We start from the raw sequence: 70,961 nt of genomic DNA on the forward strand, positions 1-70,961 counted from the left end.
AATAGAATTAAATGAAAAGGAAAATTTAAGACTTGATAGCCAGAGAGAGCCTTTTGTCTATTTTTTTATACTATGAAATAATATCCAAGGGAAATAGCAGAATTCACTTGAGACATAAAGAAAAAAACTAGACTGGCGAATGCATTAGAAAAGGTACTGCAGCAAACTACCCTGCAATGCCTGGGAGTGCTCCAGGTGACCTTTTGTAATGGAACTTCTCCATTACAGTTTTGTTTCTCTTTTTGAGCCCGTATATATGAGCCCATGTATATTTTCCTTTGGCCCTTAGATGAGATTGCATGATATATATCAACTATTGGAGAATAGGGATTGCTAATGGGGGCTGATCTTCAATGTCCTTTTGTCATTATACATGGAAGAAAAAGGAAGCAAATTAATTGTTTCATTTCATTTTTATTCAGGATACTCTAATCTATTTTCATGTTTTGAATTCCAATTTCTCCCAGTTTGCTTTGTATCCAGTGTTGGAAAAGCCATTTCTTGCATTTCTCAATATGCTTGAAGGATCTACGGAAATTACAGAATTTAACAGCTTTACTTCAAAAATCCATGTAAGAGCTCCAATGACCACCATAAGCTCCATGGTCATACTGGACAAATTGTCTGATAGTTTAGAGAATTTACTTATATTAACATCTGGAATATAAAGTAGATAAAACCCATCAGAGAGTTTGAAATGTTCCATTCATCAGTAAATCCATTATACTGTACAAAACCACATTGACCTCTTCCCAGTTACGACAAAAGTTTCCATTACCAGAGGTTTAAAGAACCTCTGTTTTTTCCAAGCCTTTTAATATTTAGATGAACTCTGGAGTTTGGAAAGATTCAGGATTAAACTGTGCACTCAGCAATCTGAGTGAATCTCATATTGAAGTCCGTTACATCTGTTAGATGCATGTAAAGAGAAAAAATAAGAAAAAAAGTAGTCTTTTTCTTTTCTGAAGTCTTTATCTTACTTAGTAGAGGAATTTAGCTGAGTCCCCACGGATAGGAAACTGCAGGCAGCATGCAGGGGAGAACTCAGCACATCCACTGTATCTTGTCCCTGTCCTTTCTGAGTCCCCACAAGGGTAGGTTTTGTGTCAAGAATAACCCCAAAGGCTCACCTTGGTCTGGAGCAGATGCAGGCACACATTCATGTATCTGTTGCATTGGCTACTACACAGGGCTGGATTTTAGGTAGGTGTGCACGCCAGCTTTCTGCCGGCTGAGAGAGGACACACAGTACCTGCTCTGGCATAGGACAGTGCTAACCAAGCAAAAATTTTTGACCTGTTTTAACCAGCACTGTGTCTGTGTTAGATGGCTATGGCCTATTAAATCTGGAATTAAATGGCCTAAAACTGGTTTTATCATAGAATCATAAAATAATTTCAGTTGGAAGAGACCCTCAGGATCGAGTCCAACTATAACCTACCTATAGCTCTAACCCACGTCCCTGAGAACCTCATCTAAATGCCTTTTAAACCCCTCCAGGGATAGTGACTCCACCACTGCCCTGGGCAGCCTGTTCCAACGTGTGTTCCGATGCCTGCCTATCGTACCATCAAACCACAGCCTGCACTCTGGCAGGGGTCATCTTTGTCTTCATGCCCGCAGGCAGGTTGCTGGGATGGGAAAGTCCTGAGGGCAGGAGCAGCTGCCATCCCTAGAGACGGGGCTCCCTGCCCCAGCCATGACAGCAGGCAGCACTAGCAAATGCCAAGGACATGGGAAAAAAGTGCAGGATGAAAGGGATACAATCCCCTGGGCAACAAGAGCAACATAAACACACCGTATGACTTGGCCGCGTGTGATCCCCGTGGTAGCATGCCTTCCCTCAGCTGCCTTTGATCCCACCACAGAAATACTGTCCTCACTATCCAACTCGGCGCCTGGGCCCGGGAAGTCTCCAAACCTCAGACCACTGGAAGCCAAGGGAATACTCTTCAGAAGTGTTTCTGCAGCATCTGTTACTCCTTCCCCAGCACCTACTATTGGCTACGGTTAGACAGCAGATTCCCATCCAGAGGGAGCTGGTCTCACTCCAGCTGTTTCTATGTTTTGCAGTCTAGAGCAGTGTTTTCAGAAAGGGCAGTGCGCTCAGCCTGTCCTGCTTCTAAGAGCTGCAGCATTCAGTCTTCCTCCTACTGCAAGCACCTGTTTTTCCAGAAAACCCTTTAATTACAGATTTTTATCATGAGCTTCGCAGTCTCCTTACTAGCCCAAATGACAGACTCATGCAAAAGGACCTCACTTTACCCTTTGTGATATATTTTGTCTGTACATGTATTATAAATTGGTGACAAGTTGCCCCATGGGAAACAATTATTTTGCAGAGTCTGTCCTTTAACTTGCATCTCTGCAATTTCTTTTGGCATATGTTTTTTTGCCTATCATTAAGTCACACTGGGATTTATCCTGGCAGTTTCTGAGGCCACTGATAACTGAGAGAAGACACCATCAGCAAAAGGACAGCTGTGTCCAGAGGGCTTGGGAGGCGGGGAACTTCACTCAGACAGTGATCGCAAAAGGAAAGTTGCTAAATTGCGAGGATCTCTTTTGGTGACATAGATTCTTGTGATTAGATCCTTATGAAGCTACCACACATTGTGATGTTACTGTGGCATTGCGTTTCCTATGAGGATTTGCTATGAAGGGGAATGGGTTTCTTTGAGGTTACTGAAGTTGCACAGCCTGCAATGGTGTCTGCATCCTAAGACATCTCAGTGAGGGCTGCTGAGTCCCTGTTCTTCCTTCTCATGGGCACTCAGGTCATTGTCCCCAGGGGTGCTTCTGCACAACCGGGTGCCAGGGAGCCGGAGGCAACCCCTGTGCGTTCTGCATCTGGCTGTTTCTCAGGGCATGAAGAGGCAGTCAAAGGCTGGCAGCTGCAGCAAGGAAGAGCGTGGCTCTTTTTGCAATACAATTAGCTTTGCTTCACTGCAGAACCTATGGAAGAATTTCCCCCTCTATGGGGAAATCAACATCAAACCAGTAGGGCTGCAGACAGGTGAGGGAGAAACCGTAGGACCAAGCCAGCCAGCAGGTTTTAGTACCCATGGCACAACGGTCGGCAGTCCCTGAGAGGCAGCGGGGACCAGAGGCTGTGCTGTGAAGAACAGTGGTGGCCTCAGCATCAACTTTTTCTAAAAAAAATTTTGAATGCGCATTTCTGTGATCCACAAACCAGCAAAGGTGTGCTGGCACAACCTCATGACCCTTTTGGCACCCCATACCCCCCCAGAAGTTTGCTGCACACTAAGTCTTCAGGGTTTGCTGCTGCATTTCCTTCTTCCTCTTGTGTATTAGCTCGTTTTAAAGGAAAGAGGACCAGATTCAGCTTCAGAAGAGTGAGGCCAGCGTTTTCCCTTTCTCTGTGGAAGAACAGCAAATGCCAACATCTCATCCTGCCCAGAGAGCGCCAGTCGGGCATTCCTCCCCAGACACACGTACAAGGAGCAGTGCTAAAATTCACGCTTTACTAACACCTGGCATTTCCTGGTTTTAATAAAAGGTTGCGAAATAGGGTTGTTGCGGGAGGGTGCTTTATTTAGCAGCAAGCTCACCAAGGCCTTCGGCGGCGCTCGCTAGCGGTCCCACCCAGCAGCAGAGCGCTCCCTCCCCGGCCCCCATCCCAGGGGCCGCCTCCTCCCCGCCCTCCCGCCGCTCCCCCGGACCCCGTGACGGCGCCGCCCCGCCCTGCCAGGCGGTACAGGCGGCAGCGGTGCCTCCGGTCGGGCCGGGGCAGACATGGGCTCGGCGGCGGAGTTGCTGCCACCGCTGCTGGGGGAATGCGAACGGGAAGCGGGGGCGGTGTCCGCCCGGCACCGGCGGCGCCCGGAGGAGCAGGTGAGGGGTCGCTGGGAGGGCGGTTCGCGGCTTGCGGGGCTGCCCCGGGCCGGGGCGAGTAACACCCCCCCCGGCGTCAGAACCGTGAACGCCTTGTGGTGTGAGCTCCATTGCGGCGGGGCTTATGCAACGCAGCCGGGCTGCGCGGTGCTGGAGTGTCCCCCATAGTGTACCCGCCGGGCAGCAAAGGTAGAAGGGTGGTCCCCGCACAGCACACACGTGGTGAACAACCGGCTGGCAGTCGTTGGGGTGCTGTTGTTGTCCCCGTAATTCCCCAGTAGTACAGCTCTCAGTCGTTCTCTTAACGACGTATGTTTGTTCACTAAAGTATTTTAAGCTTTCCGTCTCTTTATTGCTTACGAAATTGGATATATTGTAGTTGGAGAAAAACACCAATTCATTTTTTTACTTGTTTGCTTTCTTCAGGGTGTGCATTTTTATGGCATAGTGGATGGAAGTGAGCTCTGCACTTAGGAAATGAAAGGAGCTGTGTACGTTTCCCTATTGGTAATTGTAAAATGGCTTTCCACGCACTCTTTGTTTTGCAGGCAGCATTGTCCCCATGCTTAGACAAAGGCAGTGTTCTTAATGTACCTTTATTGATGTTTCATTTCAAGAAAAAAAAGAACACAACCTTTTTCATATTCAATACTTGAGTGTAATTGAATGCTCTGAGTGGTTAAGCAAGAGAAATGCACTAGCACTGGTGATTACACAGGAGCAAACAGAGCTGCTGAAGTGCATCCCAAAGTGATTTCCAGACAGTTTTGTTTAATTCCTTAATCACGTCTCTTAAAAGTTCTTATAAGATGTAGGTGTACCCCACCATAAGTGAGTCCTTTCACAGCTAGAATAGCTTAATGTTTGAAAGTGTCTGATAGCACTTGCCTGATGTTACAGCTAGAAGTGGGGCGCTTCTGAAAGATGCGGGTACTTGAGAATTCACTCTGGGACCATTTACGTAAGTCAGTGCATCTTCCTTGTCCCTTTCTCTAGAAAACTGGGGCAGAGCAGGGCACACACCTGAATGGAGGGTAAGGCCATATGCTCTAAAAGAGGCACAGCAGTTCACCTCTCGGTGCCCACAAACCTTTCTGCAGGACATCATGGGAGAGTCAGAAATATTCCCCAGTTCTGGCTGCTGTTTTCCTTCCCTGAAAAAAGAGATTTAAAAAGTTGCATCAGTTCATCTTGGATGTTCCCGCTCTCAAACTGGTTGTAACTCCTGGCTAAGGAGGGAGCTCCCTGCAGGTCACCACTGCTGCTGTCTCAGTGACAACTGTTGTGGTTTGAGGGCTGAAGAACTGCTTTCCAGTGTTGCCTAAATGCTTTTTAAAATAAAGTTTGTAAAGATACTGCTGGGGTGGCCACACTTGGCTGAGAAGCTCTCTTCCCTCTTTTCTCAGGCACAGGTAGTGATCTCGACCCTTTATGACAAGTCAGGCTGTAACATTAGGATAGTAAGGCAGAAACTTTAAATAGGCCATGAGGAAGAAAGAGAAAATCCTTCTATTTACTAGAAATGTTTTACTGTCATAGTGTGGAGTATGATTTCTGCACACTGAGGTGCCAGCAGCTGGACAAATGCTATAATAAACCATATCTGGAAAGAAGGAATATCAGTTGTGTTTATTTACGACACATAGAGAAAGTGAATCTTTTATATAACAACAGTAAAAATAATTTGATAAATAAATGGGAGTATTTTATTTGTATGTGTAGAGAAGACTAAAGCTAGGGAAGGAGTCAGCGGTACATACACTTGCTGCAAACTTCGACAGAAAGTCCCAGATTCTGTTTTTCAAGAGAAGCACAGACATGTAGCTTGTTTTGGAGGGGCTCTTGGATCATCAAGCCTAGTCACATGCTATCACTTTTTTGCTTTCATGAATGTGTCCGGATTTCTCCCACAATAATCAGAACTCCCTGCCCTTTTTCTCATGGAGGGGCTGTTGCTGAACCCTGCTGTTCCAGTGGGCAGGAGTCCCGTTCTCCAGGCTGCTCCTTACCTGGAGGCCCAGCGCTGTTGCTTTGTTTGCTGAGGGTGTTTGCATTCTTAACGTAACTGCTGGTCCTCAGCATGCGTTTTCCCATTTCGTGTTCTCAAGTATAAGTATGTGAAGCACCTTAGTATTACATGTGATGCAGAAGAAATGGGTCAAAATTCGCTTTGACAGCGTTGTAAATTCTTACTATTCTCAGCTGGTGTAAAGTCAAGTCTGTGTGAGAAAATCCTTTGGGCGTTTTTGAGAGGTTTTTTAGGTGAGGATCTCAGGCCGGTATCCTGGGTGTGCTTTATCCCATTTCCTCCAAAATAAATTCAGTTTGTGTAAGATCACACCTAGTAACATAATACTAAAATAATTCTTTCCTGACAAGCAGGACCTAAATAATCTATACAACCTTTCATATTTTTTTTAAGAGAGTACTCTGTAGGAAATTAATCTATTTCTTTAATGTCAAACCCTCTGGCTTTAATTTTCTATTGAAGCTTATTATTATGTCAGCAAGGACAAGCTTAATGAAATTACCGACAGGTGCATTTTTAAAATAATAGAAGGATCCGTTACTAAATGTTATAGCCTTTGGAAATCATTATTGCAATAGACTGTAGAATTACCACCTTCAGTGAACAGGTTTAAAAGCTGACTGGGATGATAATGCTATTAATATCCTTTGTAGATTTGCATGCAAAGATGAGAATAATTACCCATAGTTTAGTCTTTGAAGCACTGCAGAACCTGGGTGATTTCTGCCACTTCTGTATTGCATTGTTGGTGTTCACAAGTGGTGCATGAAGGCACTGAAAGATTCAGCTGCTTCTGAAGCCATAGGAGTAGGTTGCTGCTTCACCCCAAGAGGAAAGAGTTTTTTCCTAACTGTTGATGGTTATTAGTCAGATGCAGCAGTGGTCCTGTATTTTCAACATCGCTAAAGACCTCAAATCTTCTTCCCTAACCCACTTTCTAAAATAGGTTAGCCTTTGTCATATAACTACAGCGTAAATCTCATTAACATCTATAAATGAAGTCACAGAATTAGAATAGAATGTGAGTGTGTAATAGTAAAAGGTGAGGCAGAAGGCCTGTGTTACAGTAGGGCACGAGGCGATGGCAGCAGGAGAGAGCACCTGGTCTGTCCATAGGGACTTTGAAGCCACGGTGTGTTGTAGCAGAAGTAGTTTCTGAAAGCTGGGGCATTTCTGTACTCAAAGTTGTCTGTCTGGGCAGTCATGGGTTTCAGTCTCTTGTAATCGAGTTGAAGGCAATGGCAAAATTCCCAGCTGCTTCAGTGAGGCCAGGATCTCCAAAGTGCTGTCCAACAGCTAAGCTAAAACCAACACTTCTAGAAAATGTCTAAATATGATATATGTATTTGCAAGTACATAAATTAGCTTAGAAAATAATCTTTTCATTAACCTGAGTTTGTAATTCTTTGGCATGTTTTACTGTTATTATGAATAGTGTTTATTTGTGGAGTGTTTTATCTTCTAATAGATGACTTCAGATTTAGAGAAGCTACTACAAAAGGGGTTTGGTGTTTCCCATTGAGAATTATATTGAAGAGGTATGGGTGTCTTAGCTAAGTTCAAATCATGAACCTTTTGAATAAGTTTCCAATATCACTAGTATTTCTCTAGCATGGAAAGAATGAGTCCAGACAGGAATATTAAGAGCTTTGTGGCATCCCTCGTGAAATGTTTCATTGTTGGATGAGTGTCTGGTGTGTTGCCTAGAATGGCATCATTTCAGTCACAAGCCACTTGAAGCCCAGAATGTTTTAAAGTCAACTTGTATGTGTGCGAACTGTGGTGCCTAAGGCTAGAAACTTATTTCTAATTTATTCTGCACTGAGATAATCTGAAAATTGTAGGTTTCTCCTGCTTGCAGTTGTTGGGATTTGTTTCTGAAGGAAAACAGTAATACCTCACATGGAGAACTTAGCTCAAATTTGTTCTGGTTCTACAGATAATTTAACTCTGCTGAAGAGGTTCAGAGCTACATAATAACATGTGATAACTTTCTAAAAAGCATTCATAGGTGTTCTCAGGCTTGACAGCATTTGAAGGAAAACAAACAAAAAAAACCCCTTCAGATACATGTCTGTAAAACCTATAGTAGGTAGGTTAGCATGCTCTGCTTGAATAATGTGAAGAACCCATTTTCTTCAAGAAAAATGTATTCTGGATATAGAAGTGAATAGAAATTTCTTCTCCTTAGAAGGCAAAATTTAAAAATAACAGCTGTTGCTTTTCAGCCAGCCAGTGCATTGATGCCGCGCTGAACATGCGGTGGATTGCAAGCCTTCTGCTGGGTCAAGCTGACCCATTTTTAGTGGGGGAAATTTGATAAACAAAATCCTATGGAAATTAAGTGTTGCAGGTATAAGGAAAAGATGGATTAGAAATTGCTTTTGATCTAGTCTCTGTGTAAAATTGCAGCACGGATGGGATCAAATTACAGGGTCAGCAGTAGGAGCATAAGGAAGAGTGCAGACAGCAGCCTAAAAAGGGGAGAGAGGCAGCGGGTTTTCACATGGGGACTGAAAAGTTTCCTCGCCCTCGGACTCTCCCGTGCAGGGTTCTTGTCTGTGTGAGTTTCTCATCTGGTACCGTATTGGTGGGGAAATTTACTCCTGAAATTATGGGACTCAAACACAGCTTATCGAGGGAAGCCGCTCTTGGTCTTGAAGCCTTCTCTGCTCTGCACACGCAAAAGGTTCAGTATCTGAACAGCCTTTCCTTCTCCTTCACACAAAACCGCTCCTGGTATTTCAAAGTTTGTTCCAGCAACTGTTGATCCTAAACTGGAGTTGCCGTAAGAGCTGACTAAAGCGAACCTGGTGCAGTTGCTTTTCTTATGTTGTTGCTTGTTTCTATAGAAACATCTTGTTTCTATTTCATAAATAGTGTCTAGATTTTTGCTGTGAAATCAACATTAACCCAGTCTTTGGTTTGCAATTTTTTATTTAAACTCTAAGTATGTCACTTTTATTGGTAGCTGTTGTAAAATACTTTTGGTATTAAGAATTTTTTTAGTTTTCTTGCATTTGCCTTTTTTTTTCCCCAAAGGAACAAGTTTAACTTAGTTTTTCTCCTTCTTGTTTTTCATCTAGAAGTCAGGTATGATTTTTTTTTTCCCTCATTTCCTAATCTATTTATCTTTTCATATTTAAATATCAGATTAAAGTTACCTTGAGAAACAAACCTGTTGGGTTTTTTTCTCCAGACAGTTGAAAGTAATTTTGTTGTCTTAATAGTCTGTTGGCTGAGTATCAAGATCTCTTTACTGCTTACATTTACCAGGTCAAATACTAATAGCTAGTTTCATGCTAAGAAAGGATGCAAAGGGAAACTGTTTTCGTCCTGCTGTAGTAGAAGAGGAAGAAGCATTTCCAATAAAATTATTTGCCCTTCTTGGGAAAAATTCACTTATTTTTTAAGAACTTGCTGTTCACCGCACATCTCCAAAGCCTGTCCCTACACTGGGCAGTCGGGTGACTGAATACCGGCAAGAGTGGGTAATTTATTCCTCCCAGACTTATGCTGCTGACTACCAAACTATCAAATATCTGTAGCTGTTTGTTGGCTGGTACGTGTCCCCATCTGCACCCAACAGAAGTTGGTCTCCTATTGTGGAGGGAGGGAACTTGTGGTTTCTTCTGTCCTGGTATCTGTCATCCACTCACTTTCTTACAACATTTTTCCGTGAGACTGAGCTTGAAGTATTTTCACTTTTAGTTGGCATCTTCTAAAAGAGTTGACTTTGTGAGACTCTCTTCTGAACGTTAACGTTCCAGCTTTCAAAAATATAAGAGTATTTTTCAGTAAGTAAACATGTTCCTAAAGTCACATCTCAGAGGCTTTTTTTACATTTAAGTATCTTATAGGTTTCAGCTATCAGATACACCACCTGTTCCCTGGAGTAAAAATAACCACGACTGGAGTAAAATAGATAGTGAGCAGTTAAATACTGCAGAGGAATACTGGGGGAGGAGGGGGAGAAAAAGGAAAATGTGCAGGTGATATCCCTCCATTTCTTTATTTACAGGATTTTTAACATCTCATTTGATGTTGTTAAATGTGTGTTTGCTACTAAACTCAAGGGGTTTCTTTTCTATCTAATGTTACTTGGTTTGTTTTGAAGGACCTTGTACCTTTTGAGTAGTAGAATGTATGATTTGTTAATTTTTTTTAACAAAACATCCTGAATGTGTACGTTCCTTATGTTCATCCATTCCCTCCACCCACAAAACAAAGGCCATTGATCTGCACTCACTTATTTCACTCAGGCAAACAAACCATGTCTAGATCCTCAGGCTAAGTGTCGAAAACTCTGGACCAAGCTGCTGCTTCAGCAGCTGAAACACCTGGAAGGCAAGACTGTAACTATGTGTGTTCTCACGGTTAGTGTCGTGGCAAGGTTACAGGACTGAGAACCGTTGCGGTCACTTCAGAGCTGTTCAGTTTGTGGTCCTCCCACACAACTCATCCAGCCCACTGCTGCCTTTCCTAGTGGCCCCACAGCATCGCACCCATCACGCTCGCCTTGCAGCAGGGGTGTGATGGTGCAGGGCTGTATTTCTTGCAGGAGGCATCCGCTGCAGCTGCCAGAGCAGCTTGGGTTACTCCTTTCAGACCACCTTCTTATGTTGTGGTAGTTTGTCAGGTGTGATCGGCATGTGTCCAGTAAATCCACCCCGTCTGGCAAGTGTGGGGTACCCAGGGTGTGGGCACTGGGCTCCATCACTTGCCGAGGAAAGTGCTGCAGCAGCAGCTGTGCCCCTAAGAGAAGCTGCAGGGACTTCCAGGCAGAGCTTGTTGGCAATGCTGTAAGGACATGTAGTCTTTGTGCAAGGACATTGTTGATAATGACTTTCAGTGAGCCAGCGTTGCTGATAGCAGAAAAAAGAAATGCTACATCTGGGCTCGCATGCTGTCTTTGGTTAGCCACAGGCAAATAACTTCCCGAGCATTGTGGACAGGTTTGTGTCCATTTGTGTTCCACATCCTCCAGGGGCTTCACAAAGTTATTGGTGTGATCTCCAAATGGTCAGGGACAGGAACTGTGTGTTCATCACAATTTGAGGGGAAAAGACCTTGAAGCAGCTGTGTTATATGTAGGAGGTGCAGACAGGGATCAGCTTTAAACAATTGCAGAAAGTTCAGTGCTAACTTTATCCTTCTGTCTTAGTGAGTAGCATATGAATCATTGCAAAGATGGGTTCTTTGGAGAGGTATGTTCTGATGGAATCTTGTGTTTCTTTGTATGGTGAAAAAAACCTTGGTTGGAAGAGGGTAAGCAAGAAAAAGTTCCTGCTCTCAGACTGGTGTGGAGTGGCCTCTGGCTCATGACTTACCATGTGCTTTCTGGAATTTAGGCAGCAGTGAGTCTGGGTGAATGTGGTGGAAGTTTGCCATAGCAAGGGTAGTTAGTGGTCAGAACACATGTAATTGTGTGTTATGTTGATGTTGAACACAACTGGCACGGCCACAGCTGGATGTTTGTTGGGTTCAGTAGGCTGAGTCAACTGTACCTTCTCTGTTGTTTCAAAGCCAGCTCAGCAAAACATTCAATCACATGGGGGTTTTTCAGAAGCACTTCAAGGATGTAGGAACACCAGCTGTGCTGGAAATGGACAGAACTTGTGCATAGTATCTCCTCTGCGATGTCCTCAGAGACTTTCATGCTGAGGAAAGGCTTTTTACAGCACTGAGTCCGAGTGGGCACGTCATGGATCCCCTTCAAGCATCCAAGCCCCTAAGCCATTTGGCCATAATAGCTGGGTAAATTTGGTTACACAGGTTCCATAGTGAAGTTTCTCAGAATTTGGATCTTCAAGTTCTGACTTTCTGCCAGTAAATGGTGGGAGATGGTAGACAACAACTTTGCTGATGAAAATCTGCCATTTTCAATAGGGAGGTTTTATAACATCAAACATCTGAAAAGACAAGAGAAAACTGGGTGCTTGATGGGAACCTTTGGGTACTGCAGTAGGCTTGTGAAGTACAGTGTATGCGCATACATGATGAGCAGCGGGACAGATCAGACACTTCCACTTCTGCTCTGTATGATAACGCTATTTTTAATTTTAAATAATTTAAAGTCAAAAATAGAAACCAAATATGAGTCCTCAGCACAGGACAGACCTGGACCTTTTGGGGCAGGTCCAGCGGAGGCCACCAAAATCATCAGAGGGGCTGGAACACCGCTTCTAGGAGGACAGGCTGAGAGAGGTGGGGTTGTTGAGCCTGGAGAAGGCTGCGGTGAGACCTTACTGTGGCCTTTCAGTACTTAGAAGGGGCTTAAAAGAAATATGTGAACAGACTTTTTAGCAGGGCCTGTTGTGATAGAACGGGGGTAATGGCTTTAAACTGATTATGATGAGGTGGTGAGACACCGGAACAGATTGTCCAGAGAGGTGGTTGATGCCCCATCCATGGAAACATTCAAGGCCAGGCTGGACAGGGCTCTGAACAGCCTGATCTAGTTGAGGATGTCCCTGCTCATGGCAGGGGTTGGACTAGATGACCTTTAAAGGTCCCTTCCAACCCAAACGATTCTATAAAATATTTTTTAAATGAGAAAAAAAATTAGGCTATATGAAAGCATTTAAGGAATATAAAATGAAATGGAAATGGAGACAATGAAGTCATACACAGTGGTGGTAAATTTGTATAAAGGAATCTGCTAGTGTAATTTGCTTTAAGGTCATTGATTATCCCAGTATGTCAAAAATAAAATCACTTAGATTTAAAAGTAATTTAAATTACTCTAAGGAGTAATTCATTACAGCAATTTGATTAAAAAACATTAGGTTAGGAAAAAACTACAGTCAGCATTTCTAATATGTTCTTCTTTAGTTTCATTCACACAGGAAAGCCTCTTTCTCCTTTCTCCTTCAGGAATAATCCTGTATGTGTGTATTTGGTGTCTTTCAGCCAGTTGGAAGAAGAAGGGGAGAGAAGTTGGGGAGGCAGTACTGCCATTCTTCTTTTTTCAGGAGATATTTTGGGCATGCATTCCTCTACGTCCATCTAGATCTCTGGCCGCACTTCTGCTCCCCTGGCTCCTCTTCTTTTGTTTTTAAATGAGGAAGCTCTGTTTTCTGTTTTGTTGGAGGGGAGGTGCTAATAATGGGTACATTTCTCTTTCCGCAAATTTCTAACAGTAGTGTCTGTCTAGCTTCAGGCCAGTGCAGCAAGATTTAGTATTAAAATAGTCCTATGGAAATTAAGAGTCATCTGGGAACTGTGTGCTTATAAAAAAGTGTAGAAAAGTAAAGTAGTATTTGGTTCTGAGGGTTTGAGAGCTACTGGCACATATGTATGCTGCTTTACTACCGCCCTGAAAATCAGTGAGAACTTCCAGCTGCAATGTTAAAGCTTATTTAATTTTTTTTTAGCATTTTGGAGTTTTGTAATGTTACTTGTGTTTGCCCTAATGGTTCTATTTTAGCTATACCTTGGAAGAAACGTATTTGTCCAGCATGTGTATTATTATGCAATATAAAAAAAAGTACCATCTGTGTTTTATGGCTGAACATCTGGTTCTGGCTTCACTTGTTTCTTGCTGAGTTGCCTGAAGGAAGACATACTCAGCCTCTAATAGCTGAAGCAGACTTCGAAATCTTGAGAATTTTCATGATCATTCTGAACAGCTTTAAAAGCTTCAAAAAATGTGGAAAAATAACTTGACACTTGTAATTAAATGCACACTTGTCAGTTTCTGTGCCTAGAAGCCTGCTTTGTGTAATTGCTTTAGGGATTCGTGAATCTACAGCTTGTTTGAGAAGGAGAGGGTGACATGAAGCCTTGCTTAAAAACACCAAAACAAAACGCAAGTACCTAAGTGGCCTAAGTAAGGTGGAATTTATGCTGTACACCCAGCTTAAGAGACTGCTGGGGAAGCCGATGTCTGACAGCTGCCTCACACCAGGAGCAAGGTTCTCCGTGTGAACATGTACAGTTCATTGTGACACAGAGCCCATGGCTGTGTGCCCTCCAGCAGCCCCCTCACCAGGGCTGTACGCAGCTTGCTCTGTGCAGAGGCTTCCAGGATTTTGCTGGGTACCATTAATTAACCAAAGAAATGGTTGGTTTGTTTGTTTTTCTCCCTCCTGGTTGCACATGCTGCTGGCTCAGAGCCTAAGCTACCTTGCTAGAAAACATAGTGATTCGTCTTGCACACATTAACTCGTTCTCTCAGAAGTGGTCTTTGCGCTGTTTGATGTGAAATGCACTCTGATCCCCAACACCATCGTCACGTAGGTATGTGCTTCATGTGGTCTCCGCATGCAGGAAGCAAATAAAAATATTTTCCCTTCCCAGCACATCCTTTCTGTTTTCCATAATTGTTGTGATCAATATACCACTTAGGCTAGTAGTTTGTTTGTCTCCCTGTGCTCTTTGGGAATACAGTGGTGGGAGTTCCTGTAATAACAGTTTGCTTTCTGGGGGTAGCAAGTGCCTTGCCCTGCTCAGTCTGCAGGGGCTCACAAGAGGCTTTGTCTTTCTTGAAGAGAGTACTCTTGAAACCCTGGCATTAGAGTCAACATTTATTAGAATTTATTAAAGTGGAGTTAAAGCCACAATGCTTAAAACTGGGGTCAGCATCTCCAGTGAGGGGGAGAAAATGACACAGGCATGAGAAGTGGGCTGAAAAGAAAGGTGGTGGCTGACAGTTTGTAACCGCCAATACTGCAGTTCTCTATGTTCAGGCTCTTCTGCAGAACCGCAGAAAAGTTGAATACGATATTCATGACTATGTAGGCTTCCTGCATCCCTCCCTTTCTGGGATTCAGTGTTGAAGCTTAAACCAAAATCTTTATGAATAAGCAAATAAAAAAAAAATACCCAAGCACACACAGCTGAGGGACTGTAGGGGTTTTGCTGAGGTTTTTTTTCAGTAGCAGCTGTGGTGCTTTGCGCAGCCTTCATTCAGTCACAAGGTTCTGCTTTGTGGCCTGAAGTCTGGCCTAGAAAAAAAAAAATGTTAGTGTCCTTTGGTCTTTGCTGGATGTTTTTCTGTGGGAATAGGAATTCACTTTATTGCTTGCTCTCTAATGGAGAGCCTGGCACTTCTGTGGGAGGGAATTTCTCTTTCTCCACTGAGACTGTGCTGTGTAACCAGGGAGGCAGAATGGCTTTCATCTTTGAAGACAGAACTAAAGATACGTGTTTGCTTTGAATCCTGGAGTAGGCTAATTGCACATAGAGCTTGCAGGCAATTTGTTGGACCTATTGATCAGTTGACTGAAATATTGATGAGTAGCTGCTGCATGTGTTTTCATTACTGACTAATGGAAGGATTAGAAGACTCATGTTCACCATCTTGAAAGTGTGTTTGCCCTGTTATACCCAAACACATGGCTATAAGGTTTTGTGCAAAGGATCTCTGGACAGTGGGGAAGGAGAGAAAGGATTTCAAGCTCTGATCTAGTTACAATTTACTTGTTGAAAGTCACATGTTTTTTTGCAGTGATATTTAAACATCTTCATCTAAACACGTGCTTCTGCCTTCCTACGCATTTGCCCAATCATTTTCCTTTTTGGGAAAAGTGCAGAACTTGCTTCCCCTCCCTTCACTTCTCTGTACCACCACTTTGCATCTGTGCGGTCCTTGGGCATGTCTTCCTGTGCCCGACTTCCATGGCTTTCTATGCTGACATCAGGATGGATGTTTGCCGCCTTCCTGGTGGAATCCAGTGCTGCTCTTCCAGTGGTGATAGTAGCCCTTGAGTTCCCTGTGCTTTGGTGCAAAATACTTTTTAGCTCATGCTTTATAGTTTTGTATCGTTCTTGCGGTTCTGAAGATATTCTGGAAATAATTTATAACAAATCTACTTCAGTCAAATTACAGGCATCTAATTCCATTTTGGTTGCCCTGACATGCACGTTGCACAGACAGGTAAGATGTATTGACCTACGGGAGAACTCTACTCCTCTACAGTGTCATCTGGAGAGGAGACAGGCTGTCATATGTTTGTAGTATCACTTCAGATGTCCCTAGTTTGGACAAGTGAGCGTCATCATTAACATTGTACCGAAGTCAAAAGCTACCTAACATTTTCAATTTCTCAATGTAAGGAGTAGTTTTATTGCATGTATATCTTATTTTTACGCATTCAAAGAGAAATAGCTGAGACTTGTTCAGAATCAGAATAAGAACTGATTGTATGACGTGTTTCCTAATTTTGTCTTCTGTCCACAGGTCCAGCAAGAACAAAGAAACCACACTGCAGAACCTGTAGTAGATGACTATAAAAAGATGGGGACTCTCTTCGGTGAACTAAACAAAAGCCTTATCAGAATAGGCTTCACAAGGATGTACTTTGGAGAACGGATAGTAGAACCTGTAATTATTATATTCTTCTGGGTTATGCTCTGGTTTCTTGGCCTACAAGCTCTTGGACTGGTTGCTGTTCTGTGCCTTGTCATAATTTATGTACAACAGTAAAATTTTATAGATGCTGTTTGGATTACGTATTTCAACGCTGTCATCATTTCAGTGGATTTAAGTGTTTTTAGGTAAATGGGTGGCATATCAAAAGCTGCAATGCTTCAAATTGGATTTCACTGAACTTTTGATGTTTGGAGTGGGAGGGACTAAAGTTGTGCGTTTTACGCAAAGTCAGCAGTCCCCTACTACATTTTTGAAGGGCAAAAAGGTGATGTTTGTAAAATAATGGTGTCCAGTGTACTGTTTTCTGTACTCTTGGGGCCTTAGTCCAAGGATTGGCTTTTTGTTTCCTCCAGCCTCCAATGTTCTTGCTTTGTATAGTGAAAATTTCCTGTCTGGTTTTAAGAGGACATGTGATGTAAATGTCCTGTTTCACTGTTGGGGGCCATGGCGGGAGGGGGTGGAGTTGGGGGGCTAAGGTTGGTGTGATGTATGTTCCCTGAATCTGCATAATTTGCTATTTTTTTGCTGAAAAGCTAAATGTGTACGAGGGAGATTTGCTAACAAACCCACAACAACAAATGTTCGTAAGGTGAATACAACATCACAACTCAAAAGCATCTTTGGTTAGTATAGTTTATAGTGAGCTTTCCCCCAGGAAACAAGCGATGCCAGCAAAATGCTTTGCTAATGTTAGTGACTTCACACAAGCCTTCAGCTGCTGTTTAGCAGGGTCACAGTCCTATATTGGCCAAATGGTCTAACATAGCTCTGCCTTGGTTTTGGGAATGTACTTGGCTCCTGCTGCTTTTTTTTTTTTTTGCCTTTTTTTTTTTTTCCTTTCCTGCTTGCTCTTTCCCCAGCACTCCTTCTGAAGATAAGTATCTGGATAATCCATGGACTTTGTACGTAGTTGTAGCTGCAGTGTTGGAGAGTTGCCATTCCAGTCAATGCTGGAATATCGTCAGCTTCCTCAGGGTCCAGTGTGAAGCCTCTGAACAACCAGGTACATATCAGACCAGATCTCTTATCGCTTCCCTAATTCACTGCAGTGTGGACCCAAGGCTTTGCATACGTAAGCAAATCAGACCCATTTCCTCATGTAAGGCAAGAACGTAGTTCAAATCAGGTGGTCATTTCATGTTGTAGTTTTAACTAATTCATTTCTACGCTAGGCAACAAAAATGCCTGTCTATACGTGCATGTCATGGGCAACACAAATCGGAGAACAGGATACATACGTTCAAGATCAGGTGCAAAATTCACTTTGCCTCCCCAGGAGCCACACCAGGGGTGTATTGAATATTTCTGAGTTGAATGTGCTCATTTAAAGAAAAGCTGTAAAATGAGCCAGAATCTTTACTAAATAGGCTAGCAATTTAATATTTTCTGTACATTACTTTTAGTAAGAAACTTAATTGCAAAATTGACTTCATCTATAGTAGAATGAAATTCTACATATACTTAATGTAATAGAAGATGTGAAATTTACAGAAAATTACTTAACCTTTTGCAGTGACTTTTTTTTCCTCAACATTTTTATACTAGTGGAGATCAACAACAGATAATTCCTAGTTGAAAAAGTTGAGTCTTATCCAGAGACCTATGAAGTTAAGGGGAGGTCCTCCATGATCCCAGTCCTACAGCTGGATTCTCAAGGCAGATTTTATGCCAACATGAATCACGTTAGTTGCTGGGCTCTAATTCCAGGACCCTTGGCCCCAATACTTACAGGCTCTACTGTTAGTGAAATAATTGTTATTTAGGGCATAAGGTCCAACTCCGTTAAAGTCTTTATGTGCCTAAATGCCATCTGTACACAACTCTGTACTTTTCTAACAAACATGCAGCTTCCTTCTGAGGAGCTGGGTCTCCTCTCAGGATCTTCAGATGACCTTGGCTGTGGATCTAAGAGGCTTTGCTGAACTGGCAGGACTGCAGGGGAGTGGGACTGAGACCCAGCTGTGTGTTTAGATGGCAACCTGTGTTGACTGGCACCTAGTTAAGTAGTTATGCTCATGACAGGGAAATGTTTGAGGACAGGAGGTGATCCTGCATACAGGGCTTTGTTATTCACAGCTGGAAGTCCCAAAGCAAACAGCACATATGGCTGATCTCAGTGGCTGGAGCTCTGTACTCACAAGTGCCTAGGGGAAAACTTTTTTTTCACATACCTTAGAAAGCGGAACGTGTGTTTACACCTTTGCATATTTGTATAGACATATTGGTGGGTTTATGTGCATTATTCTCTTGTGTAAGGGCTGTACTACAAAAGCATCTTGTCATAAATAAAATATCCTTTCTTCCCACAGTCAAGTTACTGTCCAGAGGACCTTGTCCAGTTCCTTTCGTCCTGTAGGAAGAAGTGTCTGTGTGGTATCCTGGTTGCAGTAGTGCTCTGTGTAAAGCCCTGTGTTGTGAAATGGCATGCAGTGTTTCCTTGAAGTGGTGATTTTGCTCTGTATATAAGGAAGGGGGAACAATGAACCAAGGGTGTGACTGACATGTTCAGTAAAGACATTGCTTATAGGCCTGCAGTGGTTTAGTATGTGCAAAACTATGATTGTTTTGTTAAGTCCTTTCGGTTGTTCTTTTGATGTTCATGTTTGCCTACATGTACTCTAGGGAAAGGTCACTTTTTGACTAAGATTGTGTACAGTGAATGTTTTATATAGTTTATATTAAAAGTAACTTACTAAGTCTTGTCCTTCATAGAAGTTCTTTATATATATAAAAAAAAAAAAAAACTAAAAATTTCCTCCAAATGGAGATAGGTTGACTGAAAAAGAAAAATAATATATTGCATGGAAGATAGCCCTTGCCTGTTTGGTTTCATACATTCCATTGTCTATAAGAATTTGCACCGAATCATCTGTCCTAATTTTGTGCTACTGCTATGCTATCTCCCTGGTGCTTGCAGGAAAGGAAAGAGGAGTTAAGGCAAAAATGGGACTGGGATAGATCAGACATGAAGAATGGAAAATGAAATGCAGTGAAGTGATACATACGTGTCAAAAGAAATCTGACTGTAAACGTGTGCCAAAAGTGAGGGGGGTGGGTGAACACTCCTTGCAGTGTGTTCTTTCTTCCATCCAGACATAGTTCTAAGGCAGAGGAAGCACCAAGCGTTCAAAGGATGTCCATAGCTAAAAAGCAGATGGTTAATTAAAAAAAAAACACCACAATTTCATTTTTGTCTACATAGTAAAAATGGATAATGTTATTTATATCAGTATATATTAATGTTGATAGAACTGAAAGCACCTTTATGCATCTGTGTGTATGACTGTATGAAGGAATTATGTCCCTTAAATTTGCATTAAACAACAAATGATGTAATTCCTGTTGGTCCTTGTAACATATTGAAAGCTTCTTACACAGCCTCTGTTTTTTAAAGGATGGACTCTTCGGCACTGCATCACACCCACCAAATGCATACATGTTTGAACTACTATGTACACAGAAGAAACTCTACATGTAGGAGAATCTTGGAGAACTGTTTGCACTGAAAAATCATCATATCAGAACTGTCCATATGAAAAAGAAAAAATCATATTTCTTAAACTGTTCAAAATGGATCATATGGAAAGCACTTTGATATTCTTTCTAATAAAAAGTATTGCCATCAATGAGAACTGCGAATTCTTTGTGGTGCTTTGTTCGAGGTTATTTGACTGCTTTCAAAATCTCATGGTAGGCCCAGCTGCAATGGGGCAGCATTCGGCTTTCTGCTGGAATCGGCTGACTGGCAGCTAGTGGAGAAATAACTGCAGTACAAGAGCTGAATGAACTCATCAGGTCTCTATGGCTGAGTGTGCAGCAAGTTATCCTGAATTTAAAAAAAAAAATAGTAGAGCTAGATGTTAACAAAGGCAACATCATGGTGCAAAGTAGCTTTTATTTCATAGCATATGTGTTTTGCATCCAGAGCAGCCTCTGAAGGAACTACATATGGTCAAGGGTGTGAAAAATTCTTTAGGGTGACAACTGCTGTGCCACAGAAAGGTTTGGGAGGTTTAACATGTTTTGTGGTTTTGTTTGTTTTGTCTTTTTGTGGGTTTTGAGGGGTTATTTTTTGTGGGTTTTTTTAAGTATGCAAAGAACAGCATATGGTTCAAAACAAATCTCCTTCAAACTGTTAATTCTTTTTATTTTTCTTCTGCAGGTGAGAAGGATGTTCATTCTGTCAGATCTAACAGATGCTTAAATGTTTCTTTGTTACTCAGGATCACAGTGAGTTAAGCAGTACAGGTTCTCTAAAAGTAACAAAGCTGAATTTTGGTCTTTCAAACTGACTCTGAAGAAACAGAATGTTCATCAGCTCTGTTTTATACAAGAAAACTAAAAGGGAATGAGAATGGGAAAGTGGAATTGGACTTCCAATAGTGTTTTTAACTTGTGTGGAAGCTTGTGATCTTTTCCAGTTTTAGTCCAGGTAATGTTCTTGTGTCTTGTATGCAGTTATATGAACCCTTATATCAGCCCCAGCCTATTTCCAATGAATGCGGAGGTGAAGCAGTTGAGATAATACATGCTTTTCCCAAAGAATTTATTGAAAACAATGCCCCAGACCCCTAGTGGTGGAAGGGGTGTGAGTGGATGAAGCCCCTCTGATGAGAGGAGCTGCTCTTGGTGCAGCCTCAGGTGAACAGGGGTACAGCAGGTGGCCGGAGTACCCAGCCACAGGTAACACCGAACAGCAGGAGTCCAAGTGGCATGAAATGGGAAGGGCTGCTATACCCCAGTCCAGGGGATTTGATCAGACAGTGAGACAGAGCTGTTACAGAGTGCAGTGTCTAGGTTTTTATGTTCATTAAATATAAGTTAATTTAGCTCAATTGTTTCTTGGCTTGCTCTGGCACATCGCCTTGTGTCCAGAATGAACACTGCTTGCAGCAGATGTTTCTGCTTCTGGAAGCCGTCTGTCTGTCTAGGCATATTTTAAAATTACTGTTTACTGTTAATTGCATTTTAAAGCATTGCAGGGGAAAAGGGCTCATCTTCCAGTCCTTATTTGGATGAGAGATTAGTATATGTTAGAAGGGAGCCAAATTAGACACTGGCAAGCTGTCAAGGGCTTCTTTGTAGAGGAAAAACCTGCAAATTGATGTGTGAGTGACGAAGATACAAGAGACATGGCTTTGCATTCTGTCCCAAATGGGTGGTGGAAAGTGACTATTTTTTTGTCCTAATTCACAGATAAATTATCTGTTTTCTAATGTAGCCATCTTCCTCAGGCTAACTGAAACATACTTCCCAGATCGAAGTCTGTAGCAAGGAGATGAATTACTAGGTAAGGAAAATCCTTTGGCAACCAACGCCCTGTTCTGCAAAGTATCAGACATTGAGAAATCCCTTATTGACTCGAATGACATCTGAGTTGTTATATGCTTGGGCTTGTTAATTACGAATATTTTACCTGGTTATCCTTTTAAACCATTCATTCATATTCTAAGAGCTGTTAATACCAGTCCGATACTCTTGAAAGCCACTCCTCTGTCAATAGCTGTTACCAGTATTGTTGAAGACAGCCAGTGCACACAGGCTGGCAAGTCACAGGGAGAGGCTGGTATGTCTGTAGTGCTACCTGGCTGGTGTCACAAAGCCTGAAAGCAGCTCTCCAGCATGTCATTTGCTGTCACTTTCTGTATTCATGCATCTTGTTAGGCGCTTAGCAAAAGCTGACCTTAGCTGAGTACCGCATTTCCTCGGGAAATTCAGTCCTCTGAACTCGGGACTTTGTGCTGCTGAACAGATTCAGCCTATCTTCACACAGCTGGGCACCCACATCACTTTGCTTCTTGTTAAAAGTGGAAATACACCCTGGCATACTGCGGTCATGTCCTCATCCTAATAAGATGAGGAAAAGCGTGATAATGCAGTTTTCCTGGGAGAACAAACATGTCTATGCCTTTAAGCTTATATCAGTAAGTCTCTGTGCAATCTTTCTGTTGCAGAGAAAGAAAAATATTAAGTCTTGAGTCTGTTGCCCATTTTTGATGCGTAGTAGATAAGAGAACCAAAGGCATGCAAGTGTTTGAATTTTATTTTTTTTTTTACTTTGATTCCTAGTTTCTTCATTCCATCTGTGATTAGAGAGATAAGAAAGTATTTAGCTGAGCTCTGTTAGCAATGGAGTTAACTTTACTCTTAGTTACCAAATTCTTATCCCAAGGTCTTCAACAGGTACATAAAAATTGCTGCATTTTTTTAGCTTTCCCTCACAGTCTCTATTTCTTCTTGTTCTAATACATTAGCCTTGCTTTTTCAGGGAAAAAAAAAAAAGGTGTTTTGGGGAGAGTCTGTTCCTTGCCATGCATACTCCTCCGTGGCGATGTGACTGTTGGACAATTCAGTGTTTTGACCCTATATTCAGCATGGGTTTTCTCATTGTTGAGACCTGTCTGTCTCATCAGCGGGTCTTCACTAGCTGGGGGAATTCCTGTGCTAAGCAGCAGGTGGGTTTTAAAGTATAATTAAGGCTTGACATTAATCGAATTTATTTGTGCAGTGGTGGCTACGTTGTAATTTTCCAGGAGACTGAGCCATGTGTTATAATAATATTGTTTTGCAAGGAACTCTAGAAAATAAGGTAAAGATACTGTAAAAGTAATTCAGGTTTTTGTGAGTAACTCTGCCATTAATGCTCTGTTCTTCCTTTGTTACTAAAAAAAAAATACTATGCATTTTTAAATCCTCCACTTAAATTTGAGGACTGGTAGCACAGATCCTCTTCGACGCTATCCTTCTCCCATCTTTTCTGAAAGCTTCCTGATTGCCACCTTTATTTTTTCCCCTCTGAATGCCTGTATAATACAGACAATAGAGGAAAAAGGCAGCGTAGCTGTTCCCAGACAGAAGGCATGCACTTTCAGTGTAGCGGTAGTGCTGGTGGCTTCTTGCTTCTTAAGTGCTTCAAAGATCTCCTGGGGAAACTCAGACACCATTAATTCGGAATCAGCTCTGCTTCTCTATCATTATATATGTTGTCTCTTTTTACGTGTTCTGATGAGTAACATCTCAAAGCAGGTTTCTGGGTGAGCTTATTTGGACCTGCTGCTGTGTCCTAAATAACCCCCTCTGCAGGAGTCCCTAAAGGAAGAATTTGTCCTGTGTGCCAGACAGTGCTGCTTTTGGGCTAAGTCCCCAGGGTCAAATTCAAATTGTAATGAAAGGAGCATATTCCACCCCCAGCACAGCTTTCGGTCCCGTTTTAACTGCTTGTCCCCTTATTCTCCTTTAAGAATCCGTCCAGAAGCCCCTCTCCATAAAATCACTGTGAAGATTCAAAGCAGGTTTTCAGCCTGTAATGACCTTCCCTGTAACACAAAGTCATGAAGAAGTCTTCCAGAATTAAGATGTTTAACTGTCATGGGACCTGGTAAGAACCAAAAGGGTTTTGGAGTTTCCCGTAAAACACTGAAGTAGTGAAATCTTTTGTTCCCATTCCATCTTTCATTCTGATTTATTTGCTACATGCCTGGTGGTATATTTTTTTTTTCGATGTTTGTATTCAACAAACATGAGAGTTAATTTTTATCTCCTGAGTAGTGTTGAGCTATGACATTTTCCATCCTGCCATTTTTGTGCCGTTTTTATTCAGTCCCGTTGTCACAGCTGCTGAAAGCTTGCTAGATGCTGCTGTTGACAAAGCCTAGAGGGCAGTGGTCCTGCCCTTCCTAGTCCTGCCCAGAAAGATGTCCTTGTGTCTCCTCTGTGTCAGCCTGGGATCCAAGGTGTGTTTACAGCAAGGTTTATGCCATGGCAGGCTGGAAGCAAACCTGCATCCAGGCTTTGCTGTGCTCTAGGAAAAAGCCTGTCAGGACTGTTCCATGAAAGCCATGTTTTGGAGATGCGTTTTGTGACAGAAGTCACCAATGTCTCCAATGACCTTAAGCAGGGGAGTTGCTCATGGTCTCTCCTCTGTCTCTGTGCCACTGCCACGGCAAGGATAATTTTGCCTCTTTATGGGATTGTGAAGCCTTTGTCTAGATTTCTGACTGATGGTTTAGGAGGAATCCTTCACCAAGTGCATAGTTGCATGGACTGAGAGACTGAAACAGAACAGATTCTGAACTTACAAAACAAAAGTGTAGGTTTCTGCCTTTCTCCTGTGGGGCTTTTTATAAGGAATACACAGAACAGTTTTTCCCTCAAATAAAGAAGTAGCATTTGAACTATTCTTTTGTAAAATGAACACACAATCAATGAGTCTTTAAATACCACTTCTCATTCCACCTCCCAGGACATCCTGGGGTTTCCATATGGCTTAGTTTCCTGAAGAGCTGTGCTACGGCTGTGTTTCAGCAGCTAGGACGTGATGCCAGCTCAATGCGCGGGGGTGTCTGCTGTGTGTTTCTGAATCAATGTTGTTTCATTGCAGAACTCTGAAATGCATTTTATCTTCAGGAGGAGAAATGGAGCTTACTGTATCGCAGATGTACACAGGCACAAGACTCCATATCATTATTACTGTAAAAAGCACTGAAGCACTCCACTGAAAAATTTAACAGTTAATAGTGCCGTACATTGTGATGATTATCTTTGTTCATCCCTTCCTGCTTCAGTGATTTTTATTAACAGCAAAAATTTGACAAACCATTCTAGCATTGCAGTTCACAGATGTGTAGTATCTGTTACCTTCCCATCTGGACAATGAGCTGCCACAGGCAAAAAATTTATTAAAACTTCTATTTGTTTCTTTTAGGAGTGTCCTCTTCATATTCTGCTACTAGTAATATGCACATGAATGGAAACTACTGCGTTTTTTAGAAAGTGGGCACTACAAAACCCAGTTTGAAATGCCTTCACAAAGGATTTTCTTAAAGATACCGCATGCAATATCTTAATTTATGTAGGATCTTATTTCTTGAAATATAGATCATCTTATGCATCTGGGAAGGGGCTGCCTCCTGCCTTGAGCTGTGCGTGGCGTTTCCCTGGCTCCCGTTCCAGCCGAGCTGTAAGTATGGGGTTGTGCACTCCCCTCGTTTTCATAGTCACATAGTGCTGGTCTTGAAAAGTGTCTTGCAGACACAAAACAAAAGCTCATGTGGAGATGGGAATGAATTATCAAATGACTTTAAGGATCACAGAGAGGGGTGTTGAGCAATGAAAGGCAGCAACATCAGCAAGCCAATAGGTACAGCTCATACAAGCACAGTATTTGTTAGTTTAGCACAAAATCAGCTGTAGGTGACTTAAAACAGGACTGGACTGATGACTGAGTTTTGGGTGGCCTAAAGAGCTATTGGTTGCATAAGTAAATGAAGCTTTTATTTGGTTTGTCTATGTAAACTGTGTTGTGTACAGTCTTCTAAAAGATCTCCAGCTCTTCTCAGCAATTTACAGCCTGGACATGTGCAAGCCAAACTGCAAATTTGTCCTGGTACTGAGAAGAGTCTTTCATCATGCTTCTCTGCATCAGTTCAATCTCTATTTTATCCAAAAATTAAAGACGTCAGAGAATTTTTTGAATACTTTTGGATTCTTAACATGCTAAAGCATGTTCCTGCTTGGTCTCAGAAAAGCCATTTCTGTTCCTCAGCAAGGCTCCCTACTTGTTTGTGGTAAGTGCAAAGTGGGAACCAAGCTCTGCAGGAGCATTAAGTTGTGCTGGATGCAGAGTGTCAGAAAAAGGAATCTAAATTTTGTATGTGCCTCCTGGCTTTCTTTTGAGCTTATCTTCAGCAAGCTCAGCTTTTTTGGGGCTTTGATACTTTCATATATGAGTCTTCTCCTTTAAGAAACAGAATAAAAATAGCTTTAAGCCTTTTCCTGTATTTGGCTTTTCCAGGAAGTTTAGCACATTTGTATCTTTCGCTTGTGTTTCCTATTTTGCCTTTTGGACAGTGGTGATTGTCAAACTGATCACCTGAAGCCCAGACTCCTTAGAGTTGGCAGGAAGCTACTGTGCTTTTCTAAAATTACTTACTTGAGACTTCCCACACACGTGTTCTATGTGTTATTTCCATAATAGAAAACTTATTCAGCAAACTAGATAAAATATAATGTGAATTTATTTCTTAGAGACATATATTTTTGATAAGTGATTTCATAGCCAGAACAAATGTGGCAGATCTAAACTGGCCTACCTGTAAATCAGCATTTATAAAATAAGGGAAGAAAAACTCAAACTGGGAGAAGGAAAATGAAGAAAAGCTGTCAGACTGGAAGAAGCTTTATAAGCAAATTCTTCGCAGTGGAGGTCTGTACACACATCTTGTTTATATTTGCAGTAGGGATGGCAGCACAAGAATTAGGCATGTAATAAACTTACAGAAGCAATAGGAGTGTCAGAAGATTATGCAAGAATGCCTTGGAGTTAAGGCCTGGAGTAAAAAAAAAGGGGGGGGAATAAATTTGATTGTATGATATGCAAGATCATACAGTTTTGAATTTATAAGAAGGCACTCTAAGAGCTCGTCTGTTGAAAGTGTAAAAGGAGGATAGTTGTTTTAGTTGAACATAGCATAAACAGGAGCTAAGACGAAGATGTGGCTGTGAAAAAATATAATCCTAGGATGTTTTGTACAATATATTTTTACTATAGAGATGTAACTGGATTTTGTTAATTTTTATATATATATAATGCACTCAATCTAGTACAGAGGTGATTTCATGAAAATTAAAATCTTATGGAAGCTGACCTGCTTGTAAATGTGAAATGAAGTTATAAGGCAAAGCATAGGGGGAAAACTAAGTGAAAGGGTGATGCTGGCTGAACAGTAATTAAGTAAAAATTGTCTGTTAGTAAATTTAGTCCAGATATTAGTAAAAACATCAAACCCTCATCTGACTAAGATTCTGAAGCAGTAACATCAGTGATGACAAGAACTGTAAATAGCGTTTAGGATAAAGCTTGAGTGTTTCCAAAGGAGATGCTATGGCATGGTTGCCAGCAAGAGGGGAAGACATGACTCTGGCTCTGAAGCAGATTTCTTCCAGTTCTCTGGTACAGCTACAACTAAAAGCTGAGCTGAGTTTCACTTGCACTTTTCCAATGGTGTCAGTGCAGGGGTGCATGTTAAGTAGCCTGCAGAGGCTGCCTTTTTGCTTGTTTCCCTTGTCCTGGCTGCAGTGCAGTACTGTGTATCACTCATTATCTAACCTCATCTTTGCTCTGACTGGCTGGTTTAACTGAAAGATTCATTTCTGAGATAACACAGTTTATAATTTGCTTAATACTGTTCTCTATTTCCAAATACCCAATTCCTCGGGCTGTGAGGCAGGAGTGATATTATTTCCTATTGAACAACCAAGCTGATATGATCTGAGTTAGCATCATTGCAGTGGAAAAAAAGGAGTTAAATGATTAGGCACTTAAGTCAAGTTACTGCTATATTCTGCTTGCTTGCTTGTTTTTGGTTTGCTCAATAAACTGTATATTGTAGAAATGTGCCCCCAGCATCCTGGGTTGGACAGTCAATTACTTGTGACCATAAAAGCTGATAATCTCATGGCCAATGATGCGAGCAACGCTTCCCTTTTCAGTTTAACAGAAATTGCTCAACAGTTACAGCACCTTCCTCCTCTCTCATATGCAGTCCAGCAGCACGCAGACGCCTGGGCAGAAATCAGCCTTTGCGAGAGCCATGGTACAAGGGAAACCCTTCCAGCTCTAGCGAACAATTCAGAGCTAATCCAAGTCACCAGGAAAACCCCAACTGCTGTCACCTCAGGGCTTATCGTATGGCTTCTGCAACTGGACCAAATGACTCAAACCCAGTTCCTAGTCAGTAAATCCACAAAGCAACAGTCAGAAGTGGCAATATCTGATGTACTTCATCATCTAGTAAGCCAAAAAATACCAGCTTAGGAAAACATGAAGGCTGAATTCAGCTTTAAAGGAGAGGTATCCCAAAGACTAGAACTTTGAGTAAGTGTATCCCATAATTTTGGTTAGTCTTCCTTCTGTTGAAGGAGAAGGGCTTGACTCTATCTCTCCTTTTGCAAAGGCAGAAGGAAGGGGGGTCATATATAAAATAGATCATTTAACGGAATCTCAAAGCTAAGTAGAATTATATTCTGAGACCAGCAAGCTTATGCTGCTTCAACCTGTTCTCCATCTCTGTGATGTGCTTTTCAGAGCATGGAGTTCTCTGGAAAACACAACAGCAATGCAACAGAGGGTTGAAAACAGTATTTTTCTTGGGGAGAAATGGAGGAGTCATAGTCAGGAGCTGAGATTTGTCTGAGATCTCAGGGGAGTCTATAGGAAAGCTGGGAACTGAGCATCACCCTCTGGTCCCAGTCTACTACTTCACCACATCAGTTTCCCACTCTCCCACTTTTGCTGAAGGCCCATGCTTCAGCAGCTCATTTCTGAATCTGTGAAAACATAGGTAACCAGTCTGAACTCAGATCAGTAACAAATTATTGGTCTCAGTTCTGGTAAGAGGAGTAACTGTTCCCACTGATATGAATATTCTCCAACTACCCTATTAGCAAACACTCACTCAGCTGCTGAACCTGCTGGGCGTGTACAGCCTGAGCTCTGCCTGGGCAGCTGTTGACACAGCATTGGGAGCTCTGCAGAAAGGAAAACACTAACATCCAACAGCAGTTACAGTCCTGTCCAGTTGGCTGTTTCAGATCTTCCAGTGGGAATACTCAGAAATAATATTCAGGAGTTTTAGTGCACTACGATTATCTTGCATGTGGGATCCTCTTTCAAAGATACAGTTCTTGCCCAAAAAACAGGCTTGAATTTCAAGATCTGCTATTAGGTAAAGCTATAAACCCCCAAAGTATCAGCCAGCAGGATTTGACAGACATAAATGAAGAAATGGTGCCAGAGGGTGTGATATGGTGTGAAGCAAAATGAAGTCTGCCACAATAGACTGAAGAAACGGGTAATCTTTACTCCCTGATGAAATACAGCAGGGGTTCATTTGTCACAGCTTAGTGCTTCATTAAAAAGTTATCACAACTGTGGCTGCAGCACTGTGAGATGTTCTGTATTATCTTTTCAGGTGAGTCCAGATGCTGCGATGGAAAGAACATAGAAAGCTTTCCAGGAGCTCAAGGACCTCACCTAATTTGACTGTATGTTCATATAAATATGAAACCAATTGACACCATCTTTGTGAATCTAATCACATCTGCTGTCACTGCTGCCTCTAAATGAATGATACAAGAAAGACAACATACTGAGCGTGGCTGGGAGGATTTTTTTGTCTTCAAAGTAAATCAGATATGACAGAATCAAACACTCTCAATTTTGTATTTCTATGTCTGTTTTGAAATGAAACACATAATCTTGCTTTTCTTATGTAGGTTGACACATATGTACCAATGACACTTTTTCACTGTGAAAAATGTCACGTGTTGCCAAGCTGTTTCTTAACAGAATATTTATTTTCTTAGTGTTTGCTATTTACTAACTGGAAATGGTGTTATAAAAATCAGTTCTCGCCCCACTGGAAAATCTTTAGCTCATTAAAAGTTATTCATAAAAATCCTGGGTATAAAGAACAAGATACTTGTCTTAACTGCATTTTCATAACGGCTGTTTTTTTTCTGAAATACACTAGCCTTGTACCCTTTTCCAGGGGGACTCCGTTGCTAGGTGATCTGTCCCCAGATAAATGAGTGCTTCTGGGAGGGAGGCAACCTATTGTTTAAAGCCACAGCATTTCAGTGATAGAGCACTTGCATCAGTGACCTGCTAGGAGTAGTGCTTAAGCACCAATCTGTATCATTCTTATCCAACCTGCAGGTGAAGAATCAAAAGAAAAATCAGGAGCTCCATGACCACTTCAGACTGACACAAATACACACAAGGATTACCCCTGCACCACCTAAGCAGCAAGGATTCCCAGTGGCACGTGGGAGTTCCTGAATTACCACTTTTCAGTAAGTTGTCCAACTAATCTCCTCACCTAACAGTGGTCTTGTTAACAGTTTAATAACCCCCTTGGATATTTTGGGGTCCTCAGTAAAACATTGCCTCCTGGCTTCTTTTTAATTCTGTCTGTGTAAGATATACATGAAACATTATCAGAGGCACATAAAATAAGTCTTTGAGCCTGTGCTCTCTATATTCTGTCCCTGGCTCTGAAAATAACAAATCAATTTCCTTCAAGTTCTCCTGTCAAAATAAACTGAACTAAAACAAGCAAAAAGCAACAGAATGCTCTTGAATGGTTAGTCACTCCACCCCATTGGCCTCACTGATTCATACCAGTAGTTTCAGGTAGATGTTTGCTTGACAGGGACAATTCTCCGCCCTGGTTGCTGTAATACAAATGGTGTGAGTCTGGAGTCTACATACATTTAAATATTTGAAGAACATTACTTTTTCCATTCTGGATCCTGTGTATTACTCACTTTCTATAGAAGGGCCATAGAGGTGCCAGGTGCACAGTGCAAAGATGCAGGCAGAAGCTGCATGCTGCCTCCTTTCATAAAACTTACTTTAAGCAATATATTCCAGAGTGAGAAGGAAACCTGCAGCTGTTGCAGAAGTCCTGTTCTGCCCCCAAGCAGCCCCAGACTATTGTAAGACAGAAAAAAGGGCAAAAAACATCACTTAATCATATCTTTTGGGAAGTGTGCTTTGCCTGACCTAGCTACCTCGTTATGGGAGGCAGAATCTAAACATGCAGTTACCAAACCTGCAGTTTGAAATAATAAATATGTATGAAGGTATACAATTTAAAACATACACTACATGCAAATGCGTAACTATTTTATTACCTCCACTATGGTGGTTTTAAAATAATATTGGAAAAAGCAGGCAAACTTTCATTTGTCATATTGTTTTTTATCCTTCATTATTTAGGTGTGTAGGGGCCCCTCTACTGGACCAGGATACTATTGCACTATCTGGACAAAAAAAGACAGGCCTGACCACAGCTGTAGTTATAATTTTGCTTTGTTTGCCCCCTAACACTGCCATAAAAATGGCATGTAGGAAACTACCAAAATGCCACTGCAATAAAATTCTAGGTGTCACAGTCCAGCATAGGCTTTTTCTGGTCTCTCCTGTGTACCTTCAAAGAGGAGACTGTTCTGCTACACAGCAGCAGCCCCTGATCCTTGCAATGGTTGCTTGCTCTTTAAAGGTGTGATGTCGTTTGTGCAGATGCAATTTTCAAGGCTTGGCTGCTCTAAGATCCCAGCCATAAGCACTGAGGGGGATGTGCAGTAGTTGCCAGTGTGTTGTGTGACCTGTAGAAGTTGTCATCGACAGCATTAGTGGAAAACTACCCTGGGATCATTGCCTCTCACTTAAAAGGAAATCGCAGTCTCCATTTTTACATATTCCAGCTCTAATTGCAGGTTTAGCAAGGCATCAGTTATTCTCGAAGGACACTGTCTTACTCAGATGAATTGTGATACTAGACTTCCCATTTTTACCTTAGGAAATTGAGCTAAACAGATAACTATTCTAGGGTCTAATGTGAAACTTGGAAGTTCATATTGTCAAGGATGTAATATTTAGCATTCTTTTACATTCATTTCTTCCCAGACCATCTGCTATATGAGTGCCATTCTGGAGTTAAACTAGCCACTACACAGAGATCTGATTTTACATGCCATGGCAAGTTTAAATTCCTGGACTTACCAGTATCTCAGTACCCCAAACTGATAGCTGCATTTTGCAAATTCTTGCTCAACTCTTTCTTTTCCAACTCCCAAATACAATAAACTACCACATTTGTTATCGTCAGAACAGTTTAAATACTGGTGAATTCCATTCTACCGATGTTGCTCTCTGCTCTCAAAATTAATTTTTTTAAAAACATGTAATGACAGTCTCTAACTGCATCTACATGATAGGTAGGAATTGTTCCTATCGTAATGGAGGACACCATGTCCAAGGTCTTTCAAGTTAATGCTGTAATCACAAGAGCATCAATACACCTTCTCACAGATAAAACCAAAGTAAGCAACAGTTCCCTGAGAACATTAGAGTTCACATTGAGGGCACAGTAAAACAAACTGGTTTGACAGAAGCAAGGAGCCAGGTAAGTGGGGACAGCTCTCTGCTTCTCCCTGTCCCTTGCCCTCTTGGTTATTGCCCCTGCAGTTTTGCTTGTTAAACTGTTCACATGACTGGGATTTTTGCTGATTCTCTGAAAGGTTTCAGATTAACGAACACCTGGACATGACAACAATTTAACTCAGATTTATGGCAGCCAGAATATCTGGCTAGCTGTGGCCTTGTGATATTTCTGATGGGCTCCCAAAGTGATGGTTGTATTTGAATGTCCTGAGGAAATTCCAGAGATCTCAGAAATGATGGGTTGGCCTTTTAAATCCTTTGAAAAGAAAGAGGTAAAAACCTATTTGTGATAAGGCTTATGATCTGCAAGAATAAATATACCCTGATTTGGGGGACATTAAGTGAAAAGGAATTTGAAATGGGTATTTCTCAAAATAGGGTCAAATCCTGCTACAGATGCTCCCTAAAAATTAACGGACCTACTTCAGTTTGGTACCCAAAGTGCTGACTAAATGTGACCTTCTCCTTTTTCATTCTTCCCAGTCCCTAAAACTTCCTCTGTTTTCCATTTGCCTTCTAGGACAGTTGCCAAGGTATCAGGAAGACAGGAATAGCCACAAAACAAATTTTTTAGTTGATAGCATAAGAGATGCCTGACTCCTTCCTAACAAACCTAGCCTAAGAGAGTGCCCAAGAAGTGCTGGAAATCTGTTTGGCTATAATGAGTAAAAAGGCTTCATAAAGCATCTTCCCTTGAGGTTCTTTAGAACTGTGGTTTTTCTTAAAGCCATTAAGACACATAAAGAACAAATGACTAAGGAATCTTATCTTGGCGTCAAAATGTGCAGTGGGCTGAGTGCCAAGATTAAAAAAAAAAAAACACGGTATGAATTCTTTTAATGACTATTCTGTATCTGAGCGGCTGTGTGCTGTTGCAAGGCAACTTAATGTTGCTAAGATTGCTGCAATGATAAAGGTAAAATAATTTGCTTTAAAATGGATGTCTGTATCAACGCCCTTGCTGTGCACTTTATTTTAAAATCATGGTATGTGCAACTTAACAACAGGCATGACAGTAACCTGTTCCCTTCAACAGGGTTTTCTTACAGCAAAGTTCAAGCATGCATGCTTGTTTACTGAACAAGACCTAATCCCACATACTCTTGCTCTTTCCACTGTACACCAGTGCAGGAGACAGCAACTCACATAGCAACCCATGATGGTGAGTCTCTTGCTTTACACACTAACACTGACTTATCTTTCTCTGGACATGAGCGGCATGGCAGGATTCATGCAGGAGAAAGCAATCAGAAACTGTAACTACAGAAACAAATTCTGTGTGGATACTTCCCGAAACAAAGGTGCTGTGTCAAAGAGAGTTGTGGGGGAAAAAAATGATGAAAGCAAGAGGAAAAGAGTAGTTAGAGACCATCTATGTCTGTTCAAATGACTGTAAAGCTGCCTAACTCCTACCCCATCAGGTTGCCAGGAAAATGTCATACCCCACAGCCATTGTGCAAGGGCTTAGCCTTTCCCTTTTCTATTTTTACCAGCCAGTTCCTAGACATTACTCTCCTCAGTTTGGTGGTCTATATTTCACAATCTAGGGCACTGTAGAAGAAAAGGTCTCCAATTGCTGTGAAAAAAATCATGAACACCTGTCACGTTTGACTACTACATTTCTCTTTGGGAGAGGAATAGTATATACCTTGCCAAAATGCCAGTTTCGTGGAAAATAGCATCATGAGGCATCACATATTGCAATAATTCTTCTGAAACCTTTACCATATTTCTCTTCAGTCATGTTGATATGCATCACCTGCTGTAAGTAATTTCTGTTGTGTTTTTTTCTATTTCTCCTTCACCCTCATTCCCACTCCCTATATGTAATGCACCTTTCAAGGCTGACCTCACATTTCCAGGAAAAAAAAAAAAGCACACACGATCAGTATTAATCTATTATATTCTTCCCACCTTCTACTGCTGATCATTATTGTAGCAAGTGCCTTGTCTGGGTCCCGGAATCTGATCAGCACTGCTAATAGCTAACTTACTTGGCTATCGATTAACTCTTCCATTGCTGAAATACCACTTTTGGCTTCATTAAATAAAAGGCACAAACCACAACCACACATGCACAACAGACCTCAAAAACTCACTATGTCAGTGCAGGTGGTTCTTCAATTTATTTTTTTTTTTTTTTTTAATCCTGGCAAAAAATACTACAGTTCTATTTCTGTAATGGACCTGTCTACACAAAAGCTTCATCCCATAGCTGTTAAGTCCACCTGGAGATTTTCTATACAGACATTGTCTATTCTAAAAGGTTGTTCCTCCTTTAGTAGTATCTATGTGGTATCTTTTTATTATATATGCCTTTCCTCATGAAGAGTGACAGCTATTCACTAGTCACATGGGCCTTGTTTTGACTGTACATTAAATACCCTTTGCCTGTTACAGAGGCAGGTACAATCTTGGGGCAATGTTGCAGGGAGAACCTCATTTTTTTTGTACCTTCACTGGTGGTAAGAACAAGAGTACACCAGCTTACAAGAGATGTCACAACAGCACTTGAACAGCCAACCTAGAGACCAAGAGAGCAGTAAAGGAGTCGTCACTGGCTGCATTCTTTGTTGTCTGGGGTTTAAACTGCACAAAAACAACAAAAGGGTTTTCAAGAATGCAGTGCTGTGGGTATAACACATCCATGGAAGATCAGTGAGACAACATGGGGTGTAGCACTACTTCTCTGTGTCCCCAGTATATTGATGTGTCTGTCTTTCCCAGCTGACCCAACAAGATCCTTTCTGAACCAAGCTGAGAGGGGTGCTCAAGGGCTGGGCCAGCACACCAGTCGACTTGGGGAACTCACTCTTCATTATGGAGTGTCCGGTGTCAAAGGGATCCTCATTAATTGTGATTCCAGCTGCCTTGTTGCTGTGTGAGCACACACAGCAGTAATGCCAGTTTTTACCATCAGCACCTAACTTGAAAGATGACCATTTATTTTGGCTATAGGTTGCTTTGGGGGTTGTTTTTTTGAGTGTTCTTTATTTTTACAGATATATATAATGTCCCAGTTAACTTATGATGATGTGTGTCAGGGTGGTGCTATAATTTAAAGCCAGAGAGACTGAAGGTGGTGAAGAACGAGAGAGAAACCTTCCTAAACCATATAGTACCTGTACTCCAGATATGTTTAACAGCCTGTTAAATGGCACTGACCGACTTCAGTCTTGATAATTTGAGAGAAACCCTTTTCTCTCTCATAATGTGATGCCTATAGTCAACAGGGGCCTTGAACTGGATTCCTTGCATCAAAAGTGTGATTACTGGCAATGCCTTTTTCATAGTGGCCTTTGGAACCCTGGAATATTTTTCTTCTTTTAAATGTAAGCTACTATGAGCTCTGATGAACTTCCATAACCACGGGAAAATACATCCACTAGGTTAATGAGAAAGGGGCAGAAGAGTTTTAAATTCACAGGCTAGAAGAGATTTATTTAAGTTGGTACTCTTACAGTGAACACAACCCTGTATCTAAACCAATAAATAATTGGATAGGTTTCAGGTTCTAAATATCTACAGTGTAAGTTAGATATTTTCAGTATTTTGAGCTGAGTGCAAATGATATGATTTCAGTCAATGTGGATTCTGTATCCTGTGAATATGGGGACAATGGCATTCCTTTTACATTGTTTAGCTTGTTATACCAAATCACGTGTGGCTGTGCTGTGTGCCTTCCACATCTTGTGTGTCTTGCTGTAGTTCTCTGAACTGTTCATCTAGACAATGTCAACACAGCATCAGTTCTGATTTTGTTTTTTCTATTCTGTTTGCCAGAAATGTCGTGGTATCCACCAGAATCATCCATTGTAGTTCTTGTGGTTGAACCTCAGTAAGACAATGACAGCCCCTGTCATTTAGATACTGGATTTCAGATGAGTCACACAACTAGTTATTTAATATTTTTGATAATGAAGGATCCAACTGAGGGAAGTTAGGGATGAAGTAGTCTGGTGCCCCAAATTATCTTTTAGGGCTGAAATTACAAAGGTGGGGTTTGTTTTTTTTAATTAAGGAATTTTTGTTCACATTAATCCTACAAGATGTAGTGAGTATATGCCAAGATACAGGATTTCACAATACACCCTACTTCTCTTCATCGCACAAAACAGAGGGGAATAAATAAATCTAATTTTTAAAAAAATCACACCTGTGGCATGTGATGGTGATGATAGTTGATCAAGAGATGTTACTGCCTTCTGTCCAAAGCAGGGGTGTATCATTTTGCGGTAAGCTGCCTTTATTTTTAACCCATCCTGTTTTCATAGACAACAGAACCTCAGCACTCGTTTCAGTTTCACCCAGGATCCTTTCCTACCTAGTTTACACCCACAGAACACAACGCAATCACGTCCACCTCACCTTCCTGTGATGTTCTTCCGTTTAGACAGCACCCTGCAGGGAACAAATCCCTTTGGCGGCGACGCCTTCACCACTCCCAGGTTTGGCGGGACGCACCGTTTCTTTGAGCGGCGTTACGCGGTGTCAAGCCAACGCCCGGAGCTGTGAGGGAGGGGACCCCGCTCTGCTCTCTCCTCCCCCAGCGCCCGGGAAGGGGCGGGGCGAGCGCGGGGCATGCGGCATCCGCCTCTGCGCAGCGGCCGCGGCCATGAGGCTGCCAGCGCGGAGCCTTCGCTCGCCTCCCACTCGGTGACGGCGGCGGGCGCAGCGCGGCTCTTTGTTTGCCCTCCGCCCTCCATCCTCCCCCGCGGCCGTTGATGGCGCGGCCGTTGGTCGGCGCGCGCCGCGCAGGGGCGGTTTGAGGGCGCGCGGGGTGCCAACTGCCGCCGCGCGCCAGCCGCGAGGAGCCGCCGCCGCGCAGGATGCGATGGGGAACTGCTGGGTGCGGTGGTGCTGCGGGCTCTGCTGCCGGAGGGACGCCGGCCGGCTCCAGCGGGGCGGAGGGTAAGCGAGGCAGCGCCGCTGCCCCTTTCCCCTCCCCGGGGCGGGGAGGTGCTGGGCCCGCCCGGCTCCGCCTTCCCCCTCCTCCTCAGCGGGGCGTGAGGAGCGGCGGCCGGTGCCCGTTGTCAGCGGGACGCGGGTTGCGGGGGGGTGAGGAGGCCGGGGAGCTGTCGTGGTGTCCGGAGGGGTGAGGTGGCCTGGGGCAGGGCTGGGTGCCCGGGCTGCGCCCTCGGCTCTCCCGCCCAGCCGGGCTGATGGAACACGGGAGGGGAGGAAAACGCCTCTGTAGCGTCAGCCTTGACAGCTCGAGCTGATGAAATGCCGTCGGCTTTGTGCAGTTTGAACGTTTCATCGGAGGCTTCTAGGGATGGCTTAGGCTAACAGGCTGCAGGGACATTCTTCCTCCTTAGCCCTCTTCCAGGGTTGTTTATCCAGAAGAAAAAAGCTTATATCGATTTTTTAGGTTAGTTGCCAAAATCTGTGCAGGCTACTGTGTCTGTGCAAATATGGAAAACCACCATATCTTCTGGAATATGATCTTGTGTTCTCTGTGAGTCAGAGGCTGAGACTCTGTTGGGATAAAGGCTGACAATTACAGGAGATCGGGAGCAGAATCATCCAAATAAACTTTCCTGTATCTTGTAAACACGTAATCTGTCTTTTGTTCTGCAACAACCAGTTCATGGAAAAGCAGCGTACAAGCAAAGGAAGAATACATTAGCTGTACAAGAACTTGTTTTTCTTCCATGTAATTACTAGGTTTTGGTACTTAGATGTCATTTATTTTTGGCTGATGAATTAAGACTGAAGTAGATATACAGAGTATTTTATGTGTTGCAAACTCACGGCCTCTTATTTCACACCAGCTCTAGCAGGCCAGCCTGATGTTCTGCTTGTCCTAAAGATCTTTTAGGAATATGTTTCAGAGAAATGAGTGAAAGACCTGGACAGTGTGTGTGTTTGTATTCTTAGCACTCTCTAACTGCAAGTGTAAGAACACCTCACATACCTGGGCGGCTGTCACTTAAGTATCCATTTCTTGTACTGTACTCTGAGAAAAACAGGTAACACTCGAAAGGTTCTTGCTTCACGTATGCTTTCTGCTGAGTCTCCACTCGTAGGCTAACATGCTTATTCTAGCAGTCAAGGGTAGTGACAATAAGTCTCTGGCAATGTGTACTTAGCCTTTAAATTATTGCATTGTTTGTGAGGTGCTTTTGGTCTTTGCTTTTCCCGCAACTATTTTTAACTGACTTATTAACTGACTTACAAGCGCTGGATAAGGGACAGAGTCCAAAAAGGCACAAGGTTGTCTTGCATATTACAGCAAATTCTAGATACACAGTTATCTTTTATCTTTCCCTCTGGTCTAAAGCTACTATCACCTATATTTATTTTTGTTTGTTTCACTTGTATTCTTTTTTTCTTGTATGTTTACAATACTCTCCTTACCCTTTTGTGTATCCCTTGGCGTTTACAGTGTCATCTGTTCTAGTACTTGGTTTTGATACGTTTGATTCATGGAGTATCATTTGTTAGCCTTCTGCCACACCTTCTCATATTCTCCAGATGGTTTTCAGCAGATGGTTGCTGAAGTTACTGGCTTACTGGCCAGACTTTGTTATGTGTTTCAGTGCCTTTCATGGAACTACTGGCTTAGTGCTTCCTTGGGTTTTAGAAAGGCAAATATGAATGCTGGTACACAGAATTATGGCAGGGAATTAATGAAGACATTTTTATAAGTATACTCTAAAAGGAGAAGTTTGCTTGCCATGATGGCTTAGCTGCTCATATGTGTATATATTGCTTCTATTAGTCCAGTGTCAGATTGTCCCTACCAGTGAAATAAATCTGTCTGCTGTTGTAATGTTAAACTCTTATGTACCTCTTTCTTTAGCTGTTGCATCGCCTATAATGAAGGCCTTAGAAAAATTACATGATAGTACAGAAAACAGACTTTTCTAATAGACGGGGTTGCACCTGTTTGGATTGCCTTTTAAAGCCTGAACCTGGAAAATCATATACAGGGGTCAGTGTATGAAAAATAGATCCTCAGTGCTATCTCCTGTAGATAGCTGGCACATGTCTCAGGTCATCTTTTTTTCTGGGTGTGCTGGTATTTTACAGAACAGTATTGGAGTGTTGAGCAATTCAGGTATTTTCCATGACTGGGGGGGGGGCGGTGCAGGGAATTGTATAACTAAAGTGTAAAATGTGTCTTATAAACTTTTTAAGTTTGCAAGTTAGATTGCTACCAAATTCTGCAGGATTGGCTACTCCTAGGACAGCATAATGTAGTTTATCAAGTTAATTGTGTTTATTTTAATATCTCAGATTCCCCCTCCCCCAAAAAAAAACCCTAGTGCTTTGTTATTTTGAGATGCTCCCAAGATTTAAATGTAAGAAAAAAACCTTTGAATTAAGTACACAATTTCAAGGAAGTGTTTCAAAATCCTGCAAGATTATAAATTGTGTTTACTTGGAATTGTGCTTAAAATCTTGGAGATTTCTATATTCATTGTTGCAATGATTTTAGAGTTCATGTGGAGCATGTGTAGAGAGAAATTAAACCCCAAAACCTTCATTAGTGTAGTATAAGTTTAACTTTCTATAAAAACACAAACTTTCAGTTGGTAATTTTTACTCCTTTTTTTTTTTTCTTTTCCTTAGGGAATGCCCTTATGCTTCTACTGAAATAGTTTTGCTCGAAGTACTACGAGCTGCAACCATAATTAGAAAGTAGGTCACAGGGCATTTGTCACTACATTCAACCATAAGGATTCCTCTTCTAGAGGAGTGTTGAGAGGAAAAAAAAAAGAGACAGAAGACTAAATATTATTTGTCTCTAGGTTATTTGTTTGGTTAGTTTGGGAGGGTTTGTTATGTAGCAAAACTGAAACAATCCTTTTTGTCACTAGTGTGGAAAAAGTAATTTTCACTCATGCCCTGGCTTTAGTAGATTAAATGTTCATTTTTAGTGCCTTTTTTTCCCCATGCATAATCTGTATAAGTTGGTTGTGGGTTTTTTTAAATAAAATATGATAACATGACTTTGCATAAAAGAGTAAAGCATATATATATATATAGTGCTCTAAAGTTAGTGTCTTTAATAGATTTAAAACTTTGACGTTTGGTCTGACAGTCTCTATAGGTCCTGTGGCCTATTAGCTGAACAGTTTGCTCTAGTACCTGTGAAACCTAAATGTTTCTTAAGTCTGGTTTAGAAAATAATGAAACAGTAGAGCTTAAAGGAGAATAATAAAAGCTGTAAGCATTTTAATAGGTTACTCTTTTTTTCAATCGAAGTTGTTATGTATGGGAGTGAAGTTGATGGGTCTTCCATTTCTGTCCCTAATGACCTCAATCTTCCATATTTGCTCTGGGATTTAAGGGCTCAAACTCTGGCCCAGAATTAGGTCTTCTGTAACCGAGACCCTGTTCAGCAAGTAGCAGAAAGTGTAGATCTTTCTTGAAGTGTCATTGCTGTTGGGATATTTGTAATTACATTTAATAAGCTTGCGCTGCATGGTCTTAGTTTTCTGTAAGTTCACTGTTCAATTCCTGCAAATAATCTGACTGCAGCTCATGTGTTTGTAAAGTTGAGCATAATTTAGTTAGCGCTTGATGCTACAAAGTAGAATCATTCTTTTCATAACAACATAGATAGTTCTGAAACAATTTCCTGGAACAATTTTATTAAATTAGATTCTTAATGGTATTGGCTCCTGCATACCAAAATGTTACACAGAGGGGTAGTGATGAAATTACTGTAAGTGTTCATGCCATGTGTCCCAATTATACTTGCAACATCGTGCATTAATTAAAGTGGCCTTTCATCTCTGGTTTCATAGCAATGAATCAAGTGGAAACAGTTCTTTACTGGCAGCTACACACTATAAGTTACACTATGGTATATAAGGAAAGGTTGACCAGGACTCTGCAGTGGAGTGGGTTGCATAACAAGTTGCTAGGGCAGATGTACCCTAACTGACTTCCAAAGAAAAATATAATGAAGATTAAATACGTCATGATTAAAACAATTCAGGCTTTGGCTGGTGTGTTGCTTTTAAAATAGCAGAAGTGTTGGTTGCAAGTACAGAATGATCTTTTGTACAAGTATAGAAATGCCTGAGGCCCTGGATTTATTCTTGATATCAGTCAGCACTAGGAACTGGAAACTCTGTTTTTTAAAATAGTTTGATGAAATGGATGTTGTACTGAAGCACCAGTATACATTTGAATATACTTTTGGATGATAGCGCAACCTCTTTCACTAGGTAGAAATGTACTCAGATTACTTCATACTGTATTTCTTTTTATATAGAGGACAGTGTTAAGATAGTCAAAGAATTAAGGAGGAGGCTGATCTGATTTTCTGTGTAAAATTACAGACTGTGAATATTTTTTTCTAGTTGGAACGTATTGTCTTGACCTCTTGTAGACACTTTTCTCTGAGGTTCAAACTTCTAGCTGTGCCAAGCTGGCAAAATAAAATATGTGATTTAACATTGGTGTTGTACAACATGCTGTGCTAGTGAAGAGTTAAGTGCCATGGTGAGCAATAGCGTTTTCAGAAGTTGCCTGGAATAATGTTTTTTCAGAAGAATGCATGAAAGGTATTGTAGAACATGCTAAGATGTCTGTAAATGTCAAGTCCTGTATCCTGGTAAGTTATTTCTTTGCACTTGAGGGTGTTTGTCTTTTCTACAGTTCTATAGAATATGTTTACATGCTTTTGCCTCTTCCTGCTCTGATAGCAGTGCAGAGCACAGATTAACAGTAAACATGTTTAATACATGAAGATTTTATGTTTATTTTATACTTAATTACTGTATTTCAAAAGCTGTTTAAAAATACCAGGCTTGTTTTCCTTCTGCTATGAATTGAAGATTATTCTGTAGTGTAACTGTAGACTTATTTTTCCAGATCAAAGTATTTTAGAACATGTTCAACAGGAGAACACTTCACTATAGAGGTGAGTGCAAAGGCAGAACAAGCTGAATTCTAGCAATGCCTTTAACACTTTTTGCACTTTTTATACACTGAAATATTCCAGGTTATTCCAGACCAAATTGATGTTGCACTGGGTGGCAAGATGGTCGTTCTTACACCAGCTCAGAACATTAATACATCATCTCACTTTAATCTATCAGTTGGAAAGAAAAGAACTATCTGGTTTTGTCTGTTTGGGGCTTTTTTAGCTTACTGTCATTAAGCATTACATTGCCTTTATTGACCTTTAGTTTCTTATGTGCCAAACTGGGGGCAGGGGTGTTGTTGCTTGTTAGTTTTTAGAATTCTGGGTAGAAAGAAACCCTGTGTTTTCTGTAAATTAAGTACATCTTCAAATATGTTTTGAGAAGTATCACAGTTGCCATTTGAGGTAGAGGTTACATGCACTATGCCTCTTATGTCTCCTGCATTTTTAAATTGAGTGGGTACTTTGGTGTAAGAGCCATACCATTACTTCCACTGCTGGTATTATAATGCTTCAGATACACAGAATTGTTAGCAATCTTATAAGCTAATGAGATTTCATTTTTATCAGGGACCTCACATAAGCTGTAGTGAAATATGTGAATGTTTTATAATTTTGACTCTTCTCTTTGTTGGCAAACGCAATGTTTAAGAAAAGAAACACTGGGAAGAAGATAGGTCCTACTCTAAAAGTAATACTTTCTTTGGAAGTAAGAGCTTTCATAAATAGTATTACAGTCCCACTGTTGTCATTGGAGTGGTGTTTTTACAAGACAGATTAAATATGTAATCATATTTGCTGTATGTGCTTAGTGACTTGTTATATCGAATTGTAAAGCTCATCTATGTATTTCTCTCTGCAGTTTGAGAACCTGGTGGAAAGTGATGAGGTAGGTACCTGGTTCATAATATGAAACCTGCTGATACAATACACTCCAAGATCCCACTTCATGATCTGTTGTAGGCTTGAATTGCAAGGGTTTTTTACTTTGATTTTCATTTGCTCTAGGAATGAATATTTAACACATTGGGAGAGATGATGACCTAAGAGATGAGAAAACTGTTTGGGGGGAATATGGGAGGTAACGCTTTCAGGAAGAGAGCACTATGGACATTAGGAAGGCAAAAAGAAAAGAAGAGCGGGGGTGAAATCATTGGGAGGAAGACTTGAAGAAGAATTTGCTGCTGGTATAACTCTTTTATAAGACTCAGCAAATGCTCTCTGAGAACATAAGTGGACATGGGTTGCTTTGCTAAGGAAGATTTGGGGAATGCTCTGTCTTTACAATTACAGGTAAACTAGCTGAACAGTTTTTCAGAAAAATACAAATTTGCCTTAAAATTTCACTCTTAATTTAATAAAGCTTGATAATGGCAGGGGGGGTGGATCCCACATTTTCAGTACACTGCACTGTATATAAAAATGTGAAGACTAATAGTTTGATTCCTGAAATACACCACTGGAGTATTTCTTTTCAGTTGGAAGCACTTTGTTTTGTTTTGTTTTTTACTTGTCAGCCACTTCAGTTTATTGCATAATATTTTTTTATTTTATTCCAAATTAAAACAGGGGATTCCCCTCCACACACTTGTAAAACCAATATATGGGGGAAACTATGATTTCATAAATTTTTTTCCCATCTCAAAGTTGTTTGATTGATGGGATTCTCAAAAACTCAAGACTTGTTTTTTGTTTTAACAGGGGGAAAGCCCAGGAAGCAGTCACAGGTAAGGCTTTGAGATACAGGACCTCTTCTTTGCCCTCCCCTTGCGACTATTAAATTTTTTCAGAGTTCCTGTCAAAACCCTTTCTGTTGTCTTAGTTGTCACATATCTGGAAAGAACACATGTCAAACTAACAGTGCTTAATCCTGTCAAGACACTTCAGATGATAATGCATCATACAAGAACTATACAAGACAGTTAAAACAGTATGTTGCAAAGAGAATCTTGATTCTTGTTCCCAGGGTCAGCATTTAAAGTTACACAGATTTTAATGCTACAACTTCAGTGAATATTTTGTGAGCATGGTAATATTTATGTAAGCTGTAGAAACATAGAGGCCTGATGTATAGGAAACGCATGAAAGCACTGAAGTACATGCTTTGGTTGTCTAATTCTAGACATTTTGTATTATTTAAGTTTGATATTTCCCAGAATGTTGTTTCTTGCAATGGTCCCAAAGAGGTGACATAGCAAACCTTATTATACTGCTTTTGCAGTCTTTTGTTAGATACATAAAAGTATTCATAAAGTAGGCAACAGATGAAAGGGTAAAAATTTACAATTATGGGACCAAAACAAGTAAGAGAAAAGTGATTTATACAGCAATTATAACCATTCTATTCCAGTAGGTCTGTTAGCAAACAGTGTTTAAAAAATATGCTTTCTGTAAAGATACAAAAATGCTTTGTAAGAGTAAGATGAGACAGCATTGTAAACTGGAACGTAGGAACTCTGTTCTCAGGAGAAGCCAAAAGAACAACTTGTTGCATTTGCATTAAAGAACCAGTCAAGAAAGACCTTATGGATATGTTTAATGCAACTTAGGGTTGTCAGGAGTAAATAATAGATGGGGCCTTTTTGTGTCTCTCCCACGCTTTTAGACCTCTAACTGAGGAAGAAATTGCTGACTTGAAAGACAGACATTATGACTCCATCGCTGAAAAGCAGAGAGTTGTTGATATGAAACTTCAGTCAGAGGTAAGCAGTTATGACTAGTATGGTGTGGATGGTTTTTCTTTTAAAGTAGTTAAAATCAACCATGAACACAAGGAGATTCCGTTCACATGAACAAAACAGTTGGGTTTTGTTCATCAGTTGGTATTTCTTAGTCTACAAGAAGCACAAAGAGATTGCTGTGCAACTAAGTTTGCATCAGAGATTCCTTCTTTTTAATGGCCTCTTGGCTGAAAAATTGAATTAATAGGCTGGCGCGCTTACTGAGATCTGTTAAATTTGAACTTTTTTTTTTTTATGAAAGGCAAAATGGGGAGTGTACTTGACTTGTGCTTGTCTTGTGTTCAGTTTTTTTCCTGAGCTTTTCTTAGGAAGAAAACATAATTTGTCATTTGTTTTAGTGTGTTGCAGCAATTAGTGGAATATGATGTGAAATAGAATGCAGAAATTGAGGATAATTTTTAATGAAGTACCAATGAAATATGCAACTGAGAAGATTTAAGTCTTTCACTGTTCATAATAAAACTCAACATACATTTACAGCAGTTCACTATGATGATGTGTATTCAATAGGGTAATGTTTAGTTACCTATATTTCTTGGGGTGTTTGGGGGGGAAGCTGTTAAATTTGGTCAATGAAGAAAAATGTTTTAACTGTAGTCAATTTTATTTTATTTTTATTTTCTAGTAGTTCTTATTTTGTTTTATTAAACTTATGGCTTTATTCATAGGAAGATAGATAGGTTCTGCTTTTGTTAACCATTACTATTTTGTTCATATACAGTTAGCCTTACAAGAGGAGAAGTTAAGAATAGAAGAGGAGGCTTTATATGCTGCACAACGTGAAGCAGCCAGGGCAGCAAAGCAGAAAAAGCTCTTGGAGGTGAGGGGAAAAAGACCCCAATATATATCAGAGCTTCTGTTCTATTTCTACATATGCAGACTTTCCTAATATCCTTTACATCTCAGGAAACATAATGAGAAAATTGTTTCAGCTTGTAAATTCCAGTATAGAAAGAAATATACAATCTGAAAGAACAGCTGGAAATTATCAGAGTTGTTTGAAACAGCTTATGAAGCTGAGTATAGATTTTGAATGACAGATGTATGATTTTAATCTATAATTTGCTTAACAGACTTCTTACATTTTGTAGAAGTTACTCATCTTGAAATTGATCTGTGATGGTTTTCTAGTTAAAAAAAAAATAAGCAGATATTATTTAGACTTGTAAAAAGTACTTAATACATTTGTGCACTTAGTTGTTCCTTATCTCTGTGATTTGTGTTAACATGAAGATATGTGTTTCCAAGTCGTCTTTATTTACTGTTGACCCTGAGCAGGATGTTGGACTACATGACCTCCTAAGGTCCCTTCCAACCTGAATTGTTCTATCATTTTGATTTGTATGTGTAGTAGCCAAAGTCCAGTAATGACTTAAGAACAGTCTTTATACAATATACCTGTGCCTACTTTCAGGTGTCTGGTGTCTTTGCTTTTGAAGCTTGGTCAAGCAAAACAAAAGCCACATTAAGTTTTTCTGCTTTTTTGAAAACAGATGCTGTTCTGTATCCTGCTAGCATTTATTAGTGATTCTTTTCATGTTACAGTTCAGAGTTACGTGTTATCAGTGTGTTTAATATTTTCCAAAATCTTAATAAGCTATTGAAGTATGTGCTGCCACTCAAATTTCAGGTTGCCGGAAATATGTATGTTAAAAAGAGCATTTTCGCTTTTTTGTATCTGTCCATCTACAATGTATGTGGCTGCAGATGTAGCACGTTGAAAGAACAGTCCACTAGACATGTGGTATGTGTTCAACTAGAAGTAATTTTTCAGAAGTTCAGCTTTAGGCTAATTGAAAAAGTCTGAAATCTGCAATAGGTATAGGGGAGATCTTTAGCCCTAGTGTATCATTTATATTCAAAAGAGAGTGAACTAAAAATTGTTATTTCCAAATTGATAGCAATGACTGGGTTTTCATCTTATATTTCTATTGCTAAGTGTAGGTCTCATTTCACATTGCTCTTTTTATTCTCTTGTCATTCGTATGGGAGGGTTAATTATTTCTGACCTTTTTTTGCCTAGTTTCTTTTTTTAACACATTTGGTCTATATAAAGTCAGCAAAAGTAGATTGTTTTATGGCTTTAACTGGTCTTTATAGAAATTCTATGCAAGAAATGCTATTTTTCTTGTCTTTCGGTATTTTTAATATGCCCGTCTTTTAGTCAGGACCTAAGACAGAATGCATTATAGGGATTTTCATTTCCTTCTCTCATAAAATTAGCACCGCTTATCTCCTTTACAAACACTGCCCCCCAAAACCCGTAAGGATTATAAGGATTCCCAAGGAAGCATTTTTGTATAGATATGCATCAAATATTTAACCTTTCTAGATAAACTAGAAGCCATTTTTAAATACATCTCTTTGCTGTTTGTGGGCAGAAGTCTTTTCAATGAGAAAATAGCTTTTTCCTTGGAAGGATGGTATCCCTTTAAAACTAATTTGGCTTTCTGATGTTGCCCTACTAAATGTCAGAGTTTGTAACAGCAGAGAAGTTTAATATATGCATGTCCTGGAACTTATAGTGCTAGATATTTGGACATGACCCAGGAAAATGGGTAGATAATTGAAATCTGTTATTATGTGAGTATATGAATTTTAACAGAAAATTATTGCATACATCAGTAATTGATTTCTCCAGACCTGCTAACTGTGTTGGTGCCAAATTCCTGTCTCTTTCTCCCTGCGTACTTAAGTCTTCTTACCTATAATCACCATTGTGTGATATTTTTACTTCTACACTTCCCATTTCCTTACTGGTCTCAGTCTGCTTATTCTGAATCTTATTTAAATACATGAGATGGAAAGTATGCCCAGAAATGAAGCCATCATTGTCTTGGGATTAAAAATACTAGCAGATCCAATGGAGTTATCTCACAAGACTGTTTACCGAGGAAAGAGGAATTCTTAGATGAAGCTAAAGTCGACATCAATAACTCTGGTTTCTTTATCCTGGCTTTTCATTTGCAGGGAGAGATCCATTAAGCCAGAGAATAGATTTTTCAGAAAATATAGTAGCTAGATACCTCAGACTTGTCTGTAAAATTAACTCATTAATTTTTATCTTAGTCTTTGTTGTAATCAGTGAACAATTCCTGCTTTGTAACCTTTAATCACAGAGTTTGTGCCCAGTTTTTATGCTATCGTTTTTTTCAAGGCAGGGAAAAGAAACTTGAGACAACTTAAGTTGCTTAAACCCTAAAATGTATGTAGAACCCTACTTCCATGACATCTATCGATCCTCTTTTAACTACAAAATAAATGCATTTAAGGCTTCTGTCTTGCATTTTTCCTTCTGTGTTGGCTTTTTTTTCCTTTTTCCTAGTGATACCATGAAAGCTTTCTACCTAAAGAGTATAGAGCAATTAATACTTTTGGCACAGCAAAGCAGCAAAACTTTCATTAATATAAATGAAGAATCTTATGTTGATACAGACAGCCAGAGGAGATAGCAGTATTGCTTTGTACAAGGATAAAAGGACCTGTGGAAAGTACTTTTTTTAAGTGGCAGGCAGGCAAAACAAATCAAACATAACTCAGGTGTTAGTGGTGCATTGAAAATACCTGTGGCTTAAGAAGGGAATACAGTAGAGAAGAGAGATGCAGTCATGAATGATGTTTATATGTTTCTAGACAAATTGATGTCTTCTTTTTTGGGGGGTGTATGAAATAGGTTAAAATGTTGAGAGCTTTATTTACAGATCTACTTTATTTTAAATTGAGAGACCTCTGAGATTAAAAGTAATACCTCTTGCATGTAACAGTCACTTCATTATCATAAAATGTGATCTTTATTTGAATGAAAGTCAGTCTTTTCCTGCGTTGTACTCGAAGGACCAGGACAATGCTTCCTCCAGTGTCACAGTTAAGGGAATGCTTAGTGTATTGAGTATATTACTCTGAGTGATTGCATTCAGCTTTTTCAATAATTTACTTCTTTCAATAGCAACGTAAACAACAAAGGATAACACAGAGAATGCACGCTGCTAATAATGGAGAATATCAAAGGTAAGATATAAAATGTTATTAGTGATAATTAAGAACAATGACTGGTTTTACTTCTGTTCCTCACCTCCCCCTCCCAAAAAAGGCAGATCCACCTGTTTTTCAAACCTTACATATACAGCATTTCTAAGTCAGAGTTGGTTTTATTCATTGCAGTTTTATTCACACCAAATTGTTACTGAATGCAAACTGGTTACCAAGAACCTGCAAAATTATAGGGTGGATTGCATATAAATTTAACCTACTCCCAGCTACTTCATATATATACACATATGAAATCTAGCATTTTATATTTAAAAAGTGTCTATGTGTAAAATCTCAGCTAATACAAAAATATTTTTATTATTCAGAACCCTGTTTGAAATGCCCAATAAAAATACATACGAACCAAATGGAGAATTGAATGGTTTATATCATCCCCCTGTTCTTCATTAATTTTATTCCTTTAATTCTCTTCACTCCTACCTCCTCTGTTCAGTGTTAGAAGAAAAAAACAAAGCAATCAACCAAAAAACCCTAAACAAAAACAAGAAGACCCCACCAACACAAACAAAACAACCCACAACACCACCAAAACAAACAAACTAAACAACAACAAACACATCCCCAAATAAAAACCACCCACACCAAGCTGTGGAATGGTATTCGAGTTCAGAAAATACTAAAATCAGACACCTGTTTCTGAATGGAAGGGGGATGGGAGGTATTTTCAGTTAGGTAAGTACAGTTAGAAAAGGAGCTGTGAAAACAGGTTCTATGGAATGAGTAGGAATTAGCATAGTTCAGAAACAAAGAATTGCAGTAGCAGGACTTGAATTCATTAGTTAAAAGAGGAATTGAAAATTCAGGAGTCATCTCAAGTGACAAAAGGTAAGAGGGGAAGAGTTGTTTTGTTGCAGAAGTTAAGGTATTTCATTTGTAACTGAAATTACCACTAAAAATTGAGCAGAAGCTCTGCCTGGGAGAGGATATGATGAGCAGGAATGGATAGGCATTTTGTAGATCATTTTGTAAAGATTTTAGTTAACTATGTATGTGCTTTGTACTGTAGAACTGGAGGCCATGTGGATTAATGCATTTTTTTTATGGCACCCTTAGAGGCTTATAAAACTAAAAGCAATATGTGCACTGTTCTTACAGCTCTGTGGCAGAGGAAGATCTTGATTCTTTCTTAAGAAATACAAAATTCCAGTATGAAGCTTTTCGAAGTAGTAGTAAGTCTTCCTTTTCTTATGCATATCTTTAAATGTTAAGTGACTCTGAGGAGCACAGAGTACTATTTTTTTTTTCTAGATAAACATAATTTATTCATATTTCATATTTTTATATATACACACATGTATACATATGTATAAATGTACATGTATACATATATCTGTATTTAAAAATTAACATAAACTTATTTTCCTCTCTAATTCCTGATGATTTGAAAAACATGGCATATGCAACTTGTGCTACAGCCATTCTAGTTCTGAAAAGCAAGTTCTGTCAGCAAACACATCCTGTGCTTGGATTTTATTTTACTAAGGCTTTCCAACCATCTTTGTGGAGGCAACATCATGCAGTGACCTGTTCTTGTAAAACCTAACTGTGTATTAAGGATGCAAATGTGTGCGTTCAGCATTTATAACCATCTCTTAGCAAAATAATTTGAATCATACTAATGGTTAATTTTTTTTCTAATGAAACGCAAGAGAGGATTTTGCTGCCTATATTTAAAAATTCCACTAACAATTTAGAGGAAAACAATTTTATTAACTTAGAATGTAAGTTTGGTGACAGTACTTGATAGTCACTAAGAAGTTGGAGAACTGATGGTAATTCTTGGGCAACGCTGCCTATAGTTTGGGGTGTTGAGTGGGGTGGATATGTTTTAGGGGTTAGGTTTTGGGGTTTGGTGGTTTTGGTTCTTTTTTGCAAGACTTCTCACAAGTCCAGCTTACAGCTTACTGAATTCTTCTATGGTTCTAATTAGACAATATTGCTTAATGTCATCCTGTAATATCTCAGTGATGTTGACTTAAAAAGCTTCTATAAAGTCTTTGAAGTGATGAAGTGCTTTTTCAGATGTTTCTGACGCTTAAGGGCCACAAAGCAAAATAAAAAGTTTGCTTTGAAAGTTTAATTTAGCATATTGAACCTCAAATTCAAGTATGTTTACAAATTAAAAGTACGTATTTTTTACATATAGGACTTTCTTCGGATGCTACAGTGCTGACACCCAACACAGAGAGCAGTTGTGACTTAATGACCAAAACAAAATCAACCAGTGGAAATGATGACAGCACTTCGTTAGATTTAGAGTGGGAAGATGAAGAAGGTATTTATTCTGCCATTCAATTTCATTCTGAACTTAAAAGTTAAAAATGCTGACAGTTTTAAATATGTTGATTTTAACTTTGTCATTTTCAAAAGGGAAGTTGATTTAAAACTTAATTCTGATGGGATTTCTCTCAAGCGTGTAATGATTAAACTGTAAACTATTCTTACCTAGCAAATTGCTTGTTTTGATACATGCAGTTATTTGTCTAAGAAATGAATTCATTTCTTTGGATCCTTAAGTAAATGACTTTCTGCATCTTGAGGAACTCATTGTAAACTCACAACAAAATTACTAGTAAAGAAATGCTGCCCTCTTGTGAGCCAGTAGCAGAAGGAACAGCTTGTTCTTTGTTTTAAAAGGTAGAAGTTAGTCAGGAGTCTCTGAAGTATTTCAGGAATCATTGTTTCTTTAAACCCTAATTACTTGTATTGTAACTTCTACTGCAACTTAGGTCTGCATTCCAGGTGAGTAACCCAACTATTCTAATTGCTACTGCTGTTTGATGTAGGTATTTTCCATTCTCTTTAGTAAATCTGCAAAAGCTCTTGGTTTTGAAGTTAATCCAAAATTTGGAGATCTTAACTGTTGAAAAGCTCACCAAAAATAAGCTAGGATTTCTTTTAGCCAATGTTACAGCAGGATTTTTTTTTTCCTTTAATAAACTAGTTTTTGACAGTCTGTATAGAGTTTAAATGTTTAGCAGTGTCAAGAGCACTAAGGTGTGTAGTTCATAAACCTGTCTTAAAAGACTTAACTTTCATAGAAGTAGCCAGAAGTAGCCAGCCTCTTTTTTTAGCTAGTGTGTGCAAGAGCTATTGGCGTTCTAGAGGAACTAAAGCTAGGGCAATATCATACATGCTGAACTACACTGGATTTTACATTGAGAGTAATTAGCACCAGTGCAGAAGCAGTGTTCTGGAAACTATATATTCTACACCATGCTTAAGAAATGGAAAAATTGCATTCTCTGCTTTTTACAGACTGAGTTGTCCCCCCACTCTTATGAGTTACCTTACTGTAATATCTGTCTAAATACCTACTAAAAACCACATGAGAGCAAGGTTTAGTCTTTACCAGGCATACCTGCATCTGAAATTATCTTATTCATTTGAGTACTTGGGGGTCTCGCTGCATATGGGCTTGTATTATCCTTCTCATTGGGGAATTTACTTATGTGTATAGAGTTAACAATCCGTGATCTTTGCTATTCATTGTTTTCTTATCACTGTCTTATTGACTCAGCCACAAGCATTCATCTGGTTTTGAGGTAACTAAATAGTAAGTACTGAGAAGTGCTAAAACTGCCTAAAAGCAGAGAACAAAATTACTGCGTAGTTCTGTTTCTGATTTCTATGAGCCAGTGCTCTACAAAGGGGAAGGATTAAGAGTTGGTCATTGCGATGGCAGTGCGCCGCTTCTCTCTAGTAACCTCAAACCCTGAGCAGAAGAGTTGGTAAGATAACCTGTGGATGATTGCTTATGCTTGAGGACATAGCTTGTTTTCATGGCTGCAAAGGGATGAATGTGGTCATTTGAAAGAAGTACTAGTCAATATTGCCAGGACTTTGAGTAGTTTTTAACACATTCTTGGTAGATCTGGCTCAGCTTAAGTGTGTTAAAAGCATCTACCTGAAGCAGTTGACTGCTTGCTTTGGGATAAGAGGTTTAATTACTGTGTGTGCTGTTAAAACCTACCATGGAAACTGAACAACTTCAAGTAAGTGTGTTTGCGTGTGGGTTTAGTGATCTGGGATATTAATTTGTGGTCTAGTCACATATTTTTACTGTCCTTAGACAAAGTTATATGGGGGCTGAACACATTGTAGGGAAGAACCAGTGTTTTGAAAGCGTATTAGCCTTTTAAAAAACAAACCACCACAAAGAATAGCAGCAAAAGATGACATTGCTTGACTGAAAATTTGCCAAAGTAGGAGATTTAACAGGAAATGCCTAGGTCCTGAACTGCACATGATTATATACTAGTGGTACTATATAATCATTATGTAATGGTATAATAGTACTGAAAATGGTATTGTGGAGTGGAGCTGTCTGAGTACAGCAGATGCATAGTTTGTGCCCCGCAGTGTTAGTTTTATAAAGAGCGTTATACAGAAAGACAAAGGGTTTGAGGAGAAAATGGAAACAGTAACTGCCCTGGATTAAATACAGATGTTGGATACAGTGATTCTGTTTTCATTCTTTGCTGTCATGTACAGATAACGGACAAGGAACTTAGAGTATTAATGCTGTATTGGTATTTTTGGCAGTGTATTTTGAGAAATGGACAACAGCTTCAGTGAGCCAGGAATAGTAAAGTTGAAAATAGCTACGTTTTGAAAGACCCATGAAAAAATAACATAAAATCCATCACTTGAGTCTGAGAAGGGACATTTAGCTTCTCTGGAAATGGCACAGTACCAAAAACCTCCTAATATTTATATGTCCATAGTGTAGAGCAGCAGGCTGCATATATAGGAGAATTAAAAGACAGCTAGTGAGTTCTTGCACTGTGTAGTCTTGTCTGTCCTAGAACTCTGTAAATCAACATCACTGGTTGTTCTGTTCATTTGGGCCAAAACTGGCTGCAGACTGTTGCTTTAAGGTGAATAGCACCACCAGGAGAAAATACAGTGTTACTGAGGAGAGCAATTACCAGAGTCTGGATCTCTATGGTTTTCTTGTTGTTTCTTCTAATACAAACATAAAGGTACTTCCCTCAAAATTATGTCTTTCTCATAAACATGTCTTAAATCGCAGGCATGAACAGAATGATTCCAATGAGAGAACGCTCCAAAACAGAAGAAGATATACTCCGGGCAGCTCTGAAATTCAATAGCAAGAAGACAGGAAGTCATCCAGCTTCAGCCTCTGATGATTCTAATGGACTGGAGTGGGAGAATGACTTTGTTAGCGCTGAAATGGATGATAACGGCAATTCAGAATATGCTGGATTTGTAAATCCTGTATTAGAATTGTCTGCATCAGATGTAAGGATATCCGATTCTGATCATCAAGACAGATAGTGAAACTGCGCGGCCCTTCTTTATGACCAAATGTTGAAAAGTGAAATAGAATGTACAAAACCAATTTGCTCTTTTATAACGTGGTTCCCTTTTTACTTACAGATTGATCAGCAAGGAATGGGAATGACTTGCTTTCTGAATTAATTCAGAATTAAGTGCAATTTTATCATCTACCTTCTAAATTTTTATGAAAACTGGGATGATTCTATTGTGTATATTTCTGGATATCTGGATTTAATATAAAATTATCTGCACTAATTTAAGTGTCATAGCTTGACATATCTATATTTTAACTAGCTTTTTTTTCTGGATGATGTTTCTACTGATTTGTTTTTGAAAGTCATCATTGGCCTAACATTTATCTTAGAAACAGTCTTACATAATTAATCTGATACTTGAATATAGAAAATATCATTTTAAAAATTTGTCTTGATTTCCAATATGTGCTTTTTGACTTGTTCTTTAGCTATTTAGAGGGTGTAATTAGCCAGCTGCAAAACAAATGTCACACATGGTAAACTGCAATTTTTCCATCTCGCTTATAGTCTTCCTAGCCTTGTATTGTCCTTCTTCCATTTATTTATTTTTTTTATACCTCATGCTAAGCACAGTTAACCTCAATAAACATAGTATAAATCATCAGGTTAGGTAAGATATTCTCTTGTATGATATGCCAGACTTTGTGTGTACTAGATAGAAAAACAGCTATAAAAATTCTTTATTCCTCAAACTGGAAATTTTAACCAATATCTAGTAGAGAATAGGGAGGACCAAAGTCTTGATTTCCCCACCCTCCCAAACAGACCAACAGCTGTTACTACATAGTCCTTAAAATTCTTTAGTTGTGGAAAACTTACAATGCAGCTCAACTGGAACAATTATTGAAGAGCAACGTTCTCTGAGCCAACTGGGAGAAGGGACGATTATTCTGCTGCTGGGGTGGGAAGAACAAGAACCTAAAGACTGAATTCTTATATCTGCATTTTAAAGAGAAAAAAAAAGTTCAAGTTCTGAAACAGTGTGTTTAAGTACTCAGGCTTTCCTGTGCCTCTAAACTGGATGGTTGATAGAGCTATTATGGACTGAAATGTAAGGAGGTGTTCAGTTATTGCAAATTTGGTGTAATGTGTTGTGTGGTCTCCCCCTTATATTTAACGTGTTATACTTTTTTTTATAAAGTAAAAGAACTCACTGAAGATAACTTGCAGAACAGCTGTAGATCTCAAGCCTTCCCCAAAGTTTCAGTAAATCCATTCTGCTTTTGTGTAGCTGTCTTGTTTTGCCCTGAAAAAAAAAAGGAGGAGAGGGTGTAACTTCACCATTGTGGAATAAAAGCAACACACTTGTGTAAAGTAGTAAATCTGCACCATTAGAAGAACTGAACTGATGGGTAAAAGCTGTGTAACTGTTTTAGATTGTTTGAGCATATATATATATATATATTATTAGGGTCACTATAATGTGGTCCTCTTCACGAGAACTTCAAAAACAATACTGCACACTTGGATTAAATATGTACATATGTCAACACTAATGAACAGATAAATCTTATTGATAACATTCCATTTCTTAATTTAAATTGTAGCTATGTCATTGAAAATATTTTAATGTAGTTATCTACATTTGCAATGCCTGCAATAAGCTTTAAAAACTTGTATACATCAAATGTATATTTTTGGTTTGGCATAAGATACTACTGTGTAACTTCTGACATTTATTTCTATAATATATTCCTATGGAAATGAAGGCAATTTTCACAACATGTAAATAACACTTTTTTTACCTGCTGAAACTGTAACTTACCCTGCAGTGGTTACTACATGAACATGAGGTTAACTTGTCCTGACCATGCTTCAAAGAAGTCAACTAGCTGATAGTCCTGTTTCTAGGCTGAACAAGCATTTAGCAAGAAGTGAACTGCACCGAGTGACTTAAGAATTATGGTCAATATCTGTGGAAATTTTAAAAAATTGAAAGGTTATTTAAACAGCTTATGTGAAACAATTCAACAGTACTGTAAAATGCATATCTCTGTACAAATTTCAAACTCATTAAACTTTGCAGTCAGTCTTCACATTTGGCAGTGTTGAACTGTTGCTGATTTTGTGGCTGCCATTTCACACATAGTGAAAGCAGCGTGTGAAGATGAATTGTTACAACACCTACACACTGGGAAGGATCCAGCTGCTCTCTGTGGCCTGGCAGCCAGCTGAGGTGAGCTTGGGCAGCAGAAAGGTGGCTGTGAGCCACTGTGGCACCTCTGGATCACGCCGTGCCCTCACCTGCACTTGGCCGTGTATTTACTCTTCAGCTGTTTGCATGCAAAAGTCACTGGATTGTCTCCTTACACTGTGCTATCTCAACATGTTGCTGTGCTCTTCGGTGACTTCTTCAACCAGGACATCTTGAAAGTAAGCTTTAAAAATATATTTTTTTTCTAGACACTTGATACCGATACTGTTCTCCTTTAGTCAGGCTAACTTCTGCGGGTCAAATCACAGTGGTAGGATCCTCCCATGGGAGGATTTATTTTTTAATGCTATTTAGTAATTGATTCTTATCCTAAGTAAATGTAGAAATGATGAGGATTTGGAAACGATTAAATTTCTGGGTTTTTTTTCCATTTCCAAGGCTTTCTCCTGGTTCCTGGAGATGCGCCTAAGGATTGCTGTGCTCTCGACCTGTGGCTATCCATAGAGCCTCTCCATACAGAGTAAATACAAAATCTACTGAGATGCAGCACTATGAACTCTGCAGACCACACAGAAGATTTTTCTCAGGTAAGTACTGTTTGTAGATGCTTCTGCTCATATATTGCACTTGAAAATTTGAGATTGAGGTTGTCACTTATTCTTTAGATACTAATACAGAAAGTGCAAGGAATTAATATGTTCAGTGCCATAAGTTCACGTCCCATGTCCCAGGGCCGATGAATAGAAACTGGATAACCACGTTGCTTCATGGTAGCATTAGCAACCTGTTTCTTAAGCCCAAAGCAGTACTAAACGGGAACTTCTGTGTCACCCACAATAATTTAAGAGCACTAAGAGGGAGAGAGCTGTTTCCTGGGAATGTAAACTAACAATTGTTCCTTCTTCATACATGATTCAAATCAGTGAATGTAAGAAATCCTGTGCATTTTATATAAGAGGTTGATTTCATGTAAAAGCATTTATATGTAAGAGTTAGTTTCAGATTATATCTGAATCTTGCTTTCTTTTTCTAGACAGCTGCATTTGCAGGTATTGGTTATTCTGCCTAATTACAGAGTAGGAAAACTCAGGTGAAAAGCATATAAAAGACAAGAAGCTACTGGACACTGCGCCCAGTGGTGCCACGTCTGGTGACACGGTGATTCCTGCTCAGGTTTGGTTTGTTAAGCTGAGGGACTGGGTGTGTGATAGCGTTTGTGCTGAGATGGCAGCTGAATTGCTCATCTAGGCCAAGGACTGTAAAAGTTAAGTACTAGAGGCTAGTTCAAAGAGTAGAAAACATGGGAACAAAGTTTTTTTTGGCAAAGATGAGACTTAATAGACAAATGAAGTCCTACATAAGCCTGTGTTTTAGTTTGATTGCCTCTCCCGTGACTTTCACTTGGGGTTGTTTGCTTTAATCTCAGGTTATGTTGTGTTATTAAACTCTCCTCCCCTCAGGTATAATTCTGGTTTTCTTGTAATGATTAATGCTGAAATGCAGCTTAATGTTTATGGATGGTAAGATGGGTAACTTACACATACTCTGTTGTGATTCTTTTCAGTGTGTCTTTCAAACAAATACTTGACAAAAAACAGGTGCCAATGAAAACCTTAGCCCCTAGCAAAGAAAAACTTACCTGAAACAACCTGAGAAATGCTTAAATGAAAACAGATTTTGTAAGAGCTTAGGAGGGAGCGTGGAGGGGGTGGAGAGGGAGAAGACTTGCTGAAAGTATTTTAGTCAACTCTTATCTTGGAGCAATGCCACTTTTAGAAAGCCCAGAATAATGCCACTAAAAATTTCTTATCTGGATTGTCTCAGAAATAATTTTATTCACGTAAGTGCTTTTAGACTGTAGTTTTAGAAGGCAACAAATCCTTACTGAGCAACCAGATGCTTTTATTACAAAATTTATTTGTATTTTTACATAACGTGATCACTGACATTGCATGTTTATTTACATTCACAAGCAAAAGTAGCTAACTTGGAAAAAATACATATTTTAATTCATTTTAAAAATAGAAGAAAGAATCTCACTGCAAAGTCCTTTAAAGGACTATGCTGACAAAGTGTTTCTAAGCTGCAAAAGCTGGGAAGTTACAACCTAGGCTTGAAAATACTGTTTGGAACTTAATGTCAAAAGCGAAGCACAAAATATAACATGCAGCGAGACATTACGTCCCTACTTAGCTAATCAATGCTGGGGCTAAAACACTGTTCTGTGTGTTCTGTGTTAATGCCCATTAAATATACCTTCAAGGCATGTGATCACAGTTCTTGAATTGATTCTGCTACAATGGACTTGAGTGGCCCTCTATGTCTTCTTCACGTTTATCTGGCAAACAGTGGTGACCAGAGAGCACATTTGCCCTGCTAAAAACAGTGGCAGGAATCAGTTTCTGTTGAACGAAGTATGCTCTGGTATGACTGTACTGAAAACGGTAAGACGACTGATGTACAGCAGTGAGAACAACCAAGGACAGTGGACTGAGATGACAGCCTTCCATTTCTGAAGTTATGCAGGTTCCAGATGGTCAAAATGTGCTCCAGCCTCCTTCGCCTGTATGCCATGGCTCATTTTCATCAATCTCTGTGGGGTTTTTGCCTTGGGAAGGAAACAAGGGAGAGGAAATGCCAGTCTCAGGTACGGGTTGCCGTGATGGCAGGCATCTTTCCTGTAAGATCGGCACTTCAGACAAGTGGAAGTAAGTCTCAAAATAATCCATGGACACCCCTTCTTGAGTCTCCGCTAAAATCTGGTAGTCCCCAAACAAAATGATACACTTCCATGGCAAGTCAATTTTGTTTAAATAACCCAGTTCTGTTTGGTCCACCATCAGTTTTGTTTTCTTGCTCATGTTCTTTATCTCAAAACAACATTCTGAGCTGTTCAGTTTCCTGTAGAACTGCAATGAAAACTGAATCCGAGAAACACGAGTATCCATTAAGTTGTAATGGCAGATATTAGAATCACGGCCAAACTTGGCCACTTCATCTGCCCTGACTTGTTCTCGCCTACAGAAATTCAGGCAACTAAACATCTGGTCATTTTGGCAAGGGTGGTAAAAGGTCATGTGGAGACATGTTATTGTTTCTTCAGTATCGGCTTCTTCAAAAGAACTCATGATGAAATGAGTTCCTCAGATCTACAAGAAAGAAGTAAAATCACAGCATGAAATCACTGCAGTACCAAAAAAATGGCTTCAGTGTGGCGTTAAAATACTTCACATATTTTTGCATCGTGACTGTATACAATTTATAGTAAATTGTCTGACAGTGAATGTAACGAAACCTCTGGAATGAAGAAGTGGAAGTTGAGCACACCCAGTCCATGAGAACCATCATTTCCCAGCACTTTGCCTAAGGCTCATGAGGTGACCACAGCCAAGTGCCAGATTGTTCTGTGCTGAACTCCTCCCAGCAGACAATCCCACATCCGTTGCAATGGCTGCCTAGCGCTTCAGAACTCTGAAAAACACCTGGGACTCTCAATTGCTGCCAGCTAGGAACTAGAACTAACAAATAACTTTTCTTGGTTTTGTTGTTTTGTTGTTTTCTTTTTTAAAGCTTTTCACAACACAGAGATGCTTACTTAGGAACTAAATTCTGTTGCAAGGTCTTGAGCAACTGAAGTGCAGCCAAAAAAAAAAATCTATGAGATACCTTAGGAAACACTGCGATCTGGTTCTCTATACATGCAAACTCAGTATTCTCCTGCACTGAAACTTAATCTAAAGAAAGAAAAGACTCTAGGTACTTAAAGTAGGAACCAGAGAATAAATTCTCAGTTTCTCACCAGAGAAACGTGTTATTAAACTGCATTGTTCGTAAGTGGCCATTTAACTTGAATCATACAGTGCAGATGTTTGTATTGGTTCTTCTAGATCATGGTAAGTTCCCGACATGTCATGTACCAACCCTGAGCTTTCTCACCAGCTCTATTCAGTGAATGACACTGAGAAGCAGCTTACAAATTAATCTGGTATTTTTATGAGTAGGTGAGTCATCACTGCAGTTCAGTATTCTGAATTGTGGCTTTTTTTAAGGCTAAATTACACCACTGTACATAAACTCCATGCACAGTCAATGGTTGTATGCCAGCCTGTCACTTTCTGAAACCTCAAAATTGCTTCCTTCTTAGACCTTTTAGCACAATAACAGCAATAGCTCTGACACAGTAGTTTAGCAACCTGAGCTTACTTACTGAAGTAGGCTACAACAGCACTTCTACCAAGTTTAGATGATTAGAGAAATAAAAAATTTCAGGTAGCTCTCAGAGCTCACTTTAAACGTCATTGATGCTCCTGACAGACGTACAGACAGGCACCTTGCTGGCAGGTATTCATTTACCATTTGTAAGCCACGCTGCAATGGCATCAGTACCTATTCCTCCTTCTACTCGTATGGCTCAACGCTGGTGAGCTGGAAGCAGCTCTGCGAGCAGGAGGATGGACTGTCCCTCTCTGTGCTCAGTTCTGCCCTTCCCTGCTTTGCACCACTACGAGGATGTGAGATGTCACATGAGGGCAGCTTTGGTTAAAGGGGAAAACCAAGTCAGTTCATTTACTTTGCAGCCCAGTCTACAGAGACAGTTTTCTATCTTGAGGCTTGAAACCAACACAAAAGCATTTTCTGCTTCCATTAGTATCTTCCTCAATTGGCTTCTGAAATGCAGCAGGACTGGGCAAAACACAAGAATAGAAACAGATCTTGAGAAATCTGCAGCATATACAACTGTGTATCAGAGATGTTGTCTTTATTCACGTTTTTGAATTTTACAAATGGCTACATTTATTAATTTGGAAGGTGTAGAACTGCCACTGATTGCTTTAGAAGTACAGCAGCACTCACCCATTGAACCTGGATCTCAGCAGCTCCCACAGACTCCACTATCTATTCAAGATCTGCTTGTGTGGCATCTCTAGCAACCTGAGGTCAGTTGCCAAGTCCTGCATTATTAACTGTTTATTGAGGTTGGACTAAGCATACTTTCATGTAAATACTGAAGGAGTTTCTGTTTACTAGACTGTACTGGTCAGGAGAAAGTTTTTTTTTTTTTTTTTTTTGAGAACTCTCTCTGGAGAAAGAAACATTCTATAGTTAAATCCAAGCTTCTCCTGCAACTGTAAAGCAGCCCATTGCACTGCTTTTGACTGTACCTTGAGTCAATCAGTTGTGATCCTTCCTCTTTCCCTTCTCCTTCAGTGTGTATCATTATCCCCATTTTTTGAGACAGGAAAATGACACAGAGCATTAAGAACAAGAATACCTAACTTGAGAACCATAGGGCTCCCATTTGAGCGTGTAACACGTATTCAAGAGCTGTAACTCTATACCTAGAAATTATCACTCAGGGAGCTCTACCGTTTGCTTTTGCAGATTAAAACATAAGTGTTCAATCTGTGTACCAAGAAAAAGAATAGCATCCATTTTATTATTTAATATTATATGTTATTAATTTTCATTTTAAATGACCATGAACCTTGAGGCAGGGGCAGCACAGAGTATGATTTTAAAGCACGCTATGTAAGGACAGCTATCCCTTTTGTCTCTCCAAAATGCTACGCTGCAGTCGCTGGTGTATCTTTTACAATCTGCAAGAGATGATGCAGGAGGCTGGCACCCCACAGCTTGTGTTTCAGTCTCCGCTCACCCCCGGGCGGGTTTGTCCTGCGCACTGGGCAACGCAGGTGTCTGGTGCAGGTGTCTGATGCAGCCAATGCACTGACGCCCAGCACGAAAAGCCAATGGCTCCTGGGTGAGTGTACCTCTGACAGCTCCTAACCTGGGAGCACTCAGTGTCCCAAAACCTCAATGTCACTAAAATACCATCTTTGCTGTCGTTACACGAGAATACGCCCGAACTGCTGCCCGCCCGCGGCCCCAGGAACACACCTGCAGGGCTTTGTGCCGCTCTAGAGCCTCCAGCCAGCTGCTCATCGCACGGACCGCAGGTAAGGCGAGGGCAGGAGCGCCCGAAAGCGCTCGCCACCAACGCCGCCACCTCGGTCGAAAGTGACCGAGGAAACCCCGGCGAGCATCCCGCCCCCTCACTACCCGGCTTCCCCGGCACCGCACTCGGAGCGGGGCACGGCCCCCGGCTGCCCCTCGGTCCCGCCGCACAACCTCACCTGGCCGGCCGCGCTGTCCTGCGCGCCGCGGGGAGCTGCGCTGGCTGCGGCCGCCACCGGCTCCGGAGCGCCCGCTGCGGCCGCCTGGCGCGGGGAGGTGGATCGGGGAGCGGCCCGCGGTCGCGGCGCTGCGGGCCGGTGGGTCCGCTCGGCAGCGGGACGGCCCTCCCGGCAGCGGGGCGGGGGCTGCCCGGGGCCGGGCTGCGGGGCGGGGGAGGAACACAGGAGTGCAGGAAGGAGGGGGCAGCGCCCCGGATAGAGCCCGAGGGCGGGCGCCTCCGGAGGAAACCCCCGCACCCCCTGCCTTCCCGAGCGGGGACGCGGTGGTGAGCAGCGCACCGTAAGAGGAACGCTTGGCTGACGGTGTTGTAAAATTGAGTATTTTAAAATATTCCATTATTTTCTTCCGCGTTAAACAACAGTGGTTCAGCTTCATTGCACTGCCTCTGGGAAAAAAAAAACTCGGTTTTCCTCGGCTGCTGATCTAAGCTGAGCTGGAAAGTTTCATTTTATAGTAAAACCTGAGGCAGCCCTGCCATCTGGTAGGAAAAAATGAGCAATTCTCTCTCATCCAGCAGCTTGTGTTTTTCTTATTAAGCAAGATTACTCTCAAACACAGAAAAAGAGGTAGAGCACTTAAACAGTTTCATCTCAGTCTGAATCCTGGATACCCAGTGTCCTCCCTCACCTGTGTTTGTACAGTGTTGTGCCTTGGTCAGTCCTGTCAGTCTGATTGCTTTGGCATGGGCACTGAACTACTGTGTTTGTTCATATAAATGATTTCTCATTCACGGGTTCCTTCTATTTATTCAATAAACAGGTGAATTACTCGTGGGTTGATAAGTTCCTTTGCAGTTGTTCTGTTCAATAGCTTTTATGCGTACATTGGTTAATATGCTGTATATGCCCTTCTTCCCTTACATGAGAAAACAAGGGGTTAGACTGTTCTGCAAGAAGTCACGTGAAAGCACAGAAGCACAGATTATTCCAAGTTTCTCCTTAGCAGAATGGCTTTCCTGCAGCAGGCAGGGCTGGGCGTGTGTGCCTGCACAAAAGCACTTTGCTGCCTTCTGGAAAACACAGAGTTGTGCAATCCTGCCATTTATTACATCTGCTGTTGGGTTTAATTACTGTCAGCCCTTCAGTTTCAAGAAACAGCCTGCTTGCTAGGCCGGCAGAGAGCTTTTCTGGTAGGATTATTTTGATACTTGGGCTATTGAGGTATGTCAGGACTCTTTTATTTCCCTAGGATTATATAAACTCGTATTAACTACATGTATTTTACTGGTTTATGATTTAAATATAGCTCTGCGTCATTTTGTATAGGAGATGACGGGAACTGGATTTACTGCTCCTCTCTTCCGTAAGTTCCACATCAGTCGTAATGCTGCCAGCTTCAGGAAAACAACTCCAGGTTTGCCCTGTATGAGAAAAAACTCAGGCGCTGTGTGCTCGTGGGTTTTTCGGGTGATCTCCCTGCGAAAATGGTTACGTGGTTTACTAGAGTTCGTTGCTGTACTACAATAACACCCTTTGTAATTGAAATTTCTGTGGTTAAAAGTGAAACTGCAAATAGATGTGTAAAGTTTGTAGGCTGAGCTGCACTACGTGGTGGCAAACTGCTGGGACTTGGGCCAAGGGAGTTATGTCAACATTAACCTAGTAGCTCTTGCTGCTGTCCTGTTTTGTGTTGTCTGCACAACTCCTTCCTCCCTTGAGGTTGTGATTTTCCCCAGACATGAATCTATTCCAGCATCCCTGGAGTTACCCAGCTGATAATGGCAGTGATGTAAATTTGAACCTTCCCAAGCCTGACTGCAGAGCCTGTGACACACAACGTTCCCCTGGTTTATGAAGACAGTGTGGGACATTAAAATAAAGGTGGAGCAGAGCTACGCTCTTCTTTCAAGTTGTCTTCCAGCTGATTTTCAGGCACATATATTCCTTGCCTTGCCAGTCTGTAGTGAGGAGGAAGTCCTAGAAAAAGTTATGCTCATTACTTCAAATGGATATTTCCTCCTTACGTATGTCCAGTGTGGCTTCTCTGTGTAATTATCAGTGGCACATTATTGTTTGGGCTAATTAAGTATTTGTAATGCATAGCTATATTAGGCTGGAAGACTGAGGCGGTTTTGGCTTCACCGTGGTGGTGTGTTGTTTTTCTAACAAATGATTTGTAAGGCTTTGGCTAACTCCAGAGACTAAATAGGCAAATCTGCAAAATGGAAAAATACTAGGAACTCTGTCCTGGTTTTGGCTGAGATAGAGTTAATTTTCTTGCTAGTAGCTGGTACAGTGTTGTGGTTTGGATTTGGGATGAGAACAATGTTGATAATACACTGATGATTTACTTGTTGCTAAGTAGTCGAGGACTTTTTGGCTTCTCATGCTGTGCCAGGTGCACAAGAAGCTGGGAGGGGACACAGCCAGGACAGCTGATCCCAACTGATCAGAGGGATATTCTGTACCATATGATGCTCAGTACAACGAGCAGTTGTCCAAAGGCTCTTGAATTGCTTCCCGTCATGACTGCCTTTGAAAATCAGAGAGTCAGCAAGGGTAAATATGCTCCTTTTTCTGGGAAGTCTATGGTAGGTCAGAAGAGTTACTGAAAGTGTATTCTGGATTAGTGAGTGAAAGGACTGGTTTGGGATGTCTGTGTTGGGCTGATTCTTGCTGAGTGACTCAATGTGAAACCTCTCTGCCTGAGCTTCCTCCCTATGCGTTAACAAACCGTAAGAAACCTTGCCAGAACATCCCTGGCACACGGTGCAGTTGGCATGGCTGTTAATGATCTGCCAGGCCAGTCACGAGTTAGGAGCGCCATGATAATGTTTCTCAAACACTCGGGAATCATGTCCTCTATATTTCTGTCTCTCTCGTTGCATAAAAACTGTTTTGTGGATGCATGTTTAAGGCAAGATATGAGACCAGCAGTAGTCTGGGCCATTCTGAAACTTTCTATTATTTCTCTCTGCTACTTAAGTTAACACAATTAAAGTATCCTTATCTGGTTAGAAGAACAGCGAGTCTGGGCTGATTTCAGTGATGCTGAGGTTTCACTGTGGTTCTGTACTTCCCCTGCCAAGGCCAGATTCTACATGTAGTTATTGAAACTGCAGATGTAGTGCTGAGGTTTGCCAGCAGTGTGACAGCACAGAGGTAGCTAAAGGGTAACTGTGCTTGTAAATGTGTAAATATGATTTCTATGGTTTTCTGGTGGCCTTTTTCTGGTTACCAACTTGCCTACTCACTGGTACAGGTTGTCAGTGCTGTTACCATGTGAAGACAAGCAGACGCTGTGCCATAGCGAGACCACGCTTTACACTGGAAATACTTGCAGTGGATTTGAATGCATTGGGTTTTGCTTTTGAGGCAAATACGTTGAGATGCAGTTTTTCTCTAGGGTTGGCCTCTTGCCACAAGAGAACATGAGCAATGCGTTTGTGTTTCGGTGTGATAGGTGTGAAGGATGTGAAGTGCAGCCTGTGTAGTGAGGCTGGCAGAAGAGTGCAATAGGTGAGCCACTCCGGCCCCCTCCATATTCCCCTCGCTTGTGCAGCCCCATGGGCACAGCTCCCCAGAGACGTGCGCTGATTTCTGTCTTCCCCATGTTAAATGTCTCACTCTCATCTTGCTGTGGCAGGCACCCTTCTCACGGGCCCGGGCGTGCTGGGTGCCAGGGGACACGCTGTCATTGTACATCACCTGGCCCAGAGCTGTGCTGGTGTCCTGGGGTGGCACAGGGGTGGCCTGAAATTGTCCTGCACACTTTGGAGATATACAGAGCCACGGAGGAGGAGGCACAGCCTTATTTGCTGAGAGCTGATTGCTGCTGTAGAGCCATAAAATCCAGGCTGCTGGATGCATTTGCTTGCATGCAGGCAATGCTCAGGATTAGAATCATAGAATCATTTCAGTTGGAAAAGACCCTCAGGATCATTGAGTCCAACCATAACCTAACGTAACTCTAGCACTAAACCATGTCCTTGGGAACCTTGTCTAAATGCCTTTTAAACACCTCCAGGGATGGCGACTCCACCACTGCCCTGGGCAGCCTGTTCCAATGCCTGACAACCCTTCCCAGGAAGAACTTTTTCCTAATATCCAACCTAAACCTCCCTTGGTGCAACTTGAGGCCATTTCCTCTCATCCCATCGCTTGCTACCTGGGAGAAGAGCCCAACCCCCTCCATGCTCCAGCCTCCTTTCAGACAGTTGCAGACAGTGATAAGGTCTCCCCTGAGCCTCTTGTTCTCCAGGCTGAACAGCCCCAGTTCCCTCAGCCGCTCCTCATCACACTTGTGCTCCAGCCCCTCACCAGCTTCGTGTCCCTCCTCTGCACTCTCTCCAGCACCTCAGTGTCCTTCTTAACGATGAGAGGCGGAGGGCGCTGGGTGCGCGGCGCGGTCGCAGCCGGCAGGTGGCGCTGTGGGACCGGACACGGAGCCCCGGGGACACGGGGACAGGGGCTCAGCCCCGGCCGGACGCGGGGAAGATGCTGCAGGTCTGGGGTTTTCGGTTCGGGTTCGTTGTTTCGGTTTGGTCGTTGTTTTGTTTTTAAGTGGGGAAACTTCATATTGCAAGAGCTGTTGTGGTACTTGTGAGCTAATGCCCATAGTGGCATTGTTAACTTCCAAGACCACATAACAACCTGTAGCTAGGTTCTCCAGTCACTTATTATTCCCCTACAGCAACTAAGTGCCTCGTGTTCAAACAGAAAAGAAATAGTTTCATCTCAGACGCGTGTATTCCAAATATAAAGCAAGATATTCAGCTGAATGTTAGGGGGAAGACAGAAACATGAGAAGGAGATGCATTCACTGAACTTGTAGATCCCAGTGCCAAGAACAGCCCCACAGGGTGAAGCAGAGAGCAGGTCTTCCAAAAGAAGAACAGAGAACACAGTTCCCCCTATGTTTATTTACTTCTTTCCTCCTTCTTTACTTCAGAAAAAGAGCTCTTCCATTCCCTTCCATTCCGGAATAAACTGATGAGGGAACGCATCTTGACTAGTGAAGACAACTACTTCTTACAAGGTGGACTTTGTTTATGCCACTCTCCGAGTTCTCTCTTGTTTTCTTTCTCTTTCCACATCATGATCTGCCTTTAGTCCTCCTTTTGAACCCCTCTGGCTTTTCTCCTTCACTTCTTTCTTGCCTGTCTGCTGTCTCAGTTTCTCTTCAATCTTCCCACCCCTCTTGCTGTCTGTTGTTCTTCCCTCTCATCATCCTCCTGATTGTTTTTTCCTACCCCCTCTGTTGCTCCTTCCACCCTTTGTTTTGTCACTGGGGCCTTTCTCCCCCATCTGGATTCTCTCCCTTTAATCCATCCCACTGCCCTTATTTCCACTTTCTCCCTGCTTTGCTTTTGCTGCTCAAGGCTGGACACCTGTGGAGTGATTTACAGGACAAGTGAAACCACAGTGATGGGACACCAAGAAAATAAACACTGAGAAGCAACTGGGAGATGGAACAGACTAATCTATCTGTTGGCATCATGCAGCAAAAGCCTTGAGAATTGACCCAGTAATGGGTCCTCAGCATTTCCCTCATTCTGTTGAAAGGATGCCTGCCCTCTCTGTAAATAACTGGTAGAGATCCAGGGCTAGAAAGAGAAAGCACAGTAGGGACACTGTGGAAAGAGGTGGAGATGTTCCTTGTGACTTGGAGCCTGTTCTTGTTGACAGCTCTGTCTTTGGAGAAAGGTTCATACAGCTCGGTGGGCTCCTGTAATTCCAGCTTTCATGGAACAAGAAGTGGAAAAAGAAGAGTAAGGGAGGTTCAATGCTGTGGAGCAGGTGCTTGCTTCTTGCACAAAACTAGAAGTAAATCACCTTTAAGCCCTGGTACAGAAAAGATTGTTTGTTTGTTTGTTTGTTTGTTTGTTTGTTTTAAGCTGTAACAAAGCCTGGAGTCTTAAGCATGTTGGAGCATCAAGTTTCTCAGAGAAGAGTCTTAATGGATTTCAGTAAAGCTGAAAATGAAAAAAAATAATTTGTGCAACTTGCAAACATTTTGGGGATTAGCGGTCTGTGAGCAGCTGCTGATGTAACTGTGCCCACGGGAATCCCCTGTGTCTTCTAATAATAGTTAGGAAGATGCGGGGTTTTTGTTGGTGAGCCCTGCTGGAGTTCTCTTTGTTTACCAATGACTGTGAGTCCAGCTTTCAGTTATTTTGTGGTCATCTCCCTTCTTTTGTATATGGAGGTGATTTAGCAATTGACATTTTGCTCCCCTGGTTGTGTGCCACTACAGTTCTAGCTGGCAGACACATCTGCCTATATTCATTATTTTGTGGAACTCCTCTCAAATACTTGGCACACAGATAAGACTTTTCCTTCTGTAATTGCTTCCAAGAAGTGTGCAATTCGTGTGTGATTTATTTCTTTCTTTTTCCCCCTACAGTTACCCTGTGAACTTCCCACGTGTGAACTATGACACCTTCATGATACCCCCATTTTTGAGCTTGTCAGATTCACAAGCTACGTGAGCCTGGACCTTATCGAGGCTGCGTGACACCGTGACCGAGTTCTGTGTGACAAGAGGGCATGCCAGGTAATAGAATCTTCATCTTTCACATCAAATCTCGTGTTGAAGATCTAAGCAAGAGAAGCTTGTGTTGGTGTATTGTAACCATCAAGCGAGGCATTATCAACCTTTATAATCCCACTGATCAACTGTCACCATTAAGAGACTGGCAGCATTCTTTGCAAGAACTGGAACAATAGTCCAGGTTTCCTACAAAGATTACAGTAGAGGTAAGTATCCTTTCCCTAGGTCATAACCCTTGCATTTCAGTTTGGTGTTCTCTGCTCTTCGCTATTTCCTCTTCTAGAGAACTAAACTGAGGAAGCTGCACTTTCTCAAAGTGGCCAGATACCAGCAGCAATCAAAGTCATCACAATACATAGTTCGGTTACTGGCAATTGGGAATTGATAAGATTATAATAATGATAAAATCTGTTTGCTACATTAAAAAAAAAAATCTGTTTCCTCTTGCTCTGAAGCAAATCCATTGGAGTGTAAAAACTGTGACAATTGATCTAGATGCCAGTGAAATGCTTTGGCTGAAAGCAAAAGTTTCGCAACTTCAGTGTACTGTGGAATAGCTTCCAAAATACCATCTCTGTACTTCTTTACATTAACCACATGAGGGACGGTGTGGTCCTGTCTCCTAAGTATATAGTAGTGATTCTAAATGTGTCAAATATCAACATTTTGAGTGAGATACAATTTTGATAGCAAGGAGCTTAAACATTGCATTCACCAGGGTCAAGCTTTGAATCTGCTGACTCTGTCTGTTTTAACACCATTTACATGGAGATAATTTCATGTGTACAGTGCAGACTGAACAGAATCAACTTTTCCAGGTCCCTTGTTCCTGCTCCAGCAGGGGGATTGGACTAGATGATCTATTGAGGTCCCTTCCAATCCCTAACATTCTGTGATTCAAAAGCAGTGATTGAACAAAGTTATTTTTAAGAGTTAAAGATAAGCACTAAAATAAACTCTTTTGCTGATATGTAGCAGGACCAGTGACTACACTGAATTTGTGTAGATGTTACAGTGTTAAAGATTCCACATTCTGTGCTGTGTGGCAATAAAAACTCTATTCCATTATCTCACTTTATAGCATTTAAGGGCACCCAGCTGTGAGAGATGCAACTTGCCTTGGAGGTACATGACCTTTTTTTTTTTCTTTAAAGATATATATGATCCTGTTCAGAACTGTTCTACCTGCAAAGTGTTTATGCTGTGGAGCTTACTGGCACAATACAACAATATCCATTTTCCTCAGGTGTAGGCTTCAATCACAGTGAGTTGGTGTGGTATTGCACTTGCTTTTAGCCGACATGCTAGGTGATCAAAAAATAGACCTGAAATAAACGTGAGCCTTTCCACAGGAGGGGACCTAAGGTGGAATAGAGGCAGAAAGCGAAGACAGGAGGTAACCATGTTCAATAAATATTCTCATTTTGGTATCTTTTGTCTCACTCCAGGTTATATGGTCTGTTGCCCTTTCTGATTGAGCCACTGTAACCTGCTGTAATTCAGAAGCCTTGCTGGACTGCCAGGCAGAGCCTTTGCTTGAGGAAGCAGGTGCCTGGTTCATCTTTACATTCTATTGTTCTGGTGACCCTCCCTTGGAGCAGTTGCTGTCTGATTATGTTTAGGAACGAGGTATTTGTATTGCTGTAAGCATATATGCTCCCCTTGTAAATTGGCACTGAGAGGTGATGAAGGCTGCTGTGCATCTTTTCCTTCCTATGCAGCCCCTTGCCTGGGCCCAGGGATGGTCTGTCCCTTACAGAAACTCTTGATGATGAAAGCAGGAGGATTTCACAGCACAGGGAGCATTGGTTTATGGGTCTGTGTATAGTCTCACA

The 70,961-nt window shown here is 41.0% G+C and overlaps 3 protein-coding genes across 5 annotated transcripts; 2 read left to right on the forward strand and 1 right to left on the reverse strand.

The window, feature by feature from the left end:
• The first annotated feature begins 3,696 nt into the window (after window positions 1-3,696).
• FAM241A (family with sequence similarity 241 member A) lies at window positions 3,697-18,955 on the forward strand. Of its 2 annotated transcripts, XR_014184016.1 has the most exons (3): window positions 3,697-3,855; window positions 16,068-17,262; window positions 18,569-18,955. XR_014184016.1 is itself a non-coding variant. In XM_082052144.1 (2 exons), exons 1-2 carry the CDS (start codon window positions 3,757-3,759, stop codon window positions 16,311-16,313), a joined length of 345 nt encoding a protein of 114 aa, XP_081908270.1. In that variant the 5' UTR covers window positions 3,697-3,756; the 3' UTR covers window positions 16,314-18,955. The 2 variants fall into 2 exon arrangements, 1 of the variants encoding a protein (XP_081908270.1); XM_082052144.1 differs by having other exon boundaries at window positions 16,068-18,955.
• A 17,727-nt stretch (window positions 18,956-36,682) lies between these two features.
• Window positions 36,683-55,448, forward strand: AP1AR (adaptor related protein complex 1 associated regulatory protein). The gene is made up of 10 exons (XM_082052143.1): window positions 36,683-37,179; window positions 42,103-42,151; window positions 43,017-43,043; window positions 43,856-43,881; window positions 44,760-44,856; window positions 45,617-45,715; window positions 48,842-48,903; window positions 50,041-50,114; window positions 51,092-51,220; window positions 53,981-55,448. Exons 1-10 carry the CDS (start codon window positions 37,103-37,105, stop codon window positions 54,244-54,246), a joined length of 906 nt encoding a protein of 301 aa, XP_081908269.1. The 5' UTR covers window positions 36,683-37,102; the 3' UTR covers window positions 54,247-55,448.
• A 2,733-nt stretch (window positions 55,449-58,181) lies between these two features.
• On the reverse strand, window positions 58,182-62,681 carry TIFA (TRAF interacting protein with forkhead associated domain). 2 transcript variants are annotated; one of them, XM_082051017.1, is made up of 2 exons: window positions 62,566-62,681; window positions 58,182-59,581 (listed from the first exon to the last, which is right to left on the reverse strand). In XM_082051017.1, the coding sequence occupies exon 2, from the start codon at window positions 59,565-59,567 to the stop codon at window positions 58,977-58,979; it is 591 nt and encodes a 196-aa protein (XP_081907143.1). In that variant the 5' UTR covers window positions 59,568-59,581; window positions 62,566-62,681; the 3' UTR covers window positions 58,182-58,976. The 2 variants fall into 2 exon arrangements, with proteins under 2 accessions (XP_081907143.1, XP_081907144.1); XM_082051018.1 differs by having other exon boundaries at window positions 58,182-59,588; window positions 62,574-62,662.
• Window positions 62,682-70,961: the final 8,280 nt, after the last annotated feature.

Source organism: Streptopelia decaocto (genome assembly GCF_964273445.1).
Source record: "Streptopelia decaocto genome assembly, chromosome: 4".
NCBI lineage: Eukaryota > Metazoa > Chordata > Aves > Columbiformes > Columbidae > Streptopelia > Streptopelia decaocto.

What these genes read in the sequence shown, in the direction of transcription:
- FAM241A (XM_082052144.1), top strand. Translation starts at nt 3,757, where the DNA reads ATGGGCTCGGCGGCGGAGTTGCTGCCACCGCTGCTGGGGGAATGCGAA. An exon ending in GGCGGCGCCCGGAGGAGCAG is followed by an intron (nt 3,856 to 16,067) that starts GTGAGGGGTCGC and finishes TTCTGTCCACAG; the next exon opens with GTCCAGCAAGAACAAAGAAA.
- AP1AR (XM_082052143.1), top strand. Translation starts at nt 37,103, where the DNA reads ATGGGGAACTGCTGGGTGCGGTGGTGCTGCGGGCTCTGCTGCCGGAGG. An exon ending in CGGCTCCAGCGGGGCGGAGG is followed by an intron (nt 37,180 to 42,102) that starts GTAAGCGAGGCA and finishes TTATTTTTCCAG; the next exon opens with ATCAAAGTATTTTAGAACAT. An exon ending in GAGAACACTTCACTATAGAG is followed by an intron (nt 42,152 to 43,016) that starts GTGAGTGCAAAG and finishes TTCTCTCTGCAG; the next exon opens with TTTGAGAACCTGGTGGAAAG.
- TIFA (XM_082051017.1), bottom strand. Translation starts at nt 59,567, where the DNA reads ATGAGTTCTTTTGAAGAAGCCGATACTGAAGAAACAATAACATGTCTC.